Raw genomic sequence first — 72089 nt, 5'->3', positions numbered from 1 at the left:
ACGTTTTTTTAATGTTTGAATCTCTTTATGTGGAATACTGGAATCCCTGAATGTCTTTTTGACAATGTGGATTGACTTAATTATTTGGAACCTAGTCTGCTTGTTAGTGTGATAGGGTAATGCATGGTTTTTAAGTAATGGATGGAGATACAATAGAAGACCATTTTAGTTCTCCAAAAGTAACCTTGCCATCAATTGGCTCTTTCAGGGGTCTTTTGTATCGATATGTTACTCGAATGCTAATTTTGTTTCTATCCTCAAAAGATTGTGCGGTATCCTTTGAGAACCTCTGAAATGTTGAACATGGAACTAAGTCTAACTTGAGGTTTAAAATGATAAAAAAATCTACGCAAGAGTTAAGAATGCTGAGGAGGACATGTTTGGATCATCGGTTTCACCAAAATATAATTCTCTATTTGGTGGCCCATTCATTGTTGAGTATTGCCTCTAGTTGAAAGATTTTGTTTAAATTTCATTTACCGTGTAATGTAAAGTACTCTTGTTCGTTGAATTGGACGACCACAGTGACTGTTCCATTGAAGCTAGAAATATTAAATTGTTGATTCTTTAAGTTATGACTAGTAATTAATTCACTTTCTATGGATAAAAGAAAGAGAAACTAGCTCATTTTTGACACTGTTGGTCTTTTGTTTTATGTAGAATTCCTTTGACTTTCCTTTAATAATACAATAAGCAACCCTTGATGAGAATCTACTGAATTCTCACTTGTATCGTCAATTTGACTTCTCTATTGCATTTGTTGGACGAGGACAACGTTTGATCTCCCCCCCCCCCCCCAAAAAAAAAAATGTTTTTAGATTATTTGTCTGATGAAATTAGAAGACTGTTTCTGTTCTTCATTTATTCTTTTCAAAATAAAATAAAATAACTTTTTTATATCTAGACTACAATTGGCTTCTCTGAACAGATCTGCTCGTGTTGGAGCAGTAAAGAAGCCAAATAATCATAATTTGTGCGTTATATATGGGATCCTAAATGTATTATGAATTATAGTTCTAACAGGTCCCTTTACCCTTCAACTATCCATACTACCTGCAAATGAATGACCACAGATGCTGACGTCCTTTCCTGTTAAATCAGAAATTAGAATAGTGCTGAACTCTTATCATAACTCGACAATGAAAATTTTAGACTTCCTTCTTACAAAATGTTGATCGGGATGGTTGTGTTTATCTACTTTATATTGCTTTTCTTGTTCAAGCTTTTATTTGTTTCATTGGAAAACATAAATATTGGTACTTATAGTTGTAACATGTTTTGACATAGGTCTCTATAGTTTTTTCCCCCCGTTTCAGGTCCCTCTATTTTTTGATATTCCCAAAAGAATGATTAGGTGGTACTAAGGATGTTAAATATGCTCACTTGTAACTAGCATTATTAATCTTTGTACTAAGGTGGAATTATGATTTAATTTATTGAAACTTGAAACATGAAACAGAACAGAGTGGTTAATTTGCTGAATCATAATTACATCTCAGCATAGATTAATGACGTTAGTCATAGTTCAACATATTTAACACCATTGGTGCTATCTTATCGTCCTTATATGTATATTAAAAAATAGAGGGATGAATGTTGCAACTAGGATAAATTAGAGGGACTTGGAGCAATGAAAGAAAACTATAAGGACTTATACCAAAATATGTTAAAATTATAGGGACTAGTAGTAATGTTTTCTTTTGTTTCTTTGTTTACATAAAATAAAGAGTAGTAAGGATATATGACGTTTTTACCCTGAGCATTGTATTTTTCGTCTCCTTGCAGATTGTCCTTGGGTGAGAGCCTTGAAGGTGTCAGGGGTGCCTTTGGCCTGTGATTTAGGCAAAAATAGACTAATGAATTGAAGTGGAAGACACACATGCATGTATGCGCACACACTTTTGTTTCTAAACTCAGCATCAGATTCTAGTCTTGTCCTGTAAATTTGTTGTATTTTACTTTGGTACTTTAACTTTGAAAAGTCATGAAAATTTTCATCCCTTAATTTCGTTAATTTCCTTAGAGAAATACATATAGTTGGATCTGACCTGGCCTATCTTTAGTGATCTGATCTCTTGCCAAATCAAAGCTATTATTGTCTGTCACCAATATATTCTTACAAAACCAATTTCTTCAATGTCATTAACCCAATTGGAGCTGAAATGAAGGACAGAGGATTAGATTATACTGCATCATTTGAGGCTCTTAGGACTTAGGAGTTAATGACTTCAGTATGATAAATCCCTATAATTATGGCTATGATATATATAATAAGTACGAGGATTTTTTGTTTTTGGGAAATGATAAGTACAAGGATTTACAGTTATGAGGATATACAGGGATATTCTTTAAACTCCTTTTCAAGTCGGAGCATTATTATTAATCAATAATCATGCTTCACTTATGGCCAATATAATCAACTTGAGGTCCATTCAAAGTTTTTCATGAAAAAATATTCCTTAATTAATCTCCTGTCTTAAGATATCATGTAGAATTGATATTGATATTTTCTCAAGCAGAAAGACCGTTAATGTTTGGTTTGATCATGAAATAAGAGGTTGGAGGCAATATGTAGAGAAACATGATTTGTGATGTTATGTCATAGCCAGTAATGAAAACTTGAGACAAGCTTCATTCAATAGCTGATATATTCAAACTACTTTACACATTGATTGTGCCTTCTTTTGCACTAGGTTGGATACATTTTGTTTCTTAAATGCTTCTTGGTACTCAATTGATCCCAATAAGCGCACATCACCTTATAATAGGTCCAATGTCAAGCCTGGTTCCTACCTAATTCACATGCAAAAAAAGAGCATTCAATATTATGCCCCATTTGGCACCGGGGAAGAGTTTTTGATATAAATGGAATTGAGATATAAATATGTTTGGTAAGGTGATGGGAGTGAGATAAAAATTTTATTTAAGTAATGAGGGATGGAATTGAGTTTTTATGGGGTTATGATAGAAGTGAGTTCCATGGTTTTTTTGTAGAATTGAGTTCCTTAGAGAATTGAGTTCCTGACAACAAACAAGTAAATGTCAGAATTTTACTTTCACTTCCACTTCTCCAATCTCAATTCCAACCTACCAAACAAGGCATTAGTGTATTCATGATTTTCACATAATAAACCACATCATTGGGCTGTGTTTAGTTAATGAAGACCAGTTTTTGGTACAAGTTAATGAAGAAATTGTTGTAAAGCTACTGAGCAAGTAATTCACAAGGAAGATTTATAGTGACTAATCACAATTTGCTCTTAGGATGAGTCCCATGGAGGCTATAGTTTTCCGACTAATCTTGCATCTTTAAGATCTCTAAATGGTATATATCATTGACTACAAGTTTGACCAGTTAGGGGTTATTGGTTCCACTAAAATAGTTTGGCTCCCAATTTTTCAGTTCAAGTCGAGAACATTCTTTCCGAGACAGGAAAATTAGTGGTCCTAAATCTTTCATTGAAATGAGTGTGCTGTGAAAGGAGGTTTTGAGAAATGAAATACTATAGTAATTGTGATATCATCAACATGTGCAGCAAGTAGAAGTATGCTACCACTTGTTTGTTTATAAAAAAAAGTAGTAATAACAATGATCAAACTTAATTTTGCATGCTTTCTGATACCACCCTACAGCCACAAAGTTAGGCAAAGTTAGATAAGCTTACATCAAGGATACAAGAAAGAGATATGAGTTGTTTGGTTGTTGGAAATGATAGGGATGTAATAAAATTAAAAACAAAAAAAACTAAGAATAAAAATGAATTAAATTATTCAATCTTTTATGATAAATATAATAAAACTCAACAACGCATGCTATAAATATGGAAATAATCACACCCACTACAAATTTCATGATTCATGATTCATGATTCATGATTCATGACTCTTAATCTCATAAATTAAATTATCATTTTTTTTTATAAATATGATTGGCTTATCTCTCATCTATATTTTGATCATTGTATTTTTTTTATCTTTATTACTATTCATTCCAGCATGTAAGGCCCATAAAGTTTGATTAATATCTCTTGAACTCAAAACACAAGAGTCTGATCCATCAAGGAGTCAGCATGGGAAAAAAACAAAAGATATGGGCCTAGTACTTCATGGAATTGAAGATTTGAGCTCAATAGCATGTTTGATATGTAAGAAAAATTACAGGAAATACTATGTCCAAAAAAAAAAAGTACATGGAAGATATGTGAGTACAGACTTTGTTTGGTATGTGTGATAATGGAATAGAATTTTTAAGATAGTGAGACAGATCTGCCGGCCATATAGAAAGGGGAGAAAAAAAAAAAAAAGGTTAACATCACCCTTTCTATCATCAACTTACCTCTTCTTTGAGGATAAGAACAAAATTAAGATAATATGGATTGTCAAATATGCTATACAATCGATGAGCCAGATTTTATTTTAACATTACCAAAGTGTGTCGTCTTACTATTTAAAAAAAAAATTAAGACGGATTGACCAAAAGATGAGAGAATTTAAGGAAAAATTATTTTCAAGGACCAAATTCATAAATTATTTATTCCTAAGGAACTTTAAAAGTAAATACTTGTAATTTTATTTGTACTCGTGCTATTTGAGTGCTAGATAGTGATAAATATCGTTCAACTTATAATTTTGTGCTATTTTAGTAGCAGTAGTTCGGTTGGTAAATCTGGGAACCTTAATATTAAATAATTTTTTTTAATTCGGTCATTTAAAATTATTTTTTATAGGAGAATATCATCTCCTCTCAGAAGCAACAAAATATCAACTAAGGCCCAAAGCAATTGTCGTTTTCTGCAGGCCCAAAAACCATTAGTGTCATTTTTTTAAAATCAAATGACGAAATTACCCCTAAGTGGAAAAGAGAGATTATCATCCGCGTATACTCTCCATCTCTTAGAAGAAATAGATTTGAATTTCCTTTTCACTGGATTGGACTTGTCAGATTCTATTTGGTGGTAGATTAAAGGCATTTTCTCGACCATTGAGTGCTGAAGGTTGTAATCCTGTGGGATATTAAAGTTGACTAAAGTATTCATTGTGCTTTGTGAAACCCATTTCGATCGATATCGACAAACCCTGTTTCTAAGAGGATTGAGCATTGACGATCTTATAATGGAACCAAGGAAATATCCATTAAACATAATGGCTTGTTGCATTATGTTGAATATAACTTTTGATGATAATAAATATTAGAGAAGTAAACTATAATTATGCCTAATTACTTTTCATAAATATAATAGTTAACTATGACTATAGAATAAATTCTTTAAAGTGTTTTTACCCATATTATTTCATATTATATGAGATTTAAAAAATAATTTATTTACATAAAAGTTCTTTTATATTATTGTATTTATCCTTATCCTAAAATAATTTTATATCCAACAATGTTCAAAATGTTATTTTCATAACTTGTATATTTATTAAATACAAGACTTTTCATATATGTGAGATAAAGAACATACATATTTATTTTTATACATATTGATATTTAGACTAATCACTTTATTTATGACATATTATTGAAAGTTATTTAAAGTAAAATGAGAGTGAGCATGAAGAAAAAGAAATTGAAGTTATCATAAGTATGCTACAATTGTTAGTCACATAACAGCTGGTCAAGTAAAATAGTTTTATATATGAATAATAGTAATAAAATTTAAAAGTGTTAAAATATAAATAAAAAATTATATAAAGAATGAGATATAAATAAAAAATTACAAATTACAAAGCAATAACTAGCAAATGTGTAATTCCATTTGAACATGCGGCAAAAAATGTGAATATATAATTTAATTTAGATATATAAAATAAAATTTACCACTCCTTATATATATATATACCTGGGCAAAGGTTCGTAACCGTGTTTCTTGTATAAGTCTATTGTCTTTGTCAAGTCTATTGTCCCGTGGCTCATAAGCTCATGTACATATTCTATGGTCTGTGACAATGAACCTACTTGCTATACTATATTTTTTATTATATTTTCCAAACCATCTCACAGTCACAACACATATCAACTTCCTTTTTCTTTACCTTATTTCTTCTCTCTGTAGCTATGTGCCTTTCATCGTCTTCTTTCCTTCTTTCAGCGTTTTCAGTCTGCTAGCTAGCAGGTGATTCGAGGTTCATCACGGCGCTTCTCATTCTTCATTGTCTACTTTTTCTTCTGTTTTCATCTTATACGTTTTTTTCCACTCCAATCATATTCTTCTATCACTTTTTGGCTGAGATTTGTCATCTTCTTCTATCACCAATTTTTTTTAAACAATCCCAAAAAGGCGTCGTTTTAAGCTCTTGGGAGGTGGGAAATAATAACCTGTTCAACCTCTCTAACCCGTTTGCTTAAATGAGTTATGCCAGTTTAACCTTGGGTTAACCGGAATATTAATCCGGGTTAACTTTTCTTTGGTTCAAATGCTTGATGGAACTACCAAATAGCTGGTTCATCAGGTTACTTGCCCAGTCTAGTTTTCAATTTGATGCCAATCATTAACCTAATTTTTAGCCAACTAACACTCTAATCCATTAAAAGGCGACCCATTATCAATTAACGACTAAAGAATAACTATAATCTATACAGCCCATTTTGAATAATACAATATATCAAACATTGTTCCTCAATACACATAATGTGTCCATAACTTTTAATTTGTTACACTAGTCCAAGCATATGCCTTATCAATTTGAATTCACACTTATGCAGTTCAAAGCAATCAACTCAAAAGATCAAAGTAACAATTAACAATCTTTGCCATAATGAATCTATACATGACATAGTTTTCCATTATATTACCCACCATGGTTTTCTAATGCATGTTCGATATAACAACAATAAAATCAATCAAATACCATTCCATGGCAGGACAAAAACATCAACTACAAAAAAAAAAATTGACTTATCGGCAGATAAGATTCAAGAATTGTCAAGTTCAATTAATGGTAACTCTCTCAAAGATATATATATATATATATATATTTTTTTTTTTGCATATATAGTGACTTGAACTTAAGACCTAGTTCTCAAACAGTCATAGCTCTAGAGTATTTTTAGAAAAAGGTGTTTTTAATAGTTAGAGACGGAACAACATTTGCCTTTAGAACTTTCTCTATTGTATTTTCGAGGCGAATTTGTAGACGAATTCGAAAATGGTACCTTCAACTGTTAGAGAAGGAATGTTATTTGTCTCTAAAACTGTCTCTGTTGCCTTTACTTATTTTCTTCCTTTTTTTAAACTTCGTGGCTATTGAATACTTTTTTTACATAATAACAAAACAAAAAAATAATTGTTTGGACAGATAATATCATTAATCATGAAAAAACCAATTGCTGAGAGCAAATAAGCAAGAACAAGAATTAGCTATATAGGCTTTTTTCTTATATTCTCTTAGTTCTTGATGTATATCATGGTAAAACAATTTTGAGAGACAAGTCTTAGATTCACACACTCATTGTTTTTTAAACTTAATTAGAAAATATATTTGTGCATTTTATATTCATAACTCATCCTTGTGAGTTCTAGTTAGAACACAAATGCATTAAAGTAAATGCCTTAGATTGTTCTTTAGGTGTTGCATCTTTTTTTTTTTGGGCAAAATTTAGGTATTGCATTTGATACTCACAAGTTTTAGAGGATTATCTGTGAGTTTAAGAGTTCTAGAACACCTTTTATTCTGTGATGCTCAAACACACAAGTTTCAAATTGAAAATCACATGAGTTTTAGAGCTCCAAAGAAGATGTTGTTTCCACCTTGCTCAAACACACGAGTTTAAGAGGTTAAGCACGTGAGTTTTGGAGTGTTAGAGAGGAGCTTGGTTCTGATTGAGACATGTGAGTTTTAGTGTGACAATGTTAATCAAGGTTACGGACTTCTCATCCTCATAATAAGTTCCCATCCTCACAAGTATTAGGTCACTTGTTTCACTTGAGTCCCAAAGCTTATCCATCCTCATGAGTTCCAGTGTGACACACTACAGTTCAAGTCTTAAATTTAAGTTTGCTTAAGTTTGAGCCTTGAACACTTGAGCCAATCCATTTTCATTTGAAATGTTTAAAACTTGTCTAACCCATGCTCACGAGTTTTGGATGTCACCCACGCATTTTTCAGAGTGTTCAAGAAGTCATTCACTTTTTACATCTATTCCTTAGGTGATCCCAATAACCTCCTTGTGTGTTTCAATCTTCTAGAAAAGCTTGTATTTCTGCCATCTATCATTGAGTCTCCACGTGTGCATTATACTAAGCTTTTTCAAAGCTATCTTGCCTTACTCATGCATCCACGCAAGGATGAACTTAAAACACACGAGTTTTAGTGTTCTGGCAAACATTAAATGAGTTTCATTTATAAAGTGTTTTTTGCACAATTTATACTTCTATACATGCAATGCAATAGCTTTAAATGGCTAGTTGAGATCTCTAATGGCTATAATCATTCTCACACTATATATAAAGCGTAACTTTATTTAAGTGAGTGAGTAATGAATTAAACTTACATTCATTGTTTTTATCTACTAAATTAAAAGCTCTTTGTTTGACAATTTATAAGCTTTCATTGTATTCTTATCTACTTTTTGGAGAGTTTTGAGCTTTGAATGTTTACTCTACTTTTTGAAATCTTAGTGAAGAGTTTTTCCTTGTGTGTTTATTACATACAAAGGTTGGTAAGGGAATTTTGAGTGAGTTTAAGATTTGTAAGTTTTGGTGGTACCCATTTAACATTGTGATTTTAGTTGAAACTCACAAGTGTGTTTTGAAAATTGGACATAGGCTAAGTGATTAAGTTGAACTAGTATGAATTTCTGTGTCAAGCTTTCTCTTCTCTAAACTTCAATTGATTTAAAATCTCATCATTTGACTTTAGTTTGATAAAAACAATGTTTCTGTTTTATTGGAGAAAAGCTTTTGAAAAATTTGAGGATATTCAATTCATCTCCTCTTAAGTGCCAGTCTACATAATGCTTGTTTGGTTTCATAACTTTTGACATTGAGAATGTGCTTTTTCACTTTTTGAAAGTAGGATGTTGTTTGGGAACCAATTAGTGTTTAAATTGACTTTTGCAAAAACACATTCAAATGAGCTGAAAGTGGATCTGAAGCTTTTGGAATTGAAAGTTGAATGTTATATATTTATATGACCAAATTACCCTTGTTTTCTTGCGTCTTTCTTATCTCTTTTTCATGTTCTCTATTATTTGCTGCTTTTGCCCATACTTTACCATACTTGACGTTGAAATATTATTCAAAGGTGAGTTCAAATTTTTGACCAATAGGGATAAATGCTTTTGAACCAAAAATAAAAAAGAAAAAAAGAAAAGGGATGGATGGTAGGAAAAAAATTAAGAAAATTGAAATATATGTGAATTCTATACATACATACATACATACATACATATATATATATATATATATATATTAAATTATACATTATAAATTGAACAATTAATCTTGTTAATTTTTAATATTAATCTATATTGAACTATTTATATAATTTTTAATATTAATGTATTTTAAAAATTTCTAATATATTATATTTGTATAATAAAAATTATAAATAATCATAAATCAATATTCTTTTTAATCACTGTATATTCAAAAGTATATTTAAAAAATACAAATTATCATTAATCTAAATAATTTTTAGTTTACCAAATTAACTTTTAAAATAATGTATTTAAGTACAAATTTTATTATAACAACTGACTTTTATCAAATAAATATTTTATAAACTGACTTTTGCCCAATAAAATTGAAAACCAAACACACCCTTAGCAGTTATTATTATTTAAGTAGTAGCATTTTCTTTGCAAAACACTGCCTCTTGCTAATTTTCAAAATTATAAATAAAAATATATTTCACTTACTATTGGAAACGCTACCTATTATTGATTTCCTTGGTAATTACTATCAGATGTGCTGCAAGAACTTAATATCAACTCTAGTAATATAATGGTGTTGCTACCTACAGCCAGTAATTTGAGCTAAGCTTAATAGCATAAATAAGTTTGAGAAATCTTAGGTCTAAATTTGAAAGATTGGAAAAATTTTCTTTACTTCAAACTTATTCAAGTCACTTGCATAAGCTCAGAAAATTTGAGTCAAGGCCAAACTTGGATGGGCTCAACCAAAAAACCTGAATTCTTTTGTTATTATTAACAAAAAGGAAATTAAATTTCACTTTGCACTCACAATTTACATTCCTTACTCTTAATCCATGCACTTCACACTTAGTTGTGCGATATAACTATTTAAAAAATAATAATTTAAAAAATAATATAATAATTTTTAAAAAATAATTACATTAGGCAAAACATATAAAAACATAAATAAAATTATGCATATTTTTATTTTAAAAAAATATACTAAGTATTTGTTTGGGTAAAAATGTGTTGGGAATATTGATATATAGTGTAGTTTCAAAAAGAAAAAAAATATTACCCAAAAGGACAATTTAATTTGTTGTGCTTGGATTTTACTATAAAATAAACAACTCTTAGATCCATTTTTTTTAATATGTCTAATAGGTATAAATTTTTGTTGTTTAAATTTATGGAATTTGAGTCAAAATATCATTTATTTAAAAAGTTTTTGAACTCAAATATTTTTTTATTGAGTTTAGAAGGTTCAAAATTCTAAAACTAGAGGTGCAAGATCGTAATTTTTACATACCATTTATATAATTTTCTCCATGTGAGGAGTGTATTTCCCCCCACACATATGCGTAACTCCACCATTGTTCACACTCTTAAATAAAGTTTTACTATTTCAGTAATTGTTTGACATCATTCCATATACTTTTATTTTTACTTTTTTAATGCTTGTTTTCTCATTAATAAAGGTAGAAAAAAGGTGTATTGTAATGTTATGATGCTTGCAAAAAAATCTTAATCTTTTAAGATAAAAATTGAAATTGACTCAGAAAAAGAGAAAAATAAAATAAAATATAAAACTCTAAAAATTTGGGTAATAATTTCGAATCACCCAACCTTTTGTAGGTGGCATTTTGTCTTGATTACTTTTCTGAGTTTGGGTTCCCTCAAGGTAAAATATAAATGGTCTAGTTTAATCCCTTTTCTATGTGAGTTACAAAACCATATCATGACTTTACATTATTTTTTTCGTACATATATGTTCATTGAACTATTTGCAAAACCAGTGTAGATATCATATATTTTTTTAAATTTTTTTAATATAATTTAGTTTATCTACACCAGTTTTGAAATTGATGTAAATTGTCCAATAACTAAACCAGTTAAATAATTGGTGTAGATAACTTTATCACATCTACACTGGTGTAGATAAGCTATTTTAACTTGTGTAGATTTTCCTGTTTATACTAGTGATATACATGCATCTCATATTTTTTAAGGTATGGAACTTCTTCTAGTTTTTTCGGTAAGTCATTAGTCTCGCTTTTATTCATGAATACATATACATGAACCACTTTGAGTGATGGCTGAACCAAGAAACGTGTTCAACTTTTATTTTATTTTCTTTTTTTGGTAACATGTATTCACCTTTTAATTAAAGCCATTAATACAAGAACATGAACCGCTTCCAAACCTTCATTAGATGCATTCACATATCAAGGCCAGTAAATACAATTTAATTGGGTGTCATTGACTTTCCATTCTTCACATTTTCCAACCCGTATGGTAACAATAAAATTAAAGAATATAATTTACTATGCGACAAGAAATCAATTGTTTCATTGAGACCATTATAAATAGAGGGAGCTCACAACAAGAAAGACCCACCACTACCCTCAAGTAACTCTTCTAAAAAGTGGTTCTCTCTTCAACCCTTAGGCTAGCCATGGAAGTGGGTGGTTCTTTGTTGGCTGTTATACCAATCTTTTGTGGACTTATGGTGTTGAGATGGCTTCTCAGAAATGTGAATTGGTGGCTCTATGAGCGTCCTTTAGGTGAGAAGCAGTACTCTCTACCTTTAGGAGACTTGGGATTGCCCTTCATTGGAAATATGTGGTCTTTTCTCTTTGCCTTCAAGTCTGGTCATCCTGAATCCTTCTTGGCCTCCATTGTCTCCAAGTTAGTATATATAAACTCATTCTCTCTTTACCGAAGATTTCACTCCTCATTAACTGAATATTTTGATAATGCAGATACGGAAACAATGGAATATACAAGGCGTTGATGTTTGGGAAGCCAAGTGTGATTGTGACAACGCCAGAAGCGAGCAAGAGGGTTTTAATGGATGATGACAAATTTGAGCCTGGTTGGCCAGCTTCCACAGTGGAGCTCATGGGAAAGAAATCATTCATTTCAATTCCTTATGAAGAACACAAGCGTCTAAGGCGCCTGACTTCTGCTTCCATCAATGGCATGGATGCCTTGTCCTTTTACTTGACCAAAATTGAAGACATTGCCATATCTTCATTGGACAAATGGAGCAAGATGGGAGAGATTGAGTTTCTCACCGAGCTGCGAAGATTCACCTTTCGTATCATCATGCATATTTTCTTAGGCTCTGAGGGAGACGCTGTTATGCATAATCTGGAAAATGAGTACACAGCCCTAAATCTTGGTGTTAGAGCTATGAAAATCAATCTTCCTGGATTTGCATATCACAAGGCCCTTAAGGTGCGTAAGCACATTTCTACTCTGTAATTAAATTGCTCTTCATAGTATTTGCTTCAAGTTAGGTATGATTTTTTTTTCTATTTTTCAGGCTAGGAAAACTCTAGTGGATGTATTTCAAAGCGTTGTGGATCAAAGAAGAAAAGAAAGGAATGAAAATGTTCATTATAGAAAATCTAGAGACATGATCGATGGTCTAATGGATGCAACAGATGAAAATGGAAAGAAATTGGACGATGAACAAATTATTGACATCATGTTAATGTATTTGAATGCTGGTCATGAATCTTCAGGTCACACTACAATGTGGGCCACAGTTTACTTGCAACAACACCCAGAAATTTTCCAGAAGGCTAAGGTACCATGAATTTGCCATAGTTTAAAAACTGACTCATAATTTGTTCTGCATTTTTTGTTGTGCTACTATATATAGTTGATTATTTGAGCAGGCTGAACAGGAAGAAATCATCAAAAGAAGACCTCCAACACAGACTACCTTGACACTCAAGGAAATTCGACAAATGGAATATCTTTCTAAGGTACTCCTTTAATCCTATTTATAAGTCACTTTCAATATGTTTCATTAGCACTAAGGAAAACCTTAAAACTCATCAATTCTGTCTTAAAATTTAATAAGTTTTTAACTTTGCCCCTATTAAATATACATACTTCAATAACATATTTTCTCTCTCAAATGTTCAATGGAGGGTAAAAGAGAAAATTTATGATCAAAATTTAATGATGTGATTTATAAATAGGATGAATTTTTTTTTCTCTGCTTTATAAATAAGATCAGAGGGAGTATCTATCAATCACACAACTATAACATCACACATGCATAAACCTTTAATTCACATAATCATTTTCTATATTATCTTCTAATATATTGCCATTCCTCTTCCTTACACTGCATATATAGGTGATTGATGAAACTATGCGTTTGGTTACATTTTCGTCGATGGTGTTTCGGGTAGCAAAATCTGATGTGAATATTAATGGTTAGTGATTCCGATCCTCACAACCTCTAGACTTTGTCTAAAACAAGAAATGAACTTTGTGCTTTATATGGCACTTAATTCATTATTATTTTTGAATTGTACAGGCTACCTTGTTCCCAAAGGATGGAAAGCTATTGTTTGGTTCAGGGCAATTCATTTTGATCACAAGATATATCCAAATCCTTTGGAATTTAATCCTTCCAGATGGGATGTGAGTTGCATATACACATACACAACATGCCTAATTGTTAACATTAATATATATTTCCTTTAACTTTCTGTCAAAACAATATCTTTCTAGGACTCATGCATAGAATTATTATCTTCACCATATATTTTATGCTTATGTATGTACAGAATTTTATACCAAAAGCTACAGAGTTTATGCCATTTGGAGCTGGAAGTAGACTTTGTCCAGGAAATGAGCTTGCAAAGCTGGAAATCATAGTTTTCCTTCATCACTTTCTTCTCAATTATCAGTACGATCCCAATCCTAAACTTGTCAATTCTATGTTAAATGTGAAGAGTATAATTAATTGTGGAAGCAATTAACTGTATAAGTAATTAATTAATGTTTTGGCTGGTATGATGACAGGCTTGAACGTCTCAATCCTAAGAGTCCTGTTATGTACCTTCCACATACAAGGCCTGTTGATAACTGTGTGGCTAGGATTCATAAGATATCCAAAGCGTGATTAGCCTTGGAGGGATACTAAATGAACACAACATCCGCAGTTTTTATTTGGTCTTTTTTTTTTAATTAGTAATTTCTCCATATATGTAAGTTCCATGGAGAATTCCTTGTTTGGACATCTTATATATGTGTCATTGATGCTGCTAATCATAATATGTAATAATATTCCGGATGCTATGTTCTTGATGATAACAATTTATATGATATTCAGTATCTTTTTTCTCATAATTCTTTATATGTTCGTTATATATATATATATATATTATGTGAGCTCTGATATTTCAAAGTCTTTAACTCAAACTTATAATTCGATCAATAGTTTGGGGGCACCTCTTTAAGCAAAAAGCAGGTCGAAGGGAAAATGTTAGAATGTCCCTATAAAGATCATTAAAGTCTTGAAAAATGACATACAAGTCTCAAATAGATCCTTAACTGTCAAAGCAACCAAAAAAAAAAAAAAGCAAAAGAAAGGGAAAGAAATAAAATCCTAATGGATATAAAATGCTCTTTTTTGATAAGTATTTACAACTCATTTTCAAAACTATACAACTCATTGTTTCATATTTAAATTTATCTCTTTTACAATTTATAGTTGTACTGTGTTGTCAATTAACCTAATTTTATCCATGATTGTTTTAGTATTGATAGTTATGAAATTTGAGATTTGCACATCGTTTTGCAAATTTGGGGGAGCATATATGTCATTATATTCTTTATATATATATATATATATATAGGAGACTTATCCATCATTTTCTCCAGGAAGAAAGTGGAAAACAAAGAGGCGTAGGAGGATACAAGTAACGCGAGAGGTAAATTAGAGGGGTAGAACTAGGGGAAAATAACATTGGAGAATCTTGCAAGACTTTTAATTTCATGTAACGACAGAAAATTCTAGAAATTTCATATAAATTAATTTTTTTCTTTGATTTTTCAGTATTTAACTTTGATATTCTCAATACTTGTCTTTTCAATTTTCTCAATATTTATCATTTTTTAATATCATTCGCTTAATGAAGTTCTTGAATGAAATTTTTTTGTTAACAATATACTGAAAGGTTTGGTTATTGATATAATGCAATAATGTCATGTAATCTATGTAATCATCTTCACTTAGGGGAACAAGGCTTTGAAGTTTTTGAATCCTGCAAGTTTTGTTTTAGTGCTTATATTTTCCAGGATTCAATTTGAAAAATAAAGATAACTTAGTATGGCTTATTGTTCTGGGATTCCCATATGGTAATTAATCGGCACTTCTCCAAGGATAAAGGAACATTTATGAGAAATCCCACAACGTGAAGACAATTAAGCTATCAGATCTCTGCAATACTTGGTTACCACTAGACCAGGCATTGTTTTTGTGGTGAATAAACTAAGTCAGTTTCTTGGCTCACCCACAGACGCATATATTGGCAAGCTTCAAAACAGGTTTTTCATTATCTCAAGGGAACGATGGATCTAGCTTTACACATAAAAGCAAGCAATCACCTTACGTATGGATTGAGCCAAGGCTATTGTGTTTTCTTAGCCAAATCTCTCGTCTCTTGGTCAACAAGGAAGCAGAAGGTGGTTGCTCGATCTAGTGCCGAGTTAGAATATGGTGCTGTGTCTGATCTTTCGTCCAAACTCCAAGCTCGTATGGATTGATTCTTCTTCACTGGAGACATCGGACTTCACTACTTGAGACAACCCTCGATAGCCTGATGTGACAATTTGAGTCAAACAACTCTTGCTTTGGTTTGAATCCCATCTTCCATACTTGTTCAAAACAGATAGATCTCGACGTCCATTACTATGTTCGTGACCATGTACTTGCTCGGAGATTGTTAGTACGATATGTCCCCCTTGTCTGATCAAATTGCATATATATATATATATATATATATGTATGCAGTAATTCAATTTAAGCCCAATGAGCTAACCCGAATAAGCCTGAAAAATTTTAGGATCAGGTTTGAGAGTTTAAAATATTTTTATTACTTTAAGCTTATTCGGGCCACTTACTTTAATGAACTCTAAGAAATTCAAGCCAAACTCAAAATCAAATAAGCTTAGCCCGAATACTTGAATTCCTTTTTATTATTAATAAATATTATTAAAATAAGATAAAAATTGAAAGTATTATTTAATAAAAATAAAAATTGGAATTATATAAAAAATAAAAGAATAAAATAAAATAATATTTAATAATTTGGGCATTTGGGTCATCCTGAATAAAATTTGAGAGGTTAGGATTACGCTTAACTATATAGACTTTTCTACATGTACATGTATTTTAAACCAAATTCGAATAAACCCAGCCCACCTAAATTATCAACCCAACATGTATATATATTATTTTTCATAGGTATCCTTTGATTGGAGGTAATTTTATTGAAGGCACAGTCAAGTATTAAATGTAAGTACATTTCTCGGCTGAAAATTGAACTTTAGTTTATCATGTTGTGAAAAAATAACCCCTTCTACTAGATCCTGAATGCTACTTGCATATTTGTTGTGTTGTGCGTGTGAGATTGAGAGTGCCGATTCGAACTCGTGGCTTGACTTGTGATAGCAAAACACTTTCGCCACCAAGCCACGGGCTTCAATGGCTGCTTGCATATTTGTTTACCAGGTTTTGACTCACTCCAAGTATTGGGCCTCTAGATACAAACTCGGTTTGGTTAAGCCACTACAATCTCGTTTGCGTGGGACTTTTAAAGCCCAATAGGAAGACCAAGTCTGGAAATAAAGATAAAGGGCCCAAACATGTCAGATTAACTTTATTCATTTGCCTCCTGTAATAAATTTGTCTTTAACCAATTTTTTATACGCGACTTGTCTACATATATTCTAGGATTGTGTGCCATTTATTTCTATATAAGGCACTGTAAATGTTTGGCACGATGCACCTCCAGATAATATATCTAATATATTTTACAACTCCTTTTGAAGTTTTAGTATATAAGTATTTTCCTTTTACCCTTAAGCTATTCTCTTAATTGTCAAGGATATACGATTAACGTATTAAGTATTTAAGCTTTTTCACCCAGTTTTTAGTGATGGTCTTACAAAAAGGTCCAGAGACAATTGAAATTTGGAAATATATATCTTGCAGGCGAATCCCTACAATGATAAAACGACCGAACTCAACTTTTTTGTTTGTCTTTTTAGTTGAGCATGTGCTTGGGTCTTTGAGAAGGTTTTACCAACATTTGAAGTATCATGAAGGTGTTTGGGGTTGGTTTCCAATTATTTTCTTCGAAATTCTCGAGGTATCTTCTTTCATCGTCGTCTTCTTCTTTATGAGTTGTATGTTGAAATTTTGGTTTGTCCTATGAACCCTAAGGGGGCTAAGACAGAGGTACATGAAAGAAGGTTTGAGCTGTTGATATACATATTCCATCGGTTCAAAAATATAATATATTTTTAATTAAATCTCATCTCTTCAATAAATTAATTAATTGTCTTTAAATTATCACAATCTTTTTTATATTCACCTTTATTTAATAGGACGTTTCACTCATAAATAAATATAAAAAATTTATTTATTAAGAGAATTTTTGAAAAAATAATTATATCATGACATATTAAAAATATCTTATATTTTTTAACATACAATAATTTCTGAAAAATGCTGTATACTTTTTCGAGAAGTATTAGCTAGCCCTCAACTAAACTATGATTTGACTAGTGGCGGAGCCACATGTAATTGAGGGGGGGCATATGCCCCCTTCACTTGAGAAAAATGACATGTTTGGGAATATAGGGTTTTATATTTTACAATTTGCACCTTTTACTTATTATACTTTGCATCCCTTTATTTTTATTTTTTAAACTTTAAACTCATTTCAATTTTACTTTTTTATCCTATATCTATTTAAATTTTAACTTAGTCTCATGAATTACCCACAATTTCACTATATCTAAATATCAATATTATTTATTAATTGTTTAAAAAATAGAAAAAATCTAATATGATTAAATAGACTCGCTCCTCACTTTGAATACTACTCAGGACTAGTTAGAAAAAAAAAAGACAATGATAAATAATAAAGATTCAAAACCAAGAGTAAATTGGGTGAATATTTTAGCTAAATCGCTGCACCTATGAATCTATAATTAAAAGCTCGACAAGGAACAAAGAAAAAGAAAAAAAGAAAAGACAAATAGTTGATTTGGAAGAGACAAAAATGTCTTCCTTTCACTGAGGATCCTGATTTCGTCATTACCCCTCTGACCCAGGATCCTAGCTTTGCCATTGACTTTAACTCTTTGAGTTGAATGAGAATTGTTTTGGTGTATATATCGGTAGGTGTCAACTTTCAAGGTGGGTGCGTGTGTGTATTAGTATGTATATTGATTGATACACACAGTACTGATATGTGAGAGTGTGAGCTATGCAATTTTTTCACTCATCTTAACTGAGTATAGGAAAAATGTTAGTTAAATCTCAAAATGTTGAATTAATGACACTTAGGTCTTTAATAAAATTTTCTTAAAAAATAAGTTATAAATATTAAATCAAACAATTACAAACAATTAGATTTTCAACTTATTATAAAAAAATAATTGAAAACTTAATTATCATTAATTTAATATTCAGGGAATTAATTGTCAGTCTTTATTAAATATATGAGTGGGATTTCTTTTTTGTGCAAGAGCCCAAAAGGGGATCAGACAATTAATAGATAGTCACTCAATTCATTCTTTGGTCTTCCATTCATTTATTTTTTTATTTTATTTTCTTTTTTCTTTTTAAACATGCTAAGCCTAAGCCTCGTCAGTTGATTCTTAATAGAGCCCTCATCCCAAGCCTCCCTCAACTGTGATACAACCATCGTCGAGTTCCTTTTAATTAAAGCTTGCAATTCTAAACAGCCGGACTTATTTTGAACTTAATCAAACATATAAAAAAAACTTATAAGGTTAAGCCTGATCCTACCACCTTAACTTTTGGGCTTATTGGAGTTTTGTTCAAATACCTGAATTGTAAATATTATTTTATTTTTTTAGCTAATTTCAATTTTTATCTTAAAATTAAAATTTTCAATTTTTATTTATTTTAATTTTATTTATTAATAATTTAAAAAGATTTTCAATTTTATTTTGGCCTAAATTAACCCGCGCTAATATTTTAAATTTATTCAGGCTAGCCGTTAGATTTGATAGGAATTACTGGCTTTGCTTTTAATAATCACCAACTTTGAAACTATCATCCATTTCCTTAGCCAACCTGATCCCCCACAACGCCACCCTAACTTAGATATCACATAGCAGAGCAAGTTCCCCATAAAATCCCTCAGTAACCGAAGGGAACCTAACTATTCAATCATTTATACTTTCATTGATTTTGCCTATTAATGATATGTTCTTCTTTATAGTCATAAACGATAGAATGGAAGCAATGCATATGACTACTATGTGATAAAGACACGTGCTCAATGTCATCACTTATCACCTCAAGCATTCCTGAGCGCACATAAGCACAGAATCACTATGTGTGATAAATTACCTTTTTTCAACCTCTAACATATAGTGTGAAGGAGGTAGATGATGAAACTGCTAGACTTGCTTAGCTTGCAATCTTGTTTTGTAACGTTCAGTATTTTCATAAAAAAAAAGGGGTATGTCTGTTTTTGACAAATTGGTTTTGATCTATTCCTTAATGTAATAAGTTATTTTTTCGTTCTTAAACACGTGAGTTTGATTTGTTTAGCTTCTTGTAATTGTTGATTGTAATTGCGTAGATTGTGACAATCATATTCTAATGTAATTTGTAACTATTGTACATTGCATATAGTTGGATTTGCGACATTGTTTGTAGCGTAAAATTGGTGCGATTGATGTGACAATTAATTAGTTTTTGGGAATTTTGTAGTTTGATTGTGTCAATTATTTGTTAGCTGATTGGTCTGTTATTGGCTGGCTGATTTTGGTTATTGTACATTAGTTGCTTTCTAAACAAGGAAAGTGGAAGCAAAGAGTAAATAGATATGTCAAAAAATATACACTTATTAACCCGGTTATAGAAACAACTATTGTAGAACGTGTGATAAGGTTTTTTCCCCCTTTATGAACTTTCTACACCAAATATACAAATGGTAAGGTGTTTTGTTTTTTACAACGATTGTTTAATTAGTCTACATCGGTTTTAACCAATTTTAGCCAGTGTCAATTCTTTCATATATCAATTTGGCATGATGTCAAAACTTCTCCTACTCTATTTTCACCAAATTTTCTTCTTATTTTTAAACGGAAAATATAATTATAAGTACTATTGGTTGTTGCTTCCTATTTGCTTTTTCCTCCTACCCTAATTTTTCTTAATTTTTACTGGTTTTTTTTCCAGTTTTTACTGGTTTTTTTTCCAGTTATCTCTTATTTTAGTTATTCTCTTTTGAATTAGACTAAGAATCGGCTTACCAGTTTTCCAATCGAACCATTATTTGGTCTAATTTGGATTTCATGTTCTTGAAAATAATTGTAAATGGATTACCATTTGTTCTTGTAAACAAGGAGTAGTCATAATTATTTTATTTGAAACTCAAATGACCGATAATGTTACTCAAATTGAACTATGTTTCATTGAGTTTATAATTTCATTATCGAGATGCATGGTTTAAGATCATATAATGATTTGTGCAATTTGCATACATTCTCCCCTTTACTACCAAAATTTTGACACCTATATAAGTCAAAAATAGTTTTTTAAAGTAATGAAAAGATTAAAAAAGCGCTATGAAAAAATAGTTAAAAGACATCAGATATAGTACTTATTTTAAGAAGTGCTAATAAAAATATACCACAAGAAGTGCCACTGTATGTCTTAATTTGACGTATTATTGCCTTCTAAAAAAAGCATTACTATAAGATAAATTTCTGTGCAAAAAAAAAAAAAAGAACTTTTAACAGCACTTCTTAGAAGAAGCACCCTCTTCAATTAATAATTTTTATTGTTCTCATTTGCATAACCCCAATTATCATATCATCACTTTAGAATAGAAAATAATTTAAATCACATACTGTACCTCTCTGTCTCTCTCTCTCACAATAAGTTTAAGAATTGTAGGTAAAAATATAGCATAAGAATTTTAAAAAGGATTTTTATAATTTATTCAAACATGTTATTGAGTAGAAAAATTGTAGGGGGATAAAATTAAGAGTATGAGTATATCTTTGTTCAAGAATATATTTAAGACGTTAAAATATTGATGAGGATGAGTAAAATTTTTTAAAGCAAATTTAAAATATTGTTAAAATATATTTTATGCATACTTATGTTTATAAAATAGCATTAATATCATATGACTTTTTTCTGGGTAAATAGTAGACTTCCTCCACCCATTTTATATGATTTCTTTTTTTTTTGGAGTGATTTAATATTGCAAAATATAAGTGTTTTTTTAAAAAAATTAAAATTACCTCTCGTTATTTTACTCTTTAAGTTTCTCCACCTCCTAGAGCCAGTAATATGGTTGAATTCATTAAATGAATGATAGAAGTTTATAATTCCTTTTTAAAGAAATTAAGGTTTTAAATTGCATTGAATTCATTTTATTGATATTTGCAACTTTACCAAACAAAAATATCTTATAGTAAAAATGAGATGGAAGCACTACTAGACTACTAGTCACGCCTAGGTGAGAAAAATGATATCTCTAATAAATTAATTAATTGTCTTAAAGTTACATTTCCTTTCAATATTTATTATCATTTAATAGGGGGTATAAAAAGCCTTGTTAATAATTACATCCAAATTAAGGGTATTTTTTTTAAAAATCATTAATTGTACATTAAAAAACTCAAAATATCTTATATTTTTCAACATATTAACATAAAAAGTCTTATATTTTTTTTAATGGAGGGAGTTACATATATCTATTGCCAACACAAAATTGTACATTTAAAGCACAGTCTGATTGGCAAGGGGGGAAAAAGGGCTCAGCCTCATTTATTATTATTATATATCATATCCGCAACTATCTCAATTTTTTTTGGTTAGAGAGACTTTTTTTTATAAATAAAATCACATATTTTAATAAACATTTATTATAAGTTTTCTAAATTAGACTTCATAATTTATATTAATAAAAAATAATTAATACATGCTTATATTGATCAATATATAATAATATTTTAATCTATTTTTTTTATTTTTAGACATGATTATTATTGTTAACTAATTTTATTCAATTATGCAATACATTTTTTTTATATATAAAAATGGAGGGGGTACTGGCTAGTTACTGCTATGATAAATTGATGCTCCTACTCTGTCAAAATGTAGATCATGGTAGAGAAAAATTTTCATTTCATTTTATATAAGCTTTTTTAGGAAATTAATTAAAGCAATATTTATTAACATTTTTTGTTATTCTCTTATTTACTCTAATAATTTTAATTTGGCAATGTCATACTTCTAATGATTGACTATTCTAAAGTGATAATTATATGATAATTCATACTTTCATGTCGGTTGTATGTAACAATGAGGTGGAAGTGTGTTTTTTGATCTACTCCCTTCATTCAAAAATATAAAAATATTTTTTAAGAGTTAAATATTTAAAAATATAAGGCATTTTTAATTTTTTAAGATATAATCATTGCTTTTTTTAGAGTATCCCTATTGAATAAATCATTTTATATTTATTATAGGGTAAAAACCCTAATAAATAGAGATAAATGTGAAAAGATAGAGTTAGTTTAAAGATAAGTAATTACTTTATTAAAAGTGAGATTCAGTAAAAAATGCTTTATATTTTTGAATAAGGGGTAATTTATTTACAAACATGTCCTTTCCATTTTAAAGTCAATTCGACGTAACATCGACTTGTAAAGTGACATAAAAAAATGTCATTTGCCTTATGTTTCCGCTCACTAGCTATCGGAGAGAAGACAAGCTTTTTGCACTGGAACTGGTGATGGCCGCCATGACGTACCCAAAAAAAAAAAAAAAAAAAAAGCCAGACTTGAAAACTGACAAGTGAACATGAAAATTGAAATAAAATGTATATTTACTTTATAGAAATAATTTTTTTATTAATTAATAATTAAATTAATTTTCTTAATGTTAAAAGGTGAGTGATACTTAATATTTACATTATTCATGTTAATTTTTCATCTTATTTTCTTTCTTGTTAAATGTTTTAGAAGAACACATATCATTTTTTTCATTATACAAAATGAGAAATTGGAATAATAGAGTATTTTCTATTTAACTAATCTATATTATTAATTAAGATTAGCTCAAATACATAAAAATTATAATTATTAAGAGTTTGTATCTTATAAAATATATATACATATAATGATGATTTATCTTTTATAAAATTTAAATATTTTTCTTATCCATAAAAATTTAAATATTTCTTTTGGTACTCTCTCAGTCCTAACTTATAAGATATTTTAGCGTCTCAAACTATAATACATTTTTTTAAAAAGTAAGATTTTATTAACGATACTTTTTTAATATTACTCTTATCATTATATTATCTTTCTTTAATATTCTTTCACAAATAGAGTATTAAATTAAGAGCAATTTGAAAGTTTATATTTTTATTTTTAAAAGAATAAAATTATAAAGTATATTTAATGAGTTTTATTGACATGTGTAATTTTGTCAAAAATTATATTATAAATTGGAATGGATGTAGACGTATAGTATTTTATTCGCATTATCAACCAGATGCCATATACAAATTTATTGAAAATATAAACTTTTAATGTACAATTTCACTTTTGATTGCTGGAATGTTAATGTGCCTTCATTTGTGTAAACTGAATCGTAATTGGATGCTGGGGAAACAAATCGTAATTGGATGTTCTATCCTCATAAATGCACTTAAATGAATCATTTTGATTGGGTCAAAAGATTAATGAACATGCAATTAATTTCATGCATTTAGTCATGAATACTCCCTCCACCCTTTTATATAAAATATTTTTAATTAAATTTTATATATCAATAAAGGTTTGTTATTTAGTCAAACTTACATAAAAATAAAATAATTTTCTAATTTTACTTCTAATAATATCATAATTAATATCACGATGGTGGTATGAAAAATATATAATTAATGATCTATTTCATTTTTCAAAACAAGGATAAATTATCTAATTATTTAAAAATATTATTATCACATCTTATATTTACAGATAAAATAAGCTTTTAAAAAAATACTTTGTATATAGAGAGGGAGGGAGTACATGCATAAGAACAATTAAAGTTTCTCGTAATTGGCCTTCAGTTGTTGTAATTAGACGATACATTATTTTGAGTCCAAAAAGGTGATACATTATTTGAATTCATGCATCTTCATAAATTTATATACATGAACATTATAATTAGGATAGAAAATAATTAACATGCATTTCATATATACCTTTAGTGTCTTCAATACATGAATCATGACAATTAAAGTTGCTTATCAAATTAACCAATAAAGTTTTTCATCGAGATAGTCTTAAATTAAATTGCCATTCTTCTGGTTATAAAAAACATAAAACCCATCGGAAATAAAAAAATGTGAAAAAAATATTACTATGAAAAATATTGTAAAATTTTTATTTCAATCTTACTTTGCGTTTAAAACTATGGTTTAAGCTTTTGCTAACACACAAAATAAAGACTATAAATGATTTACTATTTTTTTTTTAAATATAAGAGGAAATGCCACATGCTTTTATATATATTTTTTATTATAAAAAAACTATAAATTTTAGGAAGCATTACTTAATTGTTTTTTCAAATTTTACCTCATAAATAGATAATAATATAATTAAATTAGAGGAAAAAAGTAAACATTAATTATAAGGGTATTTTAGTTCAAACATTTTAGTTTCAGACATAATTATTAGAATTATCTAACTTTCCTAAACTATGTAAGTTAATTGAAATTCTCCTATATATATTCGAAAACAAAAGGAGTATAACTATACAAGTTATTATGCATAGTGCAAATGTACCTTCGTTTAACCCATTTTGATGGCAGAAATGTTCCTTAATTTGTGTTATAAATAATTTGACCAAACATTTGAATATGTGCATCCAACTCTATTTATTAAATGAGTTACTTTCATTGGGTAAAAATATCAATGAACATTCATTTAGCAATCAATAAATTCATAAGTACTATTAAAATTGTTTGTTGGATTTACCAATAAAGTTATTCGTCGAGATGGTCTTCAATTACATTTCCATTTAGTTGTTAAACCAGCGGAATTTGCATTTTGGCCAAGAAAAAAAAATCAATTCAACTCGTTTTTAAACTCGTAATAGCCCTAACTCGGAAAGACCGCCCTTAGTTAACTCGAACAAACATGTGCGACTCGCCGTTGATGAATTGAGTCATGCGAGTTGAACAAGTTATTGCAATTTTTTTGTACTAGTGAAAGCCATTAACATTAATAAACCATTGCCATAAACAAAAAAAGTTATCTTGCCTTTGAAGAATACAATGAAGCATTGTACCCTTCACTATTATTATAAGCTCTAGCGTGATTGGTTTTTGTTAATGTAATTTTTAATTTGCTATATACAAGAAGAGAAGATTGAAGAAGCTTGATCAAAACCAGTTTGAAAAGTCCGAAGTTATTCATGGACGTTATCACTGTGTTATGTTATTATCAATTCATAAGAACAGACAATCAACTAATTTTTTAGGTTATATATATCGGGTTAATTAAAAAGTATTTTTACTTATCAACTATTTGTTCAAGATGATTTGGTATTTTAAACTTATATATGGTATAATATTTTCCTTTAACATTTGACAATAATGCATTTGGCATCCTGTCATTAATTAAAAAAGTTAATTTTAATCATTAGTTGACCCATAAATTACATAAAAAGACCTCAAAAATTAGTTGTAAGAATTCTATAAGAAATTTGATATCAATTAAATTACTAAAATATTGCAATAATTTATAAATCTTCCTCCAAAATTCACAAGTCATCCTTCAAAAATTTTCAGCTATTAAATAACAAATACACTAGTTAAGTTATAAATTTTTAGAAAATGTATAAATTTCAAGAGTTAATTTATAAATTATGTGTGAAGATTTGTAAAATAAATATAATGTTTTCTAATTATTTGTTGGTGTTGTTGCCGTAATTGTCATTCATTAATTACCCGATGACTAGTTAAATTGATTGGTTAAAATCAATATGATTTATATTGATTTTAACCTCTTACATGCATAATAAATAATATTTGTATCTTTGTATTAAACTTCTTAGCATATTTACAAGTTAAATTTTACAGTTTTAATTTATAAGTTAAACCTATTAATTTTCACATCTAACTTGTAAATTTGTGAACTTTAATTTGTAGATATTAAATTATTAATATTCTACAAGGTTGGCTTATAAATGTATAAAGTTTTGTTTGTAAATTGTTAACGTTTACCTGTTAATGTATGATTTTTGACTTGTAAACATTAAAGTATTAATATTTAATAAACATATTTTTTTAAAAAAATTATATTTGATTGGTCAATGCCAATCGGTGACTGGTCAATGACCGTCAGTGGCCAAACAATGTACTTGTTAAAGGAGTGAGGATTTAAGGACATTTGTATTATTTTTCATGATACATTAATTACAATCTAGTCTTATGGAATTTGAGTATATTTTCACAAATTTGGGGGACTTATTGATAGAAGTAAATTCTTATAGATGTATGATTCAAGTTTATATTCCATGTTCAAGTTTTTATTTTGATTTTTTTTAACTTGAGATTTTTACGTGGGGTCCTTTTTTATGAGAGAGTTTTAGAAGATTTATATTTATAAGAAAAACAATTTCTTGTCTTGAATATTTATTAATTTTTTATCCTTATTAAAATGGAGTATTTATTAATTAAATCGATTATTAAAAGCCATCTAGTCCATCACAGTGAGGATAGTTTTGAAATGAAATTTATATTTATGAGGGGCTTTTGTAGATACAATACACGTTATAAGACTAAACCAAACAAAAAAACCTAATATTTATTATATTTTGTATTATAATCAGTTTATTATATTTGTTATTAATATATTGTTATATATTAATGATAAACCTTTATAAATTTTCAATTCTTCAATAATAAATCTCTCGCATAAGTCAATAATAAATCTTTTGTACACCAATATGAATTGGCCACAGTCTCAAATTTTCAAAAATTTAGTTCATATTTTCTTATCAAGAAGTTTTTTTCCCCAGCCAGTAGACCAATTTATCCTATTTATAACATATTTATTAATTTCAATCAATTTCAACTGCATTTTTTCTTATTTTGATGAACTACTTATTTGTCTCTAAAAAAAACAGAAGATGCGGAGGGAGTAATGCTTATGACAATTACGTACTACAGCTTAGATAAGTTTTTCAAAATTCAAATTACTCAAACCTTATTAGGTATATATATCTATTATATTACGAAATATACTAAATGCATCTTATATATTATTTACTAAAAGTGAAATGTTATTAGAATCATTTAACTATAAAATATTGGTAAATGATTTTACAACTCAAAAAACAAAACACATTATATGACGATTAATGCGTTACATTACATTACACCCACCATTAGATAATTTGTTTCTTTTCCCCAGGGCCATAAAAGTTCTAGAAACTGCCCTGGAATAATTTAAATTAGAAAACTAAGTAATGAAATTTGAAAACATTGCATAGGAGATGAGTCAGAACCCAGAAGATAGGATAATCTCTATAATTAAATTACCAAAACAAGAACCAATTATTTTGATGAGACTAATAAAAATAGGGGGCGAGAAAATAAACAAGAGCAAATCCACCACTTTCCTCAAGTAATTCCTCTGCCAATAGTAGTTCGAGGCAAAAGCTATTGAAATGGGTCCCTTATTAATTCTTGTTGTAGCCATCTTCGGTGGTCTTGCGGTTCTGGGATGGCTTCTCAAGAATGTGAATTGGTGGATCTATGAGCGTCCATTAGGTGATAAGCAGTACTCTCTACCTCCAGGAGACATGGGTTTGCCCATCATTGGCAATATGTGGTCTTTTCTCTTGGCCTTCAAATCTGAACATCCTGATTCCTATGTTGCCTCCTTTGTCAAAAAGTTAGTATCTATATAAGCTCTCTCTCTCTTTTATTCTTCTCACTAGTGTTATTTCTTGTCTAATTATTGGAACTTATAATAATGTAGATACGGAAACACTGGCATATACAAGTCGTTAATGTTTGGGTTTCCAAGTGTTATTGTGACAAAGCCTGAAACATGTAAGAAGGTTTTGATGGATGATGAAAAATTTCAGCCTGGTTGGCCAGCTTCAACTGAGGAGCTCATGGGAAAGTACTCATTCATTGTATTGCCTTATGAAGAACACAAGCGTATAAGGCGTTTGACTTCTACTTCAATCAATGGCATGGACGCCTTGTCTTTTTACTTGACAATAATTGAGGACATTGCCAAATCTTCTTTGGAGACATGGAGCAAGATGGGAGAGATTGAGCTTCTCACTGAGTTACGAAGATTCACGTTTCGCATCATCATGCATATTTTCTTAGGCCCAGAGAGAGAACATGTGATGCATAGTTTGGGAAAGGAGTACAGTGCGCTAAATCTTGGTGTTAGAGCTATGAAAATCAATCTTCCTGGATTTGCATATCACAAGGCCCGCAAGGTAAACATGCACATTTCTTTTCTTTTTAAATAAAAAGATCAATTAATTAAGAAGAAAAAATTACAATACATAAGGTTTAACAAATGTTAAGGGGTAGGGGGAATTAAAGAAAGAACTACTCCCTTCATTAAAAAATGTAAGGCATTTTTAACTGAATCTTATTTTCTAATAAAGTAGTTACTTATTTTAAACTAATCCTATCTTTTCATATTTACTCCTATTAAATACCCTACAATAAATATAAAGTCATTCATTAATAGGGGCACTTTTGAAAAAAAAATATTAATTATACCTCAAAAGACTAAAAATACCTTACATTATTGAACATTAAACTCTTCAAAAAATGTCTTACATTTTAATGGAGGGAGTATCTCACATGGGATTAAAGGTTACAAAAGAGAAATTACTAGCTATTTGGTGAACATCCTATACCAATTCCTGCTATAAATGAAGGTAGTAATTTGACCTAAGCTCAATGAGTCAGCCTGAACAACCTGAAAAATCTTACAGCTAGTTTTGAGAGTTTAAAAGATTTTTCTTATTTCGAGCTTATTGAGGCCGCTTGAATAAACCTAAAAAAATTTGGACCAAGCTCCAATCAAAATGAGCTTAGCCCAAGTACCTGAAATTTTTTATTATTAATAAAATAATATAAAAATAAGATAAAAATTAAAATATTATTTTTTTAAAAAATTGAAATTACATAGAAAATAAAAAATAAAATAAAATAAAATATAACATTTCAGGTATTCAGGCCAGTCCAAATCAGCCTGAAAGCATGAGAGATTAGGACTGGGCTTAGTTATATTAGATTTTTTAGACGTTAGGATATTTTAAGCTTAACAAGAATTAGCCCAGCTCACCTAAATTATTGACCCTAGCTGTAAACAAGCACTTTTCCATTCTAGAATTAAATTTCACTCAATATATATATATATATATATATATATATCCATATTAAACTTTACTGATCAAATTATGTATGATTTTGTTTTCTACTTTTCAGGCTAAGAAAAAGCTAGATGCTGTATTTCGGAGTGTTGTTGAACAACGAAGAAAGGAAAGGAAGGAAAAAGTTCACAGAAAATTCAGAGACATGATTGATGATCTAATGGATGCGGAATTGGACGATGAGCAAATAACTGACATTATTGTAATGTATACGAATAATGGTCATGAATCTTCAGGCCATACTACTATGTGGGCAACAGTTTACCTTCAACAATACCCAGAAGTTTTTCAGAAGGCTAAGGTACGTACCATGAATAATTTGCCATATAGTTATTGAATCTTATGCAGTTGTTGATAATTTATGTTTAATTACCTACCCTGTTGTAAAATAAATTCGCGATTGACTTTTAATTTCTTCTAAAGATACTTGAACTCAATACTAATTATATACATGGATTATTTAATAGGCCGAACAGGAAGAAATCATTAGAAGAAGGCCAGCAACACAGACTACCTTGACGCTCAATGAAATTCGACAAATGAAATACCTTTCTAAGGTATCAACCTATCACACACACACGCATATGATCTAAAATTGCAAAATGTTCCGTAAACTTTAGATTCGCATCCTCTTATGCTATATTATATCTTGATTTCAATGACATTATAATATGATCTCTCTCTCTCTCTCTGTATTACATTGCATACAAAGGTTATTGATGAAACCTTCCGCTTGGTTACATTATCATGGATGGTCTTTCGAGTGGCAAAATCAGATGTGAACATCAATGGTTAGTTCTAATCCTAGAAACTTGAATCTGGTTTTTGGTATTTTAATTTATGGATAATGAAACTTCTAGTCCATCAAGTTTGTCTTTATTGATTTGATCTCTCAAGCTTAATATTTTATTAATTGAGTAATTTTTGCTTTCTTAAATTATCATATAAGTTCTTTAAATTTTAAAATACAAATCAACTCCTAAAATAATCTAATGTGTAAAGTATTGTTGACTTAAAATGTTTATATATGTTTTGTGCTATTGTTTTTTAAAATTTCAGAGTTTTTTCTTAATTAAATAATAATGTTTCTTTCCATTAATCTATATGGCCGCTATGATCAATATTCTATCTTTATATTAGTAAATTTTAACAGTGTTACTTTCTTTTTAAACAATAAGGACTAAATCAATAACCAAAATAAACTTAAGGCTGCTCAACTAATAAAAGTCAAACTTGAATGACTAAATCAAGAATTAAAACAAACTTGAGGGACTAAAAAAATTACATTATCCCTTTAAATTATATGAAACATATGCATAAGATTGGGGTTTCTATTGACAGTTAATTTTTTTTTTTAATTTTTGAACCGTACAGGCTACCTTGTCCCTAAAGGATGGAAGGCTCTTGTTTGGTTCAGGGAAATTCATTTCGATCCTAAGATATATCCAAATCCTTATGAATTCAATCCTTCCAGATGGGATGTGAGTTCCTCTCACACAAACAATAACTCTCAAGATTGTATGTATATTCATAATTATTATCTTCACAATTTGTTTTGTGCTTGTGCATGTGTAGAATTTTACACCAAAAGCTTTCGAGTTTATGCCATTTGGAGCTGGAAGTAGATTGTGTCCAGGAAATGATCTTGCAAAGATGGAAACCATAGTCTTTCTTCATCACTTCCTTCTCAATTATCGGTCCGTACGCACTCTCGAACTTGCCAATTGTTCTATGTTGTATATATATGTGAAGACCATAATTAATTATAGACAAGGTAAAAGGCAGACAGGTTATTGAATTGGTCAATATACTGGTTCAAGTGTTAATAGTCAAAACTATAGTTGGACCATATCAAACTGGTCATTTTATTAAACCAATCAAAACAATGGTTTAATAGTTTAATGGTTCAATCAAGTGGGTTGACTTGAATTTCCATAATATAATTGTACAAGCAATTAACTGATACTGATGTAATTGATTAGTGTTTTGGTTAATTGGTGTGGCAGGCTTGAACGTCTCAATCCCAAGAGTCATGTGAGGTACCTTCCACATCCAAGGCCTACTGATAACTGCGTGGCCAAGATTCATAAAATATCCTAAGCGTGATTAAGCTGATGAGAAAAGCACAACTCAATAGTTAATGAGCTTCATAATGGGCTTCAATATTGAGCTTTTCTAAAGAGAGTCCAAACCCAACATAAGATTGCTGGGATAACCAAATAAAGACAGCATTTAATTTGCCGGGGTTATTTGGTCTTTATTGTTTTTGTGTTGAATTAATCATCATTTCTCTTTATATGTATGTTCTGGGAAAGCCCCATGTTGGAATCTCTCATATGTCATGGGTGCTGCTTATGAGCCCACGTTGAGACCTCTTATATGTCATTGATGCTGCTTATCATAATATATAAAACTGATCTTGAAACTATGTCTTGAGAAAATCAGTACCTTTTTTATTCCCCATAATTCTTTATATTTTGTTTTAGATGTTATATTGAAGATATAAATAACGCATTAATCTCACAATAAGTTGCAGTCTATTTGTCATATATTTAATTAGGGGGGTCAAGATTACAAAGTACATTGGTAGAAAAAAGCTTTCTAAACCAGTTTAGATATGAGCGGTGGACTTTCTAAAGTCAGTTATGCAACGGGTTCAAAAATTTCTAAACTAGTTGTAAAGTCAGCTTTTAGAAAGTGCCACAAGTAAAAGCAAATTAAATAAAAAATAAAAGACTTTGTAAACTGATTGCGCTTGTGACGATAAACTGGTTTAAAAAACAACTTTCTAAACAGGTTAGGCTTTTTTTGAAAAAAACAGAAGTTTTGTTTGAATGTTTCCTCGCCCCCTGTTTTACAGGGAATTACAATCGATCACCTACAATTAAAAATATGTACACAGCCAGCCCAGCCCAGTATTTTTAATTCAAAATCTAATTCAAATCATATCCAATTCAAACCAAAATATGTACAAATGCAATCAAGTGCTAAGTTCTAACAATTAACTCTAACATTATCACTGCCAAAACACAGTGAATTAGTGATGGAATGTTCCATTGCTAATCTGTAAGAATTAATTTACTGACAGAACTTACTGATAAAAAATTCCATCACTAATTTTAGGATATTATATTCTAATTTAGTGATAAAATTTTTTGTTACAAATCTTTTTGTCACAATTTTGTCCCTAATTTTATCATAAATTATTTTTAATTTAATTTTATTATTTATAATATATATTTATATATAATTTATTTAATAATTTATTATTATGCTATAAATAAATAATTTAAAATAATTTAATATTTTAAATTATTTGAATATTATTAATAATAATTTAAGTACATACTTAATTATTCTTATTTAAAAATAAAATAAAATAAAATAAAATTTAAAAATTTAAAATATTATATATTATATAGACACAAATTATAATATAATATACAATGATAGTAAAATATTTTTCAATTTAATATTAAATTTAATATAAAAATAATTTTTTAAAAATAAAATATAATAGAAATAATTATTACATATAAATTAATTTTGTCATATTAATAAATAAATATAATGTAAAAAAAAGTAAATTTAAATACTATATTTAATAATCATTTGAATAATATATTTATTAATATGTGTGTGTGGTTAAGTATTATATATTTAATTTATCAATTAAGATTGAAAATTTCTTTCAGTTCAACTGGTAATAAGGTGGACATAAAGGTACTATGGAGTGTGATATTGCGAGTTCGAGCTTGGCCAAGGTGCAATTGAGGGTAATAATATTTGGCATGATAGTGACAAATGAGATAGCGGTGAGATGGTGGTGAGGTGGCATTGGTCCATCGAGTGACATGGCAATGATGTTTTGGTTTGAAATAATTTTGTTAGAAAATTTGTGACAGATTAGTGATGGAATGCATTCTATCACAAAGTCAAAATAGCTTATCCATATTTTGCAATGAAAAATTTTGTCACTATTCCATCACTAATTAGTGACGAAATTGCAAATTTCATTGCTAACAAATTAATGATAGTGTTTTTACTAACGAAAATATTCCCTCACTAACCATTTTAGTGACGAAATTTTCACTGATTAGTGATGGAAAATTCCGTCACACTAATCAGCTATTTTTTTTATAGTGTTAGCTATTGAAATAAGCTAAACTAATTAACAATTCAACTAAGAAATAACTAAAATAAAAATTCAAATCTATTAAACAAACTACTATAGAGATCCATAAAAATACTCCATCCACCATTACTGAATCTCGTTGAAGTTCTCTTGATGAAAACATTTTAAAGTGCAAAAACTAGAGTATTAGGTTATTGATTCCAATTGAAGAATAATAGTGCAAAAATTTTAAAAAAATACTTTTGCCTCTTAGGTAAATGAAGTCATTCCTTGTGTGATGATATTAAACTTGCATTGCATGACATATAAGAGCCGCACGCGTAATTAAGATTCCTTTAGCTGTCTATAGGTTTGTAAAATAACACAACTTTAGCAAAGTAAGATAAATTTCATTATTAACTTAGATAAATTTCATAATTAACTAGCTTGGTTTAAGCAAACAAGTATGTTCTTACCTTTGGTGTGATCCATGTAGGCTCTTTAACCTCATGGGTGTGCTTCCCAGATCAGCAAGCTTGTATAAGTCTTCATAATCCTATCATGAAAATTAAAAAGTCAATTACTTATTAATTATCACAATGATGCTTATTAATCAAAAACTTTTGCATAAAGATACTTACTGGTCCACCACTGCAAGCCTCTTTGGCCACAAGAGAAATGTCTTCTAGGCTTCATCACCAATAGTCTTGACCTCTTCAGTGGGGAATGAGACATGGGCATTTGCAATTACAATTTTTTCAACTACCACTTTGAGTTGGTCATCTTATATTTGTGTGTCGCGGACGGTTGGCCCCAAGTTGTGGAGTCATCATGTGCTACTCTATATTTGTTTAGATCCTCGACATACAAGTCATAGGGATCACCTTTGGTAGGAAATGCAGTGTATCATTCCAAATTTCAAGACATAAAAAAAAAAAGGGAATTTTGAGATATAGGAATAAACTATAGGAATAAGATAAAGTAATCTAGAAAGTAAAGAGGAGAACAGAATCCTTATTATGTCACTTAAAAGGAGAGGAAATGAATCTTGTACATATACTAAAAAGATTTATGCCTACTCTTCAAACACTACACGAACCATACTTTATTACAAATGAATTCACACAACTCGCTCTAAACAAATCATACAAATCTCCGATGCTTGATTTGGATGGAGGGAAAAGTGGGTAGGTGAGAAAACAAAGAGGAGAAATTTTCAAATATAGTGAATTTGTTTTTTACTATTTTTTGGAGTTTTCCCTCCTAGTTTTCCTTCTTCCTCCCTATTTGTCTCCTCATCCAAACAAAGGATAAAGGTGTACATGTTATGAATCATGTATGCATATTAATTAAATTAATTGAATTAATTTGATTCATGAATGATGATGAATAGTCAAGACTTTTTGAATAACAAGAAATTTTATCTTTCTGAAATACATATACACGATTTCCAATATACCCCACATATATTTCAAAATTACATGAATGTAATATACTTTTCGGACATGACGCCTTTTGGACTATGAATTAGACCAGCTGGACTATTAAAACTTAACACAACACTATTAGTGAAACTTATAGCCTCTGTGAACTATAACAACTCTTTATTGTATGATGAAAGTCTTACTAATACATTTACACTCCAAATTAAATTCTTGATGTTATCGCTATATGTGCTTATATCAGGCCATGCGCAGGCATATTTTTAATGAATCTCTATAAATGTTTTTCATGATCTCCTGGGAACAACCTTACTCTATACCCATATAGGTGATTTCATCAAGTGTATCTACATCAAATACATCATCTATAAGAGATATGGAAATCATTAGGAGCTTTGTTTTCATCCTTTTTGTTAATGAATTCTAGCATTGTTCTCACAGCTCAGGAAGGGACTAAAAAATTAAGTTCTAGCAAAACTAACAAGTTTCAAGATTAAATTTCCTTTCGAGATTAAAGTTTTATGGTTAGGGAATTTAACAAATTTACTTTTGACCATACAAAAACCTATCGATAAAACTCCCTATTTTTTAAGCATGCATAATCACATGTTACATTGAATTATGCCTAAACGTTGAAAGTTTTACTCTTTACAATGATTATAGCAATTTGGCATACACAAACTCATAAAAAGCAGTGTTAGTTTTCTACCCATAAAAAGAAAAGTTGAGAGAGCAAGTATAAGATGTGGATCTGAGGAAAATAATGAGGTTTCAGTTGCTTATTGCAAATTGTAATTTGACAGATATGGGGTTCAATATGGATCAAAATTTACCTGGAATAATAAGAGAGTAGGGGAAGATCACACCAAAGAGAGAATTGATAGAGCTCTAGTAAATCTTGAATTGAGAGAAAAATTTCCAAGAACTCATGTTTCTCATCTTTCGTTGGATCTAATCATAATATGTTGCTGATTGATTTATGTCATAAGACTTTTAAAACTCCAATAAGAAGCTTCAAATTTGAACAGATATGGCTCAAACATCCTGGTTATGCAGAAGTGGTGAGAAAAGGTTGGAAGGAAATGTGGTGTATATGTGCAGGATGTAATTAGAAGATTAAATAATTGCACAAAGGGTCTTGAAAGAGTGGAGTAAGAGAGAATTTCCGAAAAAAACAGAAAGAGTATCATCACATCGTTATCAATATGTATATAGATGACCATGCATATAATTCATTGGGCAAAGATATTAATGAACATGCATTCAATTTCACACCTTTTGTCACCCCAATGCATGCGCAAGAACATTTGAAGTTGTTTGTTGAATTAACCAATAAAGTTATCCATGGAGATGGTCCTCAATTACATTTTCATGCATTCAGCTGGTCATAAAAGCATACACGAACTCTTCAAAAATTAAAATATTAGTTATTATGGAACGATGCTATCCGATTTTATATGCTTGCTGGTCATAGAGAAAAGTCAACCTTTATTAGGAATCACGAATATTTTAAAACTTCATTCATAGCATAACAATAACAAATTAATTTCGCAAAATCTTGAGCTGAACAGACCAAGGCGGGAGAAGAAAGTGGATCCAATACAATACGGAGGGGGAAAAAATCGCAAAGCTTTATAATAAACAAACAAACAAATTAAGCAAAAAGTAGTCCAAGTCAAAACAACTGCTGGTTTTCTGATACCCGCGGCAACGGACTGGAGCAAACCTCTCAAATGACCAATGATGACCCAAATCTTATGAAATTTACAATAACGGCCAAAATTTTTTTTCTCATACTTATGATTTCTAGGAGTATTTTTATATTATTTCGTAAACAATATTCTTATAATATCAATAAATCAGGCTGTAAATACTGCACCCAAAAAAAATGACATGGGAAGTTCTACATTGAACCTGAAATATAAACATCTTAAAACTTCATAATCATCATAAATCATGGTCAAATGTTGATTTATTTAATTTAAGTAGATTGAAATGAGTCAGAGATTCAATCTACAGTAAATGTCAGAAAAAAATTCAATCTAAAGAAGTAGTGATGGACAAATTTAAGATTTACTAATATTAAAAATTTACGCCTGTCATCTTTAAAAAATCTAACATTGAATTTTTTTTTTGAAAATCATTAATGAGTGTTGAATATGTTATAAAAATCTTATTAGTAACTTCTTTTTTCATAAAAATAGTGAAAACCTAACCACAAGGAAGAATTACAAGACATCCTTGTCAAAAAGTCATTAGAACTCAGTAGACAGAGTCAACATCATGTGTACGCCAAGTCATTTACAAGTGTGCAATGTATCAAGTAGTTTACAATGCCATTTGTATTTCATGACGTTTGTATAATTGAAAGCAATTACCCATCAATATTTTAATTGTGTCATATTACAATACTAACTTAATAAGATCATTCTTAACAAAGATATTATATACGTCTAAAAAAATTATGTGTAATACAAAAAAATAATTTAATAATTAAAATTAAAACATTTTTATTATTATTTCTTTTGTTTCTTAGTCCCACATATCATTTTATCATTTTATATATAAAATAAGAAATTTCATGTCATAAATATCTATTGAATGATTTTATTTAATTTTACATTTTTAATGAGAAATTTTTAATATCTATTGAATGAGAAATTTTTCTCTAATAATAATTTTATATATTATTCATATAATTTAAAATTATATTTAATTTTTTTAAATTACTTTTAATAGTGACAAATATTTCCGCTAAAAGTAATTGTACAAATTATTTTCCATTTTTAAATTATTTTTTATAAAAATATTTTCAAATATTTTGTTGCAACTGTTAAAAAATTGTTGTCAAAGGTTCACTTTTGACAATAACAACTAAAAGTTATAATCAAAAATTAAGTTTTGATAGTAACTTTTGATGGCAATATAATGTTACCACTAGAGGTCCACTTTTGGTAGTAATTTTTAATTATCGCCATCAAAAGTGGACCTATGGTCGCAACTTTTTTAATCATTGTTAAAAGTAGCTTTTAAAAATTAGTTTTTTGTTGTTTTGGAAATGATGGATAGTGCGCGTATCATATGTCAAGCTCTATTAAATGGAGAAACGTGTAAGAATACAAGGACATTGTCAAAAAATGCATCTGAATAGAGTCGATCTCACAACCCACACTTAATTGATATGCATAAATGGAGATTATTTTTGCCATGAGAACATTCGTCCACTAGTGTAGAGAGAAATATTTGAATACATGCAACTAAATCTTTCTTCATAAATGTATATACGTGACCATATTTCGGTGGGTAAACACATTAATGAACATGCATTTAGGCCTTTGGTCATGAACATATACATAAGAACTTAAAAATTGAGTTTATTCATATTCCTCAAAAACATATTATATATATGTATATCATTAAATTAGTATGTTCGTATAAATACAAGTCTATGTAATACAAAGACATATTTGCTCCAAAAAAAAAAAATACAAAGACATATTTAATGTCGTTATATAAAATATTAATACACCAATTGAATCTAAAATTTTATTGACTCACACTATTCATAAGCAATGAAATGCATCTCATATATCAACCTTTGTACAATGCATGAAAAAACATGCCTAATGAACTAATAAAAGGAGATCATAGTCAACGTGTGTATCACGAGACGGACATATCTTTTAATATCAAAGAAAGTAAAAAAAAATTTTAAAGTAGAAGATAACATTATAAATTAACAAAACAAGAACCAATTAGTTTGTTAGAGACTAATATAAATAGAGGGAGAACACAAACAAGAGAAACCTACCACAGTTCTTAGTAACTACACATCTTCTAACAATAGCTGTCCCGAATAGACACTGAAAATGGGCCCCTTGATGCTGGCTGTAGCAATCTTTGGTGGCCTTATGGTGCTGAGATGGCTTCTCAAGAACGTAAATTGGTGGATCCAATGAGCGTCCATTAGGAGATAAGCAGTACTTTCTACCTCCGGGGGATATGGGACTGCCCATCATCGGCAATATTTGGTCTTTTCTCTTGGCCTTCAAGTTTGGTCGTCCTGATTCCTACGTTGACTCCTTTGTCAAAAAGTTAGTATACATATATAAGCTCTCTCGCTCTCTCTCTCTCACAAACATGATTTCTGATCTAATTATTGGAACTTAATAATGCAGATACGGTGACACTGGTATATACAAGGCGTTAATGTTTGGGTTTCCAAGTGTTATTGATAGGGGACACGGAAGCAGAATCTTGCTAGTTTAGGGACAGAACCCTAAAACAACAAAAACACAAGAACAAAAGGAAAGGGACGAAATTTATGACGGAAATAAAGAAATGTATGAAGTAAACAATAGGATAATGATCAAGGCGAAGATCCTCTAGAGCACCTGCCTCTAGGAACCTCAACTTTCGAAGACACCACAAAAGTTAATCACGCTCTTGATCACGTCTGTTTCTCACACGGGATGCCACCACAGAACACTAAGGCTCACAAGAGTTATAAACTCTAAAATGAATAATTTCATTCAACTTCTGTGCCGTTTACAATAGGGAGCATGCCTAATTTATATAGGCTCATAGAAAAGAATATTTCCTAAAATTAAAACCCTAATTTCCTAATACTAAAAGGAGAAATAATATAAAATAATGATAAAATATTCAGCCACATAATTTAGGAGATGTGATCCTAAAATTATGGGATTACAAAATTTAAAAATTAATACTATAATTAATTCTAACCTTTGACTAGACTCAAAATAGAAAATCAAATCAAAGGACCATTAAAATAGGAAATAATTTAGGAGACAATCAAGGGATCATAAAGGATTTTAAATTACGCCACCCTTGACTTCTTCACTAGGGTTTCATGCTTCCTTGCTACAGAGGCTCAACTTGTAGTCTTCCTTGTATTGGGCTAAGGTCTGCATCTCTTGGGCTTGATTCTTCATGAGTTTGGATCTTAAATACATTATACACGTATAGATGCTCTTCTTTGGGCTTGAGAGGAGTGCCCTAATATTCTCCAAGCTCTTGAACTTCTTGTACAAGACTGAATAAGGCTTGCTTCATGGCTTTAGTTCGGGCTCTTATCATTGGACCTCCAATATGTTGTAATGGGTCTTTAGGTACGTTAGATTGGAAGTATTGGGCTCCTTCTATGTCACCATTCATGATTACCATCCTCAAGTTTCGTTGCCATTAATGCTATGTCACCCGTGCCATGGGGTCCATCAGTTATTGTGATAATGCCTGAAGGGTGCAAGAAGGTTTTAATGGATGATGACAAATTTGACCTTGGTTGGCCCGCTTCCATAGTGGAGCTCATGGGAAAGAAATCATTAATTTTAATCCCTTATGAAGAACACAAGCGTCTAAGGCGCTTGACTTCTGCTTCCATCAATGGTATGGATGCCTTGTCCTTTTACTTGACCAAAATTGAAGACATTGCCATATCATCGTTGGAGAAATGGAGCAAGATGGGAGAGATTGAGTTTCTCACTGAGCTACGAAGATTCACCTTTTGTATCATCATGCATATTTTCTTATGCTCTGAGGGAGACACTGTGATGCATAATCTTGAAAATGAGTACACAGCCCTAAATCTTGGGGTTCGAGCTATGCAAATTAATCTTCTTGGATTTGCATATCATAAGGCCCTCAAGGGATGTATGTGCATTTGCACTCTACATGTTTAAAATTATAGCATTTTCTTGAAATTATGTGTGATTTGGTTTTTGGTTTTCCAGGCTAGGAAGAAACTAGTGTCTGTATTTTAGACTGTTGTTAATCAGTAAAGAAAAGAAAAGAAGGAAAATGTTCATTATAGAAAATCTAGAGACATGATTGATGGTCTTATGAATGCGGAAGATGAAAATGGAAACAAATTGGACGATGAACAAGTCATTGATATAATGTTAATGTATCTGAATGCTAGTCATGAGTCTTCAGGTCATATTACCATGTGGGCAACAGTTTACTTGCAGCAACACCCAAAATGTTTCCAAAGGGCTAAGGTACCATGCCCTCTATTTCCAAAATATTATAAAGTTTTAGAGAATTTGAGTTCAATACTATGCTATTTTAAAATTACATTCCAGTTGAATCCTACATTACAAGTTCTTTTTCATAGAGAAGGATTTTAACTTGTGCTAATGTATACATCGATTATTTGTGCAGGCTGAGCAAGAAGAAATCATCAGAAGAAGGCATCCGACATAGATTGGGTTGACACTTAAAGAAATTTGACAAATGGAATACCTTTCTAAGGTGTCTATCAATCTAACACCATCACACACAAACACATACACTTTTATGTTGAAATTGAAAACCCATTCTATAAACCTTTGACTGATATCATCTTTATCTATATCATTTTCAAATATAATGTGCTATATTAGTTTCCTTCATTGCATATATAGGTGATTGATGAAACCATGTGTTTAGTAACTTTCTCATTGACTGTCTTCAGAGAACCAAAATCAGATGTGAATATCAATGGTTGGTTCCAATCTTTATGACTAAAATAAACTAATTCTAATTTATAAAAAGGCATGACATTCTTTTGTTTTTGGAATTGTGCAGGCTATCTTGTTCCAAAAGGATGGAGAGCCCTTGCTTGGTTCAGGACTATTCATTATGATCTTAAGATTTATCCAAATCCCATAGAATTCAATCCTTCCAGATGGGATGTAAGTTGCATATATAAAAAAATTTTCATATTCTAAAGTTAAATATTTCTAGTAACATTCACTTACAACAATATCTTTTAACCAATTATTTTATTTGTGTTACAGAAATTTATGCCAAAAGCAACTGAGTTTATGCCGTTTGGAGTAGGAAGCAGACTGTGCCCAGGAAATGAGCTTGCAAAGTTGGAGATTATTGTATTTCTTCATCATTTCCTTCTCAGTTATCGGTATGTTCAAACTCATTAACTTGTCAATTCTCGGTTAAGTTTATAACAAATTGTATAAACAATCCATTTTAATTTAATTAATTAATGTCTTGGTTGTTCTGCCAGGCTTGAATGTTTGAATCCTAAGAGTCCTGTGATGTACCTTCCATATGCAAGGCCCATTGATAATTGCGTGGCAAGAATTCATAAAGTCTCTAAAGCATGATCAACCTTAAGTCATTATCATTATGGCATAGGATCTCTTTTTTCATGGTTTAGTTTTATAATCGTTTGTCGTCCTTTGATAATAGTAGTGAATGTTGTGGCTTGTCTTTATCTTTTTTCCTCTCTGTAGATCCGCACGTGTTCTAAACTCTTTTGGATGTGTGCTTTGGTCATCAAATATAAAGAACAATGATCAAAAAACTCTAGCACTAGTACACACAGTTAAATCTATACCGGTTAAAATAGCTTATCTACACCGGTTTAGTAACCGATGTAGATAAGACCGGTGTAGATATCATGAAGTTATCTATACTGGTTATTTAACTAGTGTAGTTAATGGATATATCTACACCAGTTATAAATTCGGTGTAGATAACATTAATTATAAATATATATGTAATATTTTTAAAAGTTGATATCTACAACGGTTCTGAATATAACAGGTATAGATAATCATATATCTACATCGATCATTGCCTAAACTAGTGTAGATAACCTATATATCTACACCAGTTATTGTTATAACAGGTGTAGATATATTATTATCTACACCGGTTATTCGTTAGACCAGCGTAAATGATGTTATATTTACACCAGTTATTTCTATAACCGGTGTAGATATTTGTTTTTTCAAGTAAAAATTTCTCCCGTTTTTTTCATTTACCCCAACCATTATAGGCTGCAATTTAAATCCTGCATTAATCAAACATATAATAGCTAAATAACAATCAGCCAGCCAGACAATCATATATTGTTCAAATCAAATGAATTTAAACTTATGTACAATTCCAAACACATAAAACATAAATTGTCAACTAAGTAATCCTACACACAACTATATTTACTAATGTTTACAACTACACAGTTTACTCTTCCAAAGGATGATTATTATAAAGATCAAACATGAAGAGTCCCCAATGTTGCCTTATTTGATGGATCTCTGAATCCGAAAATGGAGATGGATCATTGAATATTTGAAGAGATTAGGGATAAGGGAATTAAATTAGTAATTATATTAGAAGAAAAAATAAATAATATCTAAAATTACATTTACCTCCTCAGTGAACTTAGTCAAGCTAGCGGTGATGATATTGTATGCATGTCTCAACACATAAAAGCTGCACAAATTAGTAGGCAGTTGCCGACGGCTCTATGGAATAACACAACATTGTCATAATTATACTGAAAGAAGGCTCTATCATCAAAATTACTTAAAATAAAAACATGTATAACTTATTACCTTTGGTGTTATCCATGTAGGATCCTTGACATCATGTGGGGCCTTGCCTAACCAGACTTGCTGGCCAATCCTTATAGTCCTGTCATTAACATGACATAGTTAGTAACTTAATCACTAAAAAATTTTATTATAAGACTCCTTAAGTACAATTACTGCTTGTAAGATTTCTTTATTGCCGGATTGAGTTTACGATGCAAAGAGCATAAAAAGATTATAGAATTGCTCTTCATCAAAAACACTATCAATTGCCAGTGTGTACTGCTAAAAAAGTCATTTAAGCAAATATTTGATACCATTATGGATAAATTCAAATATATTTATTTACAGATTGAGAAACATGAAAAAATAACATTCATTTCCGCCTTCACTGAGCCTCTAGTTCATATATGCCTCCTTTGCCTCTTTGGTGGTCTATTTATTATTAGTGTAACGTGGGCAAAGAAATCTGTATTGTTTGTCTTTGCCCGAGGAAACTAGCAATTGATGCAAAAACCTACAAAAATGAAAATAAGTTAGTTTGAAAAGCTGAATTGTTTAATTTCATTTAAATTTACAAGAAGATACTTACATCATCCCAATTTGGATGTTCGCCATGGTTAGGTCAGTATCAATGAGAATCTAACAGAGGTCCTCATTCTCAACAAAGATTTCATAGTTGTTTAATCCAGCAAGATCAGGATTCACTTTAAAACATGAGGTGGAAATGATCTATTATATGCCATCAATACAAATCGGTCCCATAGACTTAGCTTGAACAATTGTGGCTTTTGACCTACTTTATAGGATGATGGGGTTTCCTATTAAATAAAAAAATTAGTAACACATTCTTAATATAATGAATTCATTACAATTAATTAATAAAATTTGTTACCGGATCTTGAGGCTTCCCAACAAGTCTTTTTGGCCATAAACAAAAAGTGCCCTTGGCATCTTTCACTATCTTGATCTCATCAGTAGGGAATGGGACAGAAGCATCATCAATTTTTACCTCTTTAACAGTGACCTTGACAACATCTTCTTGAACTTCCTGAAAGTGGCATTTTGACCCCTCGTGGATGTAACCATGTGCTACTAAGCATCTTTCTGGATCCTCCACATACAAGTAGTATAGTTCACCCTCTGGAGCAGGGTCATCCTCTAAAGGAAGTGGAACGATATTACTCCCTTTAGTACTCAGATGACAAGCAGGGGAGTGAGTTTGTGGGCCACTTGGCTCCTTGATTGAGCTCATCATCATTATCATTTCTTCCTTCATCTTTTGTAGCCTAGCTTCAAGAGTAGCCTTAGCCTCAGCCCTTGATTGAGCTAACATCACATCCAACTCCTCCCTAGTCACGAGTCCTGAAGAATGGCATTTTTGAGGTTATACTCACCCCTGATCTGAATCCCTGAACACGTCCATGATGCTCTCCTTTTCCTGTAGCAACAGCCAGGATATCATTTCTTCCCTCTAGGATGAATGATCCCTCGGATTGCTTCTGTTTAAGCTCATCCTGTAACATCCAAATAATAATTAATTAGTAATATTTGATATTTAAAATAAGATTACAAATGACAATTGTACTTACAATTTTCTAAGCAACCTTACAAGCATGCTCACTTAAAAAGGACCCGTCCTTCTTCTTGTGGGCATAAATCTATCTCTCATCACGGTGTATTGGAGATGGTGGAGACAGTAGAATAGAAGGATCTGATTGAGCTTGTTCTTCTCTCTTCCTCCTCTTGGCATCCATCAATTCCTTGTCGGCCAAAACATAACTGCCATGAGACTTTATTTGGGGGAAATTGTTCTTCCTTCCAACTTTTTGTGCCTTTCTCCTCTTTTTCTATGAATTAGAATTACAAAATATTCATTATCTAATAAAGACAATGATATATAACTAAAATAAACAAAAAAATAAATTAAAATAATCTAACTCACTAGAGCATCTGGCATAGTTCAAAGCCTAATGAATTCTTCAAAAGTAGTTGCATTGAGAAATGTGTATTGGGTATAAGGATTAGGCCATGGCTGTCCATCTGGCACCTCAATATGCACAAATCTCTTAGCTAGTGATGTTTTGAAACCCTTCCAACAATTACAGGCCCAGGTCATCAATCTATGCTTAAAGTCTATACTTGTGGGGACATTGTATGTGACCTACAATACATGTCATTGTAATAGTTAGTGATATAGTCATAATAATCAGTAACAAATAATGATAACAAGTAATAAAAGCACATTTCTCATACATTAATGGCTTCCCATATCTATTCCTTCACTTATTTTAGGACATCGTCCTATGTGGGTGCCAATATAGTTAGCTTGCTACGAGCTTGGAGGCTTAAAAAACTAGTAAACTTAGCCCCATTAGGCCCGATTGGCTTCTAATTGTTATCAAATTGGATCAAAATCTTCTCACCTCTGCTCTGACTTAGAGCTAACTCTCTTAATCGTGTGCTACTTCTAGGCCTCTTAGATCGTGTAGATTGGCTGCTACCCACAGTTTGAGGACTAACAGTCACACAGTCATCACCATTGGTAGAGACGATCGGCGTAGAAGGGTCAGGCTGGTCTTGATTAACACTCCGATCCTCCATGTTCCTATTTAGACAATAAGTAAAAATCATTAGTGATATAACTAATAAATAAAACATGTTCTAATATGAATAAAATACAATAAATAACCAATTTAATAAATCATACATGTTGTAAATAAATAACTAACTTTTAACATATTTTTAAATAGAAATATTCTCCCATATCCCTTCGTGATGATCATCTCTCGTGCCATATTCGTCATCCAATTCATCTTCTACACTGAATACAGGCAAGCTTATCGAGAAAGAAGGAGTCTCAGAAATATTGAAATTTGAACAATCCTTCTCATCAACATTAACCTCTCTTTTTCCTTCAAGAACTACTGACCATGTTTCACTTCTCGGATCCATGACATAACACTTGTTTTGCTTGGTCTGCCATAATAAAAGGTTCATCACCAAAACTTAAAGTATTCAAGTTGACTAATGTAAATCCCATCCTATCTTGATAAAAACCATTTTTAACATCAACTCACTTACATTTGAAAATAGGGATTTTAAATTTAATATAGTCAACCTCCCAAATCTCTTCAATAACCCCGTAATAAGGCATGGATGTGAATAAAGAATTTTGGTCTTTTGAGCTAGAGAAGTGCATGCCTGAGGCCACTAGCATAACACCAGTATTCTGCACATTACTCCTATTATCTAGAGACTTCGTGTAGAACAAATACCCATTAATATCAAATGCAGTCTAGCATAACATCATACTCAGGACCTTGTGCCAGCCCCTTAACAATATCAGAAACACAATCTTCCTTTTCAACCTTCTGCTTAAACCACTTTGCAAAAGTATTGTTATGCTCTCTAATTAATCTTTGCTCAGTTATCTTAATTTGACTGTTTTGCTTCCTCACAAGTTCTTTATGCACATCTATATAGTCTTGAACTTGATCAACATTATTCAAGATATGTAATTGTGCTTGTTGCAATTCATGAGGATCAGCAGTCTTCACAAAAATTCCACGTCTACGATCTTTGACATCATATTTTCTTAACCCAATAGGTTGTACATTGTTCAAATAATCTTGGCAAAATTCTGCTACTTCTTTAGAGACATATTTTTGCACAATGGATGCTTCAGGACGGTGTGGATTCTTCACATATCCTTTTAGAACTTTCATTGTTCTTTTAATTGGGTACATCCATTGTAAATGCATAGGGCCACACAACTTTATCTCCTTCACTAGGTGAACAATTAGATGTATCATAATGTTAAAAAATGATAGAAGAAAGAGCTTTTCAAGTTGGCATAAGATAAGATATGCTTTATTTTCTAATTCATCCAATTCTTCAGGCTCATGGACTTTACGGCATATAGCATTGAAGAAAAAGTAAATTCTAGTTATGACATCTCTCAATTCATCTTTCCAGAAGCCTCGAATAGCTATTGGTAATAGTTGTTGTATTAAAACATGACAATCCTGAGACTTGAAACCCACTAATTTTAAATCTTTTATCGACATGAGCTTTTTAAAATTTGAAGAATACCCTGAGGGAACTTTCATGTCGTGTAAGCACTGACAAAGGCTTCTTTTCTCATCCTTGCACAAAATATATTCAGCCGGAGGACAGTAAGTCCTCTTACCAACCGACCTTGGATGTAAATCTTCTTTAATTTTCATGTCCACCAAATTCAATCTTGCCTTCACACCATCCTTGAACTTGCCTGGTATATCAAGAAGCATTTCAACAATATTATCACACACGTTCTTCCCCACAGTATGACATCAATACAATGTCTCACATCAAGATAACGCCAATATGGAAGTTCAAAGAAGATAGATCTTTTTTTTCATATACTTTTTTCACTATTCTTTATAGTCTTGCCAAATGTAACATTAATATCTTTCACTAATTCATAAACTTACTCCCCTGTCAATGGCTTTTGGGCAGTTCCATGCTCTTGACCACTATAGAAAGCTTTCCCCATTCTACGATAATAGTGGTCCTTTTCAAGAAACCTCCTATGGCCAAGATAGACTGTCTTCTTTCCATGATGAAGTTGATGATAGCATGTGCCTGTTTTACAAATCAGACATGCTTAGCACTGTAGCTTGACAAATTTCCATATGTAGGGAAGTCATTTATGGTGCAAAAGATCATCGCATGCAACTTGAATACCTCCTTTCGATTTGCATCGAACACATCCACACCTACTTCCTATAGCTTTTTCAAGTCTTTGACCAAGGGTCTTAGGGAAACATCAATGTGATTTCTCGATTGTTTCGGTCCCGAAATGAATATAGACAACATGATATACTTGCATTGCATGCATAACATGGGAGATAAGTTGTAAATCACCAATAAAATAGGCCATGAACTATATATGCTGCTAAGGCTGCTATAAGGATTCATGCCATCTGTACTAAGTCCAAGCTTGAGGTTCCTTAGATAACTGCCGAACTCAAGAAATAAAGTGTCAATTTTCTTCTATTATTTCAAATCGGCTGGATGTCAAAGCTTTCTATCTGAAATCCTGTCATCCGCATGCTATCTTAGATTCTTCGCATCCTTTTCATTAGCAAACAATCGTTTAAACCTTGTAATGATTGAAAGATACCATAACACCTTCGCAAGAGCTTTGTTTTCTTTATACCTTAGTGTTTCATATACAGGACACTTTTGCGCCTCTTTATGCTCTCTCCTGTACAATATGCAATCATTTAGGCATGCGTGTATTTTCTTAAACTCCATGCCCAGTGGGCATAAAATTTTATTTGCCTCATAGTAACGAACCGGCAATACATTTTCTCTTGGAAGCATTAATTTGAATAACTCAAGCATTTCTATGAAACTCTTATCACTCCACCCAGATCTAGCTTTCAAGTTCACCAATTCCAACACTGCTTTCAACAAACTAAATTCCTCGCACTCTGGATATAAAGGTGTCTCTGCATCACTGTACATATTATTGTATGCTTGGGATTGCTCAAAAGCCTCTTTACCCACGTCATGAATCATGTCCTTTAATCGATCAACCATATCATCCTCAGCATCATCAACAAACAACATCAACATGCTGCGATTGAGATGTACTCGACATCGGTATATTCAATCTTTCACCATGCCATATCTATACTCTATAACTTTTGAGAAACCCTTCACAAATTAAATGTTTGTATATCTTATCTATACTTAGCCGCCTCTCATTCAAACAGTCCCTACAAGGACAATAAAATCTCCCACTATCATCTTCAGCATTGCTTTGAGCAAATTCCAAAAACCCTTAACCCCATTACCATACTCTGCGCTCGTTCGTTTGGCATCTATTTAACTATGATCCATATTTAATTTGTCTTCCTAAAACACGACAAAGTTTATGGATTATTACTGAATCCATTATGATAGGGCTAGACGAAGAGTTATATATTAAAAAAAATAAGAAAGAAGCATCCTAACACAATAATTTCCAATTTAATTTGGAAATTTTCAATCTTTTGAGAATATTTTTTAGAGTTGACTACTCTCCTATCTAATAAGTAGGGACAAAAAGAAGCCAACTTTATATTTTTGGCCTTTTCTATAAAGAAGGGGGATAAAACAATAATTTTAAAAAAAATTGGTAGAGTCTCCCCTAAAAGTTGAACTTTCCAATAAATTTACAATTAAAAATATAAGAAAAAAATAATATCATTTAAATAAAATAAAGTCACATGCAATGCCTAATAGCCTTAGGCCTCTATTAGCACTCCACCAGTGTATAGAAAATAAATTAGTAATGATGTCACAACAATTTAATTCACAGGAAATAAACTAGTCTAATAAAATTTATATATGCACAACCCAATTCCTTTAAATTCAAAATCAAGTAAAAATACCTAGTTCAGTTCCAATGAAAATACAAAAATAGCAATTTGGCCAAGCCCCCAAATGATTGGAACAAATAATTACATTACCCCAGGTTACTTCTTAACTAATTATCTTGTATTTTAAATAGTTTTATATTTTTTTAAAAAAAATCAAACACCTACTTGTCTAACAGTATATTGCAATCTTATTTCTAGAGCAAATCATCCAAAATGGAATGAGGATTGTCATATAGAAAAAGAAAGCAACAAGAATGAAAAACCATCCAAATCATAGGAATGGTACACTTCAAAACTTTGTTAATAATTTTACAATTGTTTCACTTCCTCAACCTCTAATTTCCCAGATGAAATACACTATAACGTCCAATGGTAATATTCTTGCTTTCTGAGCCTAGATGCTTTTTTTCTTCTTTTCCTAAACTCCCAAAGACAATTAACATGGGCTTTGAATTTGGAGAGGAAGAAAGATGATATGAAATCATGTGTGTATATATATTGAATAGTATCACTTATAGGTTGTAAGACGTTAAAGCTTAATTGGTTTAGTCAATGATATTTGCAGGCATATGTGCAATTTTTGTTAAATGGTCACATAATCATTAGTATGGCTTTATCTTAAAGTTATCACTTCAAACCAAAGTTACTTGAAAGTTATACACATACTAGCAAGTCAGGGGCAGGAAGGACCTAACTTTCAAACATTACTTACCTATCTTTTTCACAAAAAAATGAAAAGAAAATTAAAAAGTTTAAATATAATCCACGAAAAGGAGGTTAAATTAATTAATAGCATAATTTATCATTATACACGGATTAGCAAAGAAAAGAAGGGAAAAATTTCAAACACAACATAAGCAAGATTTTAGACCTAACACAAGCACCAAATAAATAATTAATCTCAATCCACAACAATAAAGAAAGGATGAAAGCTGTTGAACTCCAACAACATGAAAAGAAGGGAGGATTTCACAATCAAGCCATGAACGGGGAAGGATGAAGCTTTATCCACGCACACCAAACCAATCACCAACGGCGAAGGATGTCTCGGCCCTAGTGTTTTAACAGCAGAAGAATGAAAGCAAATCTTAAACAATTGCAAGAGATTTTAGCAAAGAAGTGAAGGGGGTTTCAAAGAATTTGGCGCAGGGAACGATCTCTACCAATTGCAATCAACCCATAGCCACCGACGATGCAAAATGATAGCACAGGCCGAAGGAAGAAGAGCGAAGGAATGAAATAAGTAGGAGGAAGATTAGAGTAACAGAGATTTAGAAACAAAACCTAAATGAGAAAGTTAGTAGACGATGAACTCTCTCAGCACGAGTGACGAATATTTTGAAAAATGAAAGTTTCTAAATGAAAGTAATGTGAAGAAGAGGTGGAGAATGCAATATCTACACCGACTAACAGGGCAACCCAGTGTAGATATGGGTTTAGAAATTTATTTTTTTTAAAAAAATAAAGATATCTACACCGGTTGCTAAAGAAACTGGTGTAGACAAGTTAATAAAAAAAGAAAAAAATATAATAAATAACTATTAAATATATCTATACCGGTTAAATAAGGGAACCAGTGTAGATATTAATGTAACTACACTGGGTATAATTGGAATTGGTGTAGATAAATTTATAAACCCAAAAAAACTATAATAATCGACACCAAGTACGAAGTATAGCTGGTGTAGATAGGATAAAAAGGGATATTTATTTTTTAAAAAATATAGACATATTTACACCAGTTAGAATTAAACCTGGTGTAGATATGTATATCTACACCGGTTTAGAGGTATATCCGGTGTAGATATTGGTGGAAAAAAAATTTATTTATGAAATTGCCACCACTTCTGATTTCTACACTATAGGCACAATAACTGGCGTAGATATGGGGGTATAAATTTTATATTTTGTACTAGTATAGCCTAAGAATGATATCATTTATACTCAATGTCTTTTTTGAATTTAAAATTTGGTAAACAAAAATGTGACTAAGATATCATGATCATTTTATAATTGTTATATAAAGGGGGGGACAGAGGATGGGATGAAGGAAATATGATGGTTAATTAAGACCGTAACATCATATTTGGTGTCCAAAAGTATGATGATTAAGTCCTTAATAGTCACGTTTTATGTCAAAAAATTTTATGGTTAATACTACTACAAAAAAGGATATATATGATGGGCCTTATTGGACGATTATAATTATAACCATCCAATAAATTAAAATATTGGATAGTTCAATAAATAACTGTCTAATATAAAAGATATATTGGATGGTTATTTTTAGAACCGCCCAATATATGTTTGAATTTTTCCATTTCTCTCTTGTTTTTAAGACTTTATTGGACGGTTATTATGTATAACCATCTAATTTGTGCATTATATCATCAATTTTGGCATCCCTCTTCTCCATTCCAGATCTGATTTCTTTTGCTCTACCATCTCGACATCGTCTTTTTTAATCTCCTCTCCTCTCATTTCAGCTATCAATCTCTTCCAAGCTCTCTCTTGCTCTCCCACCACTCTCTTCTCCTACTCTACCACCGAAGACTCGTCTCCCACCATTGAAGATCTTGTATCTCCTCATGCTCTGCTCTCTCATGCGTAAGTGCTCTCATTTTTTCTTCTCATTTCTTCTGAATCTCTTACTCTCTGAAATGATTTAACTTGGTTTTTGTATTTCATTGTTGTATGGATTGCTGATTCTTGATTAGGCTTTTGTTTTGTTAGATTAGATTATATTGATTTAGGGTGTTATTGGTGTCGCACGCAAGCTGTTCGGTAATGCTTCATAGAAAAAAAAGACCTTTGGCAAGAACCCACATAAAATTTAAGTTATGGGTCACTTAAAAATGCATGTTAAACTAATAATATATAATTAGAAGAGAGTTATATTTAGTTTTTATTTTTATCCAAATTTATTGTCTATTTTTTATGTATTTTTTGTTTGAACAATATTTAACTAGTTTGAGTGAAAAAATTTTATCGTTTGATTCTTTAATTAATGGCTGAGTAGTATATAAAGTTTCATAGTGATTAGAATTGTATATGAGTACTTTTAGCTTACTCGAAATTGTTACTTATGTGTAATTTGTAGTTTTAAATAACATGTGATATTGTTGTTTTTGATGATGATGATAATGTGATTAGAATAAGGGCAAAATGCTTAGAAAAATTTTATTTTTATGTCGTTATGTTGCCAAATTTTTGTTCTAAATTAATAGTGTGGCATTTTAAGGGCCCTTTTATTTAACTTTTTTTGTAAACTAAAAGGCAATTTTTTTATACAAGAATTTTTTTTATTTGTTTTGAATGGGGGTAGAAAATTTCAATGAAATCAATTTTTATAAATTAATGACATATAATTTTTATAATAGTTGGGTCTATATATTAATGTTAATATTGAAATATATATATATATATATATATTTTACTCATTATTATAAGTAAAATATGATTTTTTAATGATTATAACCAACATAAAATAATTCTTAATTTTTTATAAATTATAAATAAAAAAATTCACTTGTTGGTAAGTTTTCACATAAGATAAAATACTTATAATTAATTTAATATAATTGCAAGTATTATCTTAAATTTAATTATCTTAAAAAGGGATGATGTGTGTGTGTGTGAAAGCATGTGGCTCATGATTGATAGAGTTAGTAATTAATATATTTATTAAACTAACTCTTTTAATATGATTGAGTCACTAATATCATTTTTCTCAACAATTCTTATTAGATTGAGAGATATTATGGATAAGAAATGGATGTCTACGAATAGAGTCACAAAAGAATATATCGATGAGGTGAAGGAGTTCATTAGATTCGCATTAAAGCATGAGGCAGACCATAATAGTATTGTATGCCCTTGTATGAAATGTGGCCTCTTAAAGCGGGTTAGTGCAGGCGAGTTGCAAGATCATTTAGTGTGTTTTGGAATTGATCATGCTTATACATGTTGGCATAAGCATGGTGAGTCGAGGGATATGACTGATAGAAGTCGTGAGTATAGCAATACGTACATGTCACATGATTTTGAAACAAGTATAGACGAGGATGATCATGTGAAAGAGATGACTAATGCTATTGAAAAGGAACTCCAGGATTGTCCAGAAATACTAGAGAGGTTGAGAAGTGATGCAGGGACACCTTTCTAGACCAATTGCACAAAATGCTCAAAATTGACCGCTTTGCTAAGATTGTTCAACTTGAAAGCAAGAGGCGGGTTAACTGATACAATCTTCACAGAATTTCTTTCACTTATTCATGAAATGTTACCAAAGGGTAACAAGCTTCTAACCCTAACATATGATGCAAAACAAGTGTTGTGATCTGCGGCATGAGTTATGAGAAGATACATACTTGCCCTAATGATTGTGCTTTGTTTCGGAATGAATATGCATTATTAACTGAGTGTCCTAAATGTAATGCATCACATTATAAGGATAATGGAAAGAGTTTGAAGAAGGTGGTATAATACTTTTCCATTGTGCCTAGGTTTAAACGCTTGTATAGTAATGTAGTAGATTCAAAAAATGTGACATGGCATACAAACGAGAGGATTAGTGATGGTATGCTAAGGCATCCTACTAACTCTACGCAATGAGAAATGGTTGATCGAGAGTACCCAGACTTTGCAAAAGATTCTAGAAACCTATGCCTCACATTAGTTATCAATGGAATGAATCCACATGGCATGCAAACCAATACCCATAGTACATGGCCAGTGATGTTAATCATTCATAATCTACCTCTATGGCTATGCATGAAGCACAAGTATTTGATGATGTCCTTGTTAATTTTTAGGCCAAAACAATCAAGAAATGATATAGACATATACTTGGCTCCTTTAATTGAAGATTTGAAACTATTGTGGGAGACAGGGGTTGAAGTGTATGATGTGTACAGGGATAAAACATTTAATTTAAAAGCTATGTTGTTTAGCACAATCAATGACTTTCCAGCATATGGTAATTTGTCTGGGTATAGTATCAAAGGAAAACTTAGATGCCCTATTTGTAAAGACAGCACACAGTCAGTGAGATTAGAACATGGTATGAAAAATATCTACATGGGACATCGTAGATGGTTACTTCAACAGCATTATTATTGAAGATTAAAAAAAATCTTTTGATGGTAATCCAGAAGAAGGTGGGCCACCTCCATTTTTATTTGGTGATGAGTTATTTGAAAAGGTTAAGGATTTGAATATTGAATTTGAAAAACCTTTTGTGAGGCACATTAGTACAAGTGGCTAGAAGAAAAGATCTATTTTCTTTGATTTGTTATATTGGATGACCTTGGATGTGCGGCATTTTGTTAATATAATACACATTGAAAAAAATGTGTGTGAAGGTATTATTGGTATGTTACTACAAATTTCAGGAAAGGCCAAAGATGGCATAAAAGCGAGGCTAGACATGGTTTCTATGAGTATAAGTGTAGACTTGGCACCGGAGGAGAATAGAAGTCGTACATTTCTTTATCCAGCAGCTCATACATTGTCCAAAAAAGAAAAAAGGTCATTATGTGAGTTTCTTGGTGCAATTAAAGTTCCAAAGGGTTACTCTTCTAATGTGAAGAATCTTGTGTCAATGAAAAACTTGAAATTGAAAGGTTTAAAATCTCATGACTGTCATGTCTTGATGGAAAATGTTCTTCCAGTAGCCATATGTTCTATTTTACTTAATAGGATGCGTAATGCGATAACGAAACTGTGTTTCTTTTTCAAGTCAATTTGTAGCAAAGTGATTAACCCTTACAAATTGCCAAGGTTATAAGGCCGAATTATAAGGACATTATGTGAACTTAAAATGTCTTTCCCACCTGCATTTTTTCACTTAGTTAAGGAGGTAGAAATGTGTGGCCCGGCTTATTTGAGATGGATGTACTCGATTGAACGTAACATTAAGGTATTAAAAGAGTATGTGAAAAATTAAAGTAGACCTGAAGGTTGCATTATTGAAAGATACATTAGTGAAGAGGCTATTGAATTTTTTCAAGAGTATTTGAGAGATAGAAAATGTGTTGGGATCCTAGTAGATAGACATATGGGAAGAGAAGATGGGGAAGGAATAAAAGGAGTCAAATTAGTCACTATCTCAGAAACACATTGGGAGCAAGCACACCTGTATGTGTTGCACAACTCTAAAGATGTTGATGAGTATGTAGACAAGCACAAGTCCGCTATTAGGAAGGATAATACTGGAAGAACTGAAACTTGGTATGAGAAGGAACATAATAAGCACTTCACAGGTTGGTTAAAAAAGCATGTTTCTGACAAGTACAATTTCAATCATAATTCTATTTTTGAAAAAGTAAAATGGTTGGCTAGAGGTCCAAACATACAAGTTGTCTCTTATAACAGCTATATAATCAATGGATACACATTCCACATTAAAGCGTTGGATGATCAGAGCATAATATAGAACAGTGGTATAACTCTTATAGCTGAAGCGATATATATTTACAGTGTGAAAGACAAAAATCCTATATATGCATCAATGTCATATTTTAGAGTTATTGAAAACATATGAGAGTTGGACTATGTTAAGTTTAAAGTTTCGATCTTTGGTTGTAATTGGGTTGATTATAAAAGTGGCCTTCAAATTGATGCGTCATCTGGGTTCATATAGGTGAATCTTACAAGGCATGGAAATAAAGATGAGACTTTTATTTTGACATCACAGGCTAAACAAGTGTTCTATATTCCTAATCCTGCAAAACAAAATTGGTCTATTGTTTTATTGTCAAACAAAACTATTTGAGAGACGATTGATGTTGTTGAGGATGATTCATTTAAGGGGATTGCGCTTGAAAGCAATCTCATCGAAGATGGTGCCAACTATATAAAACATGATCACAATGAAGGTATATGGATTTCAAAAAGGGGGCAAAAGAATGAAAGAGGAGATTATGAAATTAAATCGAGCTATTAAGATAGAAAAAGTTTAAAAGAAGACGAGGAAAAGAAAAAGGTTGACTTAATCTTGTGGTGATCAATTTTCTTAATTATTATTTGTGTTTTATTTGTGCCTTGTGTATTTTAATTTACTTCATTACTATTTGTGTTTTATTTGTGCCTTATGCATTTTAATTTTCGTAATTACTATTTATGTCTTATCTTTTAACTATTTCATTACAGGTAAATGGCTCCCAAAATACCACCTAGGAGACCTGGTGACCCCACTCCAACCAATAACTTATTCAATAATCCTCCCAGTGCCACCAGTTCACCCTTTGACTCATCGACTAACTCACTTCCTGACCTACCGATGGGTGATCATCCCTCTACATCCACTAGTCAGCTTATGGCCAAAAATGCTCAAGAAACTGTGGCTATATCATTTAGAAAAGGCTTGGTATTGATGGGTGAGGTTAATTGAAGACGGTTGGCTGGACAAAAATATTCTCTTAAATAAAATTCGAAGGGTCACCTAATTAGGACTAATAAGCATAAATTTTCTAGCTATATTGGGGTTGTGACTAGAGGGCATTTAGGATTATCAATTAATAGTTGGCATAATGTAGATTCAGCCTTTATGGATTTCATATGGGAACAAGTTGAGGTAATATATATGTATTTATAATATTAATTAATTTATTATATTATCATGTTAATTTTCTAACTTATATCTTAAATTTGTTGATTAAGCAGCTGGCATTTGAGATTGGCGCCAGTCGAAGGCATTTTGTCATGGAAGTAACATGTAAGGTACATCGTGCCTTCCAATATTTTGTAGGATCAAAATACATTAATCATGCTGGTGGCCATATTAGTCCTATAGTCCCTGAGTTGATAAGACCCATTGTCAAATAAGAGCATTGGGATACTTTTGTTGCTAGGTACCTTGACAAATCATTTTTGGTAAGGATCATGATATTTTGTGCAATAATTTTATATGAATTGATCACTAAAATCATGGTACTTTTTATTTTTTAGGAACTGAGCCAAAAGAATAAAGATTTAAGGGCAAAAAATCTTTTTCCCTTCTTAAAAGGGTGCTTAGGGTATTCAAGGATCGAGCAACAAGTGGTATGTTTTGAATTTATTAATTAATATGTAATATGTGATGTCACTAATGTATTTTAATGCATAGATTGAGAAAGAGGGCACACCAAAGAGCTCTATATCACGGGCTAGACTCTTTATATTAGGTTAGATTGATAAAGATGGCAACTATGTGGGTGAACATGTTTGAGAACTTACTGAAAAAGTTGTAAGTATTTTCATTCTCAACTTTGAATAACATGCTAATAATTGATGTTTTAATAACTTGTATTTTTCAAATTATGATGAATAGAGTGTCATCTTAAAAGAAGTTTCTAAAGGCAAACTTCCCCAAGATGAAGATGTCTTAGAAAAGGCATTGGGGAATCGTGATCACCTGGGTCGTGTTAGAGGAGTTGGCATAGGGGTATCAAGGAAACAAATAGTAGGGAAAAAAAGACTCCAAAAGATGTGCCTTCTTCAGCTAAATTTAATGCTCTAAAATAACAAGTAGAAGCGTAACAAAAAATGATCGAGGCACTGCTTAAGGCTAATGATTTTAGGAAGTCGCCCTTTGAGCACATAAGTCCCAGTAAGATAGATAGTTGCATTGTGGCCAAGCCATCTGGTCAAATTCTTGAGATATATATTATTTTTATTCCTTAACTTTGGTTGACCATTATTTTATTAACTTACACTTATTTTTATTTAGGACGAGCACAATTGCTTTTTTGTGGCAAATAACCCTGGTAGACATAAAGTGGCAAGAGGCCGTGTGTTTAATATCCTTGGAAAAAATACCATACACAATGTGCTGATGCCTGCAAACTATTTATGAAGGTTGATTCTTAAACCCATTGATGCCAACTACCTATTGTCCATTCCAACCTTAGATGCATTTACTGTTAGAGAAGCAAGTGACAACTTTATTGCATAGCCCAAGGTTTGCTTCTGTGTAGAAGATAAAACACAAAATTAACAGGTATGCTAGTTACCTTTTTATATATATGTCACATAATTGGTTTCTAACTATATAATTGATGCACAATCTAAGGGGAAGGGCATCACTAGACAATTGGGCCAATTATCCAAGGTTGAGACAGCCGTGCCAAACTAATTTCCAAAAACCTACTAGAAAACACTTGAGGCATATGTAAAGTTGTTTGTTGATTCTACAATACTTATCAACTTTTACTAAAGCATATACGACAGAGAACAATACGATGTGGTTAGTGTTGAAATGGTCAACGAAGTCCTCAAGCGAGTTTCAATTAGCCAAAAACATGGTTCATTTTTATATGAGGTACATATTATTTATATGACTTTTTATTATATTTTAAAATTAATATAATATAATAATTTGTTTATTTTTTTTATTTAGGTACCTATATGAAAATTTTATCATCCCTCGTGATCTTGCATCAAAATTTATCTTTGTCTATCCTCATGATGTCTTTGCTCATCGCAATATCACCATCGAGGTGCGGTGTAGCCAAGCTCAAACATCCTCCTAGTGCTTGGGGTGGATCTTGTTTATGGCCCCATATACACGAAATTTCCATTTTTGCCCTCATTGTGAAATAATAATAGTAAAATCAGAAGCTAAAGTAAGTTTCTCTGCCTCTTTCTCCATGTCTTTCCGTTTGAGAATTCTCCAAAAACCTTCGTCCTCTGCATTCATTCTCTGTTCCCAGTTCATCGCCGACGTTAGTGATTAAAGGAGCTTCGCCCATCGCCGTCGAGTCTTCTCCTACTTCCCCAATTTCTTCTTCTTCGTCAAGTTGTTATTGGAGTCAGGGAGAGGGTCAAAAATCTCCCCCTTTCCATTTCTTTTGGCAATGGCTATGACTGGGAGAGCTACCGTAATATTGCTATTAGATCGTCCTCAAGCAGTACTGTTGCTCTGTCGCCTGTCACTTTGTGTCGTCGCTATTCTAGTGGCTGTGGGGTGCTTTATTTCTTCTCCTCCTCTTGCACAATCTTCTCCGTCTTCATGCCTGTTATCGTGGGCAAAGGTAAGGATTTTCGATTTTTTTCTCTTGTTTTGTTGATTTGATTCAGTGGTGTGTGCATCTGTGATGTTGAAGTTGCAAATTTTATTATATTGTTGCTATTGCTGTTGCTGTTTGTGGTTGTGCAAGGAGGGGGGATGAGTCAATCTGAAATTTAAATGTTAAGAGAAATATGATAATTGATAGATTTGATTTTTGTGAGTTTAAGATTGAGATATGGTGAAGGAATGCTATTGAGAAGCTCTATTAATTTAAATACTAATATTGGAGAATTATGGAACAAGGGTAAGGATGAGATTGGGAGTAAAGAGCTAGACTTAAAACTTGAAGATTAATACTCATGTGATGTTCGAAAAAATGCCTGTTAAGAGAATTTTTCTTGATTATATATTTAATGAAATTTTATTAATTATGGTGAGAAGCATAATTGATTGAAATACTATTTAGTTGAGTTTTAACTTGAACATTGCAAAGAACTCAATTTTAAAATTATTGTATGGTTAGTTAAATTTTTAAAAGTTTTATGTTAGATAATTTATAACAATGGTATTGTTTTATTGTTTAGTTTTGAGAATACAATTAATGTGTTTGATAAAATGGGTGAATGAAATATGATGAATTTAATCATAGGTGATGATTGTGAACTATATTATTGTTTTATGACTTTGGGATGTACTTAAGGTATTTAATAAAGTGGGTAATAGACAAATTGTGAATTGATGGAGTATTTGTTGGTGGTGCTACACACTGATGATTAATAATTAACTATGGGGGTAAAGCTTTGTGAGATAATGATGATGTTGGGAGGAGGTTTGTTTAACTTGTTGAAAGGATTATTGTTATAGGGTATTTAGAAGAAGAAAAACTCAATTGAAGATATGTAGATAACGTCCCAATCAATATATATTAGAAATTTTTTGTTATCAAAAGATTTTTTTTAATAATTTATGAATATTTATATATTTCTCTTGCTTTAGCTACTTTTGTTAATTAAAGTACTCTACTTCTTGATGTCATAACCTGTACTTTTTATATTGATGAAAATGCTTTTACAAATTCCAGTAACTCTGAAAATTGGTTAACAATTTGAGATATTATTTATAAATTTTTATATTCAGATAAATCGATATTTTTATATGTTTCATGCGAGTTTGATATTTGGAAGAGAAATTATATTTTTAAAAGTGATGATTTTCTCGCATGTTTAAAAGTGGATTTAAAAGGGACTGTATACAGAACACTGGTTGCTAATAGCAATTTCGTTAGCTCTTGGCACGCATAGTAAATTACTAGCTAGTTTGATTTTCATGAATTTTGTTCTCACATCTGTTATTCGTGGGTCTTGTACCTGCGTCTGTTTCATGGCTTCAGTTGCATCTGGTTATTTACCCTCGTGAATTGTGTGTCAACATCTATTTCATGGCTTTGCCTGCGTCTGGTTACTTACCCTTGTGGACTGTGTGTCCACATTTGTTTTTGTGGCATACATCGTGTTTAGTTATTTACCTTTATGGACAGCGTATCCACATTTGTTATTTGTTCTAATAAGTCCCTTTAGTTATGAGTTTTTAAATTTTTATAGATCTATTTTTTATTGGTTTTGATTAATGACATATGTACAATTATTTATTGCAATTATTTGCTTTATTGAAGTTAAATGATAATGATATTTGATATGATACTTTAATGAATTATGATTTTAGTTAAAGTAACATAGAATCCTGTTATTTCAAATTTATTCAAATCTTCATGGAAATCGTTGTGTTTTTAACTTTCTTTTTATTCATGTTAAATTATTTATTATTGAGATGTTATTTACTAAAAACATTTTAATTTCAGATAACATAGCTGATGATATACCTTCTGCTAACCTCTGAGAGCTCATTGCTAAATTGATTAGAAGATTATTTGAGGACACCTTTCATTTGATATAAATGTTTAATTGTGCATTATATTTTGAAATTATAATTAAATGCTCTATGTTAACTATAGATAGAATCCTGATCTGCTATCTATTTGCCTGCCTATTGTGGAAGAGTAGAACTCCGTATTCTGGATTTGGACTATCTGTTGTTAAAATATTGGGAAGTCCTATTTATGGAGGAAGTTTTGTCGAAATTTTAACAGAAAGTTTAAGAATCTTTTATTTATATGAAAATGTTATAATGATTTTCCATCCTATGTCAAATGAATTAAAATATTAGATTAAAGTTCTCTTGATCAAAGCTTAAGAGATGTATGTTTGTGTATATATATCTCATGCCAATCATGTTTAATTTTTGGGATATAACAGTTCTAGTCATAACCATCCAATATATGAATATATTGGGTGGTTCTTAAAATAACCGTTTAATATATTTTTCCCTGCACAACCCATTCGAAACTATATTAGACGGGTCTTTGAACCGTCCAATATATAATATTGGATGGTTTTAATAACCGTTCAATATTTGTTTTATTAATATACGACGGTCTCATATTGGATGGTTTAAAGTTTCTTTTTCTATAATAGTGTGAAGACCTACCTGTTATATTTCCTTATTTAAATTCAAAATTTGTCATAATTATATCAGGGTATCGCACCCATTCCTCTTCTTCCATCTCTTCTCTTTAACCCAAAGAACTCATAGATCAAGAATGATAGGCGTGAATTTGAAAAATACCCAAGTAACTTCACTACGTTACGATGTTTGATTTCAGTCAATGCTTGAATTTCACTTGGAAACACTTTTAGATTGGAGAGATATGTATTACAATGTGGATGAAGTTTCTTCACAGCAAAAAATTGACCTTCAAGTAACTCAGCCTTGTAAACACTACCTTGTGCTCCCACCCCAATGAGATACTTGTCATTAAAATCTTCCGTTGCTTCAATAACTTTTTCATGCAAAATTCTCCCATCAAAATGCCAAATGGAGAAAAAATTTAGATTTAGTGCTTCTCCATCTTGGCTTTTGGTTTGCTTTGACTTTTGAACCACAATACAAGAAATTCCACCTGCTATTAGTACTAAAGCTGCAAAACATAGTAGTAATGACATCAATAGCTTCACTATTTGATTCATATGACCGTGTTGGTTATTGATACTTCTATTGCAATGCTCCAACCTAGTAACATTACCACATAAACTAGTGTTATTCCTTACTGCCTCAAATGTAATGCTTTGAAAGGCAGGAATGTTCGGAAGAGGTCCTTCTAAATGGTTGTATGATATGTCAACAAATGTCAAGCTTGACATGTCATCAAAATTGGATGGAATGGTTCCAAAGAGGCTGTTATGCGAAATGTTCAAAATTCGTAGCATCTTTAGTGCTCCAAGTGTTCTGGGTATTCTTCCCCTCAACATATTCTCACTAAGATCAAGTTCTTGCAATGCCTGCAACCGACCAAACTCAATGGGAATGCTTCCTTCGAATTTATTTTTGCTCAAGTTTAAGAGCCATAACCTATAAAATCCTCCAAGCTCTTTGGGGATTGAGCCAGTAAATTTATTTGCTACCAACTCCAATTCTTCAAGTTGATTTAGTGATCCTATTTCTATTGGAATCTTGCCTGAAAATTGATTGTTTCTCAAAGAAAGTCTAGTCAATGAGACCATCTTGCCCAATTCCTTTGGAATTTCTCCTATCAACTGATTTGAAGAGACATTAAATTCCCCAAGATTGGTTGCCTCTCCAAGTTCTGGAGGTATACTACCAGACAGATTGTTGTTGGAAATCCTAAGTGAAGTAAGATTATGACACTTTCCCCACTTTGATGAAATGCGGCCATAAATTTTATTGCCACTCAAATCAATGTATTTCAAACTTGGGTACACACCAAAGTCACTTGTTATATTTCCAACCAATTGGTTGTTATCAAGTCTAAGTCTGATAAGGCTAGAGCAATTCTTCAGGGTTTTTGGAATTGGACCAGTGAATTTATTTGCACGTGCAGTGAAATGTTCAAGTGATCCCCCAAGGCAAACCTGTTGTGGCAAATGGCCAGTGAATTCATTATCACTCAGCTCTAAAATTTCCCATTTAGTAAGGTTATTCATCTCTATTGGAATGCTACCATTCAATTTGTTTATGTTCAAAAATAAGACGTTGAGCCGTGTTAGATTTCCTATGGCAGCTGGAATAGGCCCAGAAAGAGTGTTGTTTCCAAGTTTGAGGTCTTCTAATTTGACCAAGTTTCCCAAAGAGGATGGAATTGGCTCATACAAGTTGTTATTTGACAGGTGCAAACTAATGAGAGAATATAGATTCCCAAATTCAAAAGGAATAGGACCTGACAAATTAGATCGAAAGAGGGAAAGATATTGTAGTTTGGTCAAATTTCCTATTGCAGGAGGGATTCTTCCATTTAAGAAAGTGTTTCTTTGCAAGGCAAGCACTATGAGATTACTCAGCATTCCAATCTCGTCTGGAATTTTCCCTGTGAGATTATTCACACTAATAGAAAGCATGTTCAGAGTAGTCAACGCTCCTATTTCTCGAGGGACAGAACCACTCAAGAAATTATGACTCATATTGAGCGTATGAATACTAGACAAATTACTGAGTTGGCTAGGAATAATTCCTGCAAACTCGTTCTGACTGATGTCTAGGGCTTGGAGTTTATTAAATGATGAGAAGTTGAGACTGTAAAGTGTACCTTGTATCCCCAATCTTGTAAGATTTATGGTGGAGATAGACATGGATTCATCGCATGTAATTCCTTTCCAGTTTCTGCAAGGATCTGTTCCATTCCAAGAAGACAAGGTAGATTGACTTTGATTCTCAAGGGTAGATTTCCACTTTAAAAGAGCATTTGCTTCATCACCACCAGCTGCGATGGATGAAGAGAACAGCAAAGAAGTGCAGATGAAGAATATGGAGATAATCAGCCGTTGTGGTACAAGTGATGAAAGAGTTGAATCAACCTTTCTAAACTTGAACACCATGACTTGGCTTTACCTTCTAAACGTACGTTCGTTGAATAGAACTGAAATCACAGAGAAGAGTACTAATGCGTGTGTGGCTGGTGAGTTGGGTTGGGTGGTCCGTGGATGACGGGGAAAAAATGTCGGTAAAATTCTCCATTGCATGGCAGAAGACAAGTCGTTACGGCTGGTCAGAAGAAGAAGAAGAAGAAAAGTCGCTATGGTGACATTAGTGGCAGCAGGTTCTTCTTCCCTTTGTTTTCTCTTTTTTTGTTAATAACAAAGATTTTCGGTGAGTTAGATCTTTAAAACTTTATATAATAAAGTATGTCTTCAAGTTTAAAAAACAATTATAAAGGTAATTATAAATTACTCACCAAACAAGATTCTCATGCTAGTAATGAAATTTAATCTCACAATTTTATAGAGTATGAATCAAATCTTCATTAATTAAATTTATTTTTGTTAATTTTTTTCCTTTCATTAATTTCTTCTCTATTTAAACAACGAAGAATATGTGAATTTATATACGCGCGCGCGTGTGTTTTACAAGTTGTTCTATCTATAATTTCGGACAGTACAATTTATTTTATAAAATATTTTAATTGGATAAAAATCATGTTTAATAGTTCTTTGCTATATAATTATTGTTAGATTAACTTGGAAATGGCTCTCCCTTTTTTTTTTATATTTGAGGCTTTATATTCTTTCACTAAGACTAACGTCTATTATTTTTGAGTGGAAAGGAGATAGTTCATATCATTACCGAGAGAAACTATACAGTAAGCAAAACAAATCCAAGGAATTATATCAAAAGACCAATACCTATAAGTTATTACGTTTAATAATTTAATATATATATATATATATATATACTTTCATATGTATCATATAAATTTTGGCCTAAAAATGTCTCATATAAGTTATATAAACAATATAATTTTTGAATAATACAATTCACTTCTCTAATCTAATGCCATGTAAAATATTTAATATGAGCTCCGAGTAGACTCTAGATAAGACCATAGGATTCAATATCTTCCACATACCCATTATCCCCATCCGTCATTGGCCCTGGCAGCAGTCTACCACCTCACAGTTCTGTAGGGTAGGCCTGTTAAGGACACTAGTGCTTTGTTTAGTTTTCAAAATCTATCACTCCATCGTTTTCATGAATAAAATTTTTTTAACTTACTCATAAGATTTAAATGCCCTTTTGAATATATATATATATATATATATCTTCTATTGTTAATTGTAAGGGTTAAGGTATAAATTTATCTCAAAAATTTTATACAAGTACAATTAGTGTCTTAAAGTATTTTGTGGCGCAATGCTATCCTAATTTTTTTTTAAAAAAATAATATACAATTTTCCCTTGAGCTGACGTTAGGAGGGTATTGTGTTAGTTGACTCATCTATGTCTACATGGCATGTACATGCATGCTGCCTCCATGTGACTTTTTCGGGAAAATATCAATTGCGAATCACGGGAGGTATTTTTTTTAATCAAAGAATGAATTTAATTAAGATTATGATTTTTTATTACACCCCCTTAGTTCTTAGCTAAAAATAGTTTTTATGGGAAATAACTTAATTTTCCTTCTTTATGAAAGAAAAAATAACTAAATAGGATTCGTTGTTAATGTTCAAATGCATTATTATCAACCCTAATGACTTGTTGTCTATATAAGGTGAACACTTGTTCTTTTAAACTCGTGTTGTCATTTTTTTCAATATTATTAAAGTCTTAATGTGTTGTCAATCATAAATTAGTTATTGTCAAAATTCAAATAATGTATTGTTTATGCAATGTGAACACTTGTTTCATTAAAAACATACTGTCAATTTTTTACTCTTGTAAAATTTTGAATATAGTGTTGTTAATCATGAATTTGTTGTTATTAAAACTCGAATGATTTGTTATTTATGTAAGGTAAACACTTGTTATATTAAACTGATATTGTCAGTTTTTTAATCTTATTAAATTCTGAATGCATTGTTATTAATTATAAATTAATTATTGTCAAAACTCGAATGACTTGTTATTATGTATGATGAACATTTGTTATTTAAAATTTAGGTGTAATTCAGTCATTTCTCATAAAAATTTATTTTCAGGTAAGGATCAAAGGTTTAGGGAAAAATCAAAAATTTAAACTCCTTTTTTGATATAAAATGTCTCTAATGATATTTTTTCCTGTTTTTTTCCTCTAAAATAAAAGACGTACAACTAAAAAATACGAAAATTAAATGATAATAATAAATTAGGAGAACCATGTCTGAGAATCTCCCAAAAAAATTATTTGTAATGGTCAATATGAAATTATTATTATTAAAATTATAATAGCAAATTTTTTTTTTGAATGATAACTTCTCGTTAACTATTGCTTGTGGTTAATTTTCTTAGGAGGTCTCTAATGTAATTCTCCCTAATAAATTTGAGTGAGTCCCACCTTTACCAATAAATTTCGGCTTCTCCCTCCTTCCACGACGCTTCACCTTTGTCTCCGCATTTGCACCGAGAGCTCGTCAGATTTGAAATCTTGACCTTTTATTTTATTCAGAAATGATATGTGCCATTCATTTAAATTAATTTTTTATTATTTTTAATATTATATTTATTAACATAAAAAATATTCATATTAAATTTGAATTATTTTCAAGCATCATGATACTCATAACTTATGATAAAATATAAACTTTTCAAATATTAAAAAATTTTATTCAAAATAAAAAATTATAAAAATATAAATTTTTTAATAAACCTGTTCATCATTAATTTTATCAGTACAGATTTAATTTGAATGATTTAATTTAATATTAAATTTTTTAAATTTTTATAAATTGACCATATGTTAAACAATTCAAATATAATTTGAACTTGAATAGTCTAATATTTTAATATAAAAAATTTTATAAAAAATTAAAATTTTTGATAATTTTTATATTAATAAATAAAATAATAAAAATATTTAAAATTAATTTATATGAATTCTATAGATTATTTTAGAGTGAGATGAATGGTCAGGATTGGCTCAAAACGGATGAGCAACTTGGTGAGGACTCATCACCTTCGTACCATCGCCATGCATCTTTCTTCTTCATCGGCATTCAGCAGGGACACATCTTCTTCTCTACTTCCGTTTTTTTTTCCCCACCTCCATCATCTTCTTCTTCATACTTCTTGTTGGATTGGGAACATGGCAGTCTCTTTCATCATCTTCTTCTTCATGCTTCTTCTTCACTGGATGTTGAGTGTTATTGGTTTCAATTGCCTCTTGAATAATGGTGTTAGACATAACGTAATTGATTTGAAAGAGGGTTATTGTTGATGGAAAGACACTTGCAACTATTAATACTCTCAATTAAAAAAATTGAAATTAATTAATTGGATTAAAATGAAACCTATGAAGTTAATAGGAAATTAGTGAGTATAAGTAGTTTTATACTTAAGTGGTTGTTGGATTAATAATCTCATTAAATTTTATTAAATTCAATTTTAATTTTTGTTAACCAAGCAATTTCAGTTAGTTTTGGTTAATGAAAATAAAAATAAAAATTCTATTATCTAATTGCTATTTTACTTGATTTCTCGTTGGAATGACCTTCACATAAAAGCTGAACATGTCATGAACCCGTTTTCAAGCTGCAACCAAAGATTGGGGACAAAATATATGGCATATCGATTATGATAGAAAGAAAAAGGGGAAACAAAGAAATTTGAAGATTTGAGAATATTTAAATATTAGGTTTATTTTATTTTATTTTAATTGGTGTGTTAACTACATAATATTTAAATTATTGTTATATATCTTTAGTATTTATTGTTATCTTTATATTTGAATTATTTTTTCTAAGAGATAATATGTTGATTCTATTCCTATGCTTGCTTGATTTGAGAAGTGGAATTATAAGTGATTTTAGCGTTTTTGTCCCTTTTCCCTTGTTAAACGAAAAAAGAGGATAAACTATTGAAATTTAAATATAAACATATCAGAAATTTTGTTGGCAATCTGCTTATATATGCGAAAAAAGTATTGCATTAGTTTAAATTTGAAATAGTGAAAACATGCATTTTAAAGAAATTAGATATATTTTTTTGAATTTTTTAAGGAGAGGAATGAGCCCATACTAGTACAAAATATAATTTTAACCACAATATTTTCTCCACAGTTATAGATTTAATTGTCGTTATAATGAATTCAGTGACAAGACCATTAATTCCAAGTAAAAATTGTGACCTTATAATGACAGGGCTTTGATAAAACTATCATTGTTAATGTTTTCAGCTAATTAAAAAATATTAAATAAAATTTAGAGATAAACTAAAATATTAATTATTATAATGTTTACAATTAATTAATAAAATATTAAAATTAATATATATATCATGACAGTCATTATCTGACCTATCGTTAATGGTGTATAATGTATCAACAATCCTAAATTTATTGTTGTTAATTAATTGTCCAATCCATATAATATTAACATTAATAACAAAATTAATAACTAATATTAATATAAATAATGTAAATATAATATAAGTAATTAAAAATAGTATAATACTAATAATCCAAGGACAAGCCATATAAGGCCTATCGTTATAAACTTATTATGTCCATTTAACAATAGCATTCCACAGACCTTTCATTAATATGTCCATTAATATTTATTTAAATTAGTATAAATATTAATAGATAATGTAATATTCAAAGTCATAATATGAATATTAATTAATGTTAACATAGAAAATAAATAATGATAAGTTTAATATTAATATTAATTAATGTTGTTGTAAAGAACATAAAGATAATATCAATGATATTTATACTAATATTAATATAAATAAGATGAATACCAATTAATGCTATTCATATTTCGAATAATATTTATATTAAATAATATTATATAATTAATAAATAATAGATTACCAATAGATTTAATGAAAAGCTATTGTATTATTAAATTTATCTCTTTTAGCTTTTAGCTTAAGAAAAAAATTAATTAATATATTGAAACACATGTTACAACAGGTTTAATGTAAACCTGTCATTATATTTATTATTAAATTTGTCTTCTTTTCCTTTTAACTCAAGAAAAAAAAAATTAATTAGCATATTGTAATACGTATGATGATAGATTTAATAAAAACTTGTCGTTATACACTAATACAAAATTTAGCAACACAATTTTATTACATTTATACAAAAAACTATGGTAATAATAGATTGGATGGCATATCTATCAATGTTGAATATAAATATAGTTATTATAACATAATATATTTGCTTTAGTATTAATAAATTTAAAAAGGTCTATTTTAATTTTTACATTAAATGTTACTATTATTTATATTATAAAAATTGACAATTTTAAAATATTTAATATGAAAAATTTATATTATACACACATACATGTGTGTGTAATTAAATTTTATATTATGTATATATAAATAAATTATTTAAATATTTAAATTAATTTATATTTTATATAGATTTTTAAAATTTTTTAAACTTTTTTGACGACAGGCCATTGGAAGATCTGTCATCATATTCATTTTGCTAAAGAACCCCATGACAAGTCCCACTGGACTCATCACTAATGAACGTTGTTTTAATTTTTATAGTAATTGTTTTACTTATTTTAATTAAAAAATTAATAATTTTGAAATACATAATCAAAAAAATATTATCTAAATAAATAAATTATTTAAATATTTTAAATTAATTTATTTTTTAAAAAGTATAACGACAAGTCTTTGGAAGACCTATTGTCATGATTCTTTTTAATTTGCTGATAAAGGCCTCACGACAGGTCCAACTTGGACCTATCGTAAGGTGATTAATTAATTTTTTTTTATTTTTTATTCATGTATTTTTAATGTTTGCAGAACATTGTGCGCTCCATGGTGTTTCTAGTCTCAACCCTAACTTGTTTATTTTGCTTGATTGCCCTCATTTCTTCTTCTCCCATTCTCTATTCAAATGTCCTCGTTCTCTACTTCGGTTATTCCTCTTAGCTTCATCCCTCTTCTGTTACCTTTTCACATCCTCACACTCATTGATTGCCACTCGCACTTCTACATTTATACCTTTGTTTTGGATTTCTTTCTTCTACAATATTCTAAAATTTTGGTGCGATAGTAACCTGGGGTTTGCATCACTTCCTGTGTATCTAGACCCATGGATGGTTTGGCAGGAACATATGACTATCCGAATGGCTCTCTGGGGATGAAATTAACGACAAAATCAAGTGACTCTCCAAATCTCATCTCTCTTCTCCTTCTCTGCACTTCAGTTGCTCTGTCTTTCTCCTTCTTTCTTCTTCTTCAATAGTCAAAAACCATAGTCTTTGTCCTTCTCATTTTAGAGTTACTTTGCAAATTTTCCATTTTAAAGTCTTTAATATTTAAATTTGCACAAGTCTAATTATGGGTTTGGCCTCTGATCTTGACTAAGCAATTGATGATATTGTTGATGTTAGTTTAATTTATTTCAAAATGTGAGTTTTGTAGTCCAAATGAAACTTGGTGGTAGTATTTATTTGTTAATGCTGCAGTCCGAATGAAGATTCGTGTAATATCCAACAACACATGGTCAAATAATGCTGACAAAATCAAAGGTCAAAATGCTTATTATAGTTGGATACCTATATCTTTTGCTAGGCATTGAGGAATTGGAGGTTGTGATTGTTGATTCCAATGGGTCCCTCAAACATGAACAAATCACATCTCTAAAATTGAAATACTCAGGTATTTGGAATATTAATCATAAGCAAGTCTTTAAATGATTTTTTAAATATTTTCCTTGGTCTGTTAGTATTGTTTCATTTCTTAAAATATGTTTGTTCCCCTTTTTTTCCCCTTAATGGTAGATAGAAGTCATGATGACAGCATTCCCTTTGAAAAATAGTGAGTCCATGACTTTAACTTGATTTGGATCCAATGCTATCAAAGTCAGCCTTCTACCCATTCCCTTCTATACATCTAGGTG

At 30.6% G+C, this 72089-nt stretch overlaps 6 protein-coding genes across 8 annotated transcripts in view; 5 read left to right on the top strand and 1 right to left on the bottom strand.

The window, feature by feature from the left end:
* Positions 1 to 2044, top strand: part of LOC129287545 (uncharacterized) — a 5361-nt gene extending 3317 nt beyond the window's left edge. For 2 of the 3 annotated variants that reach the window (XM_054923747.1, XM_054923745.1), the window contains exon 5: positions 1786 to 2044. Coding sequence is in view for 1 of the 3 variants with exons in the window: in XM_054923745.1 (XP_054779720.1) it covers positions 1786 to 1837 (52 nt within the window). In the remaining 2 variants the exon portion in view is untranslated. The other variant, XM_054923746.1, reaches the window with a different exon arrangement.
* Positions 2045 to 11783: 9739 nt separating this feature from the next.
* On the top strand, positions 11784 to 14466 carry LOC129289688 (ent-kaurenoic acid oxidase 1-like). The gene is made up of 8 exons (XM_054926498.1): positions 11784 to 12046; positions 12121 to 12598; positions 12687 to 12953; positions 13045 to 13134; positions 13515 to 13593; positions 13698 to 13804; positions 13951 to 14072; positions 14189 to 14466. Exons 1-8 carry the CDS (start codon positions 11814 to 11816, stop codon positions 14286 to 14288), a joined length of 1476 nt encoding a protein of 491 aa, XP_054782473.1. The 5' UTR covers positions 11784 to 11813; the 3' UTR covers positions 14289 to 14466.
* A 1273-nt stretch (positions 14467 to 15739) lies between these two features.
* LOC129289165 (ent-kaurenoic acid oxidase 2-like) lies at positions 15740 to 32251 on the top strand. The gene is made up of 10 exons (XM_054925972.1): positions 15740 to 15923; positions 17441 to 17541; positions 28104 to 28351; positions 28439 to 28916; positions 29923 to 30168; positions 30335 to 30424; positions 30580 to 30658; positions 31242 to 31348; positions 31443 to 31564; positions 31874 to 32251. The coding sequence occupies exons 1-10, from the start codon at positions 15740 to 15742 to the stop codon at positions 31965 to 31967; spliced, it is 1749 nt and encodes a 582-aa protein (XP_054781947.1). The 3' UTR covers positions 31968 to 32251.
* Positions 32252 to 40675: 8424 nt separating this feature from the next.
* LOC129289164 (ent-kaurenoic acid oxidase 2-like) lies at positions 40676 to 41181 on the top strand. The gene is made up of 2 exons (XM_054925971.1): positions 40676 to 41096; positions 41177 to 41181. The coding sequence occupies exons 1-2, from the start codon at positions 40676 to 40678 to the stop codon at positions 41179 to 41181; spliced, it is 426 nt and encodes a 141-aa protein (XP_054781946.1).
* Positions 41182 to 41269: 88 nt separating this feature from the next.
* LOC129289163 (ent-kaurenoic acid oxidase 2-like) lies at positions 41270 to 42550 on the top strand. The gene is made up of 5 exons (XM_054925970.1): positions 41270 to 41443; positions 41849 to 41927; positions 42012 to 42118; positions 42224 to 42345; positions 42451 to 42550. The coding sequence occupies exons 1-5, from the start codon at positions 41270 to 41272 to the stop codon at positions 42548 to 42550; spliced, it is 582 nt and encodes a 193-aa protein (XP_054781945.1).
* Positions 42551 to 62757: 20207 nt separating this feature from the next.
* Positions 62758 to 65380, bottom strand: LOC129289162 (MDIS1-interacting receptor like kinase 2-like). The gene has a single exon (XM_054925969.1). The coding sequence runs from the start codon at positions 65113 to 65115 to the stop codon at positions 62758 to 62760; it is 2358 nt and encodes a 785-aa protein (XP_054781944.1). The 5' UTR covers positions 65116 to 65380.
* Between the last annotated feature and the right edge of the window lie 6709 nt (positions 65381 to 72089).

Source organism: Prosopis cineraria, unplaced genomic scaffold (assembly GCF_029017545.1).
Source record: "Prosopis cineraria cultivar Desert tree isolate PC_DT_omini unplaced genomic scaffold, ASM2901754v1 PC12, whole genome shotgun sequence".
NCBI lineage: Eukaryota > Viridiplantae > Streptophyta > Magnoliopsida > Fabales > Fabaceae > Prosopis > Prosopis cineraria.
This window is presented reverse-complemented; position numbering and strand designations above follow the sequence as displayed.

Coding starts and splice junctions, on each gene's coding strand:
- LOC129289688 (XM_054926498.1), top strand. CDS start 11,814: ATGGAAGTGGGTGGTTCTTTGTTGGCTGTTATACCAATCTTTTGTGGA. Junction 12,047..12,120: donor TTGGCCTCCATTGTCTCCAA/GTTAGTATATAT, acceptor TTGATAATGCAG/ATACGGAAACAATGGAATAT. Junction 13,594..13,697: donor ATCTGATGTGAATATTAATG/GTTAGTGATTCC, acceptor TGAATTGTACAG/GCTACCTTGTTCCCAAAGGA.
- LOC129289165 (XM_054925972.1), top strand. CDS start 15,740: ATGGATCTAGCTTTACACATAAAAGCAAGCAATCACCTTACGTATGGA. Junction 30,169..30,334: donor AAGTTTTTCAGAAGGCTAAG/GTACGTACCATG, acceptor ATTATTTAATAG/GCCGAACAGGAAGAAATCAT. Junction 31,565..31,873: donor CACTTCCTTCTCAATTATCG/GTCCGTACGCAC, acceptor TTGGTGTGGCAG/GCTTGAACGTCTCAATCCCA.
- LOC129289164 (XM_054925971.1), top strand. CDS start 40,676: ATGCCTGAAGGGTGCAAGAAGGTTTTAATGGATGATGACAAATTTGAC.
- LOC129289163 (XM_054925970.1), top strand. CDS start 41,270: ATGATTGATGGTCTTATGAATGCGGAAGATGAAAATGGAAACAAATTG. Junction 41,928..42,011: donor ATCAGATGTGAATATCAATG/GTTGGTTCCAAT, acceptor GGAATTGTGCAG/GCTATCTTGTTCCAAAAGGA. Junction 42,119..42,223: donor TCAATCCTTCCAGATGGGAT/GTAAGTTGCATA, acceptor TTTGTGTTACAG/AAATTTATGCCAAAAGCAAC.
- LOC129289162 (XM_054925969.1), bottom strand. CDS start 65,115: ATGGTGTTCAAGTTTAGAAAGGTTGATTCAACTCTTTCATCACTTGTA.